The sequence below is a fragment of the Struthio camelus genome, chromosome 1, assembly GCF_040807025.1.
Source record: "Struthio camelus isolate bStrCam1 chromosome 1, bStrCam1.hap1, whole genome shotgun sequence".
NCBI lineage: Eukaryota > Metazoa > Chordata > Aves > Struthioniformes > Struthionidae > Struthio > Struthio camelus.
This window is the reverse complement of record NC_090942.1, coordinates 99251697-99323785: the sequence shown is the minus strand read 5'-3', so window position 1 is coordinate 99323785 and position 72089 is coordinate 99251697. Positions and strand designations below refer to the sequence as shown.

Sequence of the window (72089 nt, the reverse complement as noted above, 5' to 3'; positions counted from 1 at the left end):
GTAGAAGCCATTAAAACAAAAGAAAAAATGGCATTAATGGCCAGCTTATCTATTTATAAGCATCTCATTACCAAAGCATGGGAAAGAAATGGAATTAAATAAAACACCACCCAACTTTCATGCTTGGAGCCTGGAGCCTGTGCGCTTTGCAGGTGAATTCTCATAGAAGCTATAGCGACTTGGACAGAGGGTTCTGAGTTATCCAGCAAGCTTTTCCAAGAGCAGCCTCTCAACTAAGTAGGAATCCTCATAACATAAGCCCCACTACCATGTGCAGAGGGCCGAATATCTATGTCATGGTAGTAATGCACAGTAGTAACTGTAGCCTCGTAACTATCCAAGGCCAATTCCCAACATCAACAATGCCTGTATTGAATTCAATACCCAATTTGTCTGAGAGAGAGAAGGCAAGACTGACCCCCTGGTAAGGCAAGAACATGAGAAAGTACATTTGGAAATATAGAAAACTTGTGTTTCATGAGGAAAGTTTTCCATGGACATAGGGCCAATACCTTTCACATGCTTTTCTCCTTACTTCTCAAGAGGAGGGTTATGAGTAGACAAACTTTTCAGGAAAGACGTCTACAGCCTCTCATCCTCTGTTTGGATAAAGCTACCAAAAATGCAGGGACCCATTCCTCCTCCAGTTTCTTCTGCTTGCCTGTTAAAGTTTGAAGGAGTGTCCTTCTTTATCAAAGAGTCCAAACGTTGACCAGTCACTTCAGTTTCCCACCTCTTCAGCAATAAGGAGAAGTACCAGAGGAAAAACCATGTCAAGAGATCCACTGATCAAAGGAAGAATATTTTTCACAAAGGCAGTGACTAGGACAAGTGATGAAGGACAACGGGAGGGGCAGAGAGTCAGACTGACAGTGTAAGATGTAGAATTATCTAAATCTGAGCATTTTTCTGTGTGTAACAAGCAGTCACAAAAGCCTGCGGAATGTTTCCATTAACAGCATACTTGGATCGCTGCTGTCACAACTGAGAATTGATACAAGTTTTTCTCCAGTATTATGTTCTTGCCGCCTGAGAAACCGTAGGTTTTAAGTGCAAGTTAAGATTGGCAGAAATTCTTACTCTGCCACTGGCCTTTCTTGAAAATTCACTCTGGTAAACTGCTAGCTTTTCACAGTCCAACCTAAAAATAGCAGGAAACAGATTAAGAAGGACAACAAAACCAGTTCTGCCAAGCCATATTCAAAGGTACGGGTTAAATAACTATTCTAGCATACACCTTCCATTATTGTTGCGTTCACTGAAGCACAGAGTTTATATTAAGAGCTAAGTAATACTTTTTTCACACAATTTTAGCATTCATCAAAGCAGCTGGTGATGTCAGAAAAGCACGTTTCACAGAAAGCCTACTCCAATGTCTGCACGTTGCTCCTAACCCAAAATGTCCACTTCACTCCTCCCCAAACTTCTTGTACCACCAGCACCTCTCCTTAGCTCAAAGCTCTCCTTTCCCACTCTGTGCTGCCTCTGATCTGAACACAGACACTTTGCAGGGCCATTGCCTACAAACAAAAATGCAGCAACGAGGACAATACAACAAGCTAAAACGATGACGTTGCTCAGAGATGTGGGTTACAGCAGCTAGTGGTTGTAGCTTTATTTTGGACCTGATCCAGCAGCCTTATTATTGTAGTGTATCTATTGAAGCAGCTGCATGTTAAATGGCACAAAGAACGATGAATGCATCCTTATTAAAAATATATATATTGCATTCAGTTTTCTCAGCAGCCTTGAATGTTTGCCAATTCAAACACAGCATTTACTCATCTGTCCTTTACTCCAAGGAGTTACAATCATAGAAGTAGTTGGATTTTACTCAGCTGCTCCACATTCCAATTTTCTTTTTAATTAGTACTGATTCCAGGAAATTAGCTGGCTAGATTTTGCAGTACTGTATGATTTTAAATGTTGTGATATCATACTGTAGCGTGATCCAATGTCTCTCTCTGGCCCTGGAAAATTATGCTCAGGTCTGTTCTATTTGCTTTCTATCCACAGTCTAATGAAAACAATTAGAAAATGTGTAAGCCCATTAGTAGCCGAGCCACATCCATGGATACTGGCAAGATTTGAAATCTAATGATGGAGTTCGAATGAGATCGTACATGACTCCCGATTTCGTGGTCAAAAGCTGAATAAAGTTAGCTTTGTTGTCGGACATCACCAAGATAACAAAGTTCAGTTCAACTCACAAATGAATGCAGGTCAGTTCCCTTGTTATCCTTCTACCATTTCATATCGGCTAAAGACTCCCCCATTTCTTCAAAGTCCTTTTTAATTGTGTCTAAGCTTTAATATGGTGAAAGACAAGTGCATTTTACAAATATGAACCAGGTTCTGCTTTAATCTTGTGTCATTTTCAATCCTTCATTTTTTGAAAAATGGTGGTTCTTTCTATTTCTCCCTTTTTCCTTTGCACATGTTAAAATGACTGAATATTTACCTAGAAAATATCTTCTGAGGAGAACTTTGGAACCCTTAAATCAGACACTGCTCCCAGATGTCTGGCTGTCTCTCTGGACCCTGCATACAGGGAGAGCACCTCCAGTAAGTTTCACTCATTTCCAGCCCTATGAGAATCCAATAAGCTTGCTAACTCTCTATCTCCTTACTCGTACGGCATCAATTACATTTCCCCAGTAACCCAAGACATGGCAATACACACTGTGCAGACGTTTGTTAGACTTTCAGTACTCTTTAGCTAGGAATAATAATTCATTCTGAATGACAACGCACACACAGATCATGAGGATTTACTGAATATAACTTACTGTAGTCTATCCATCAAAGTGACACTCAGTCACTTACAAAGTTCCATCTTAACCTTACACCTGCATTTCCCGTACCTAATGAACACTTCACAACTTCCTGCAGTATTATTTTTGCCTAAGCAAGGTAACCTCTCATCTGGTTGTGTGAAACAGAGGAACTTCCCCTAAGCAGTAAAAATATCTTCCTGAACCCTCAGTAATCACAGCATACACTGACATTTGCTCCATGCTACTCATATATCATTACTTCCCACTTGTTCTTCCCACAACACAGCACACACTTTAAAATTAACATTTTCATGACTATTTTGCAAAGCAATCTGGTGACCTGCTGGAGAGCAATGTGGGAACACAATCCTTTTTTCTTTTTTTCTTTTTTTTTTTTCAACTGCCAACTTCCCTTATGTGGGTATCAGAGGCACAACTCTTGTTTCGCTTGCAGTATGAATGACTGCGATGAGTACTTCATTTATTTCAAGGATGAGAAACACAGAGATTTCTCATTTCCTGCCCTGTCTCAATCGTCAGCCTGACAAATGGAAGGCGAGTAAAATTCTCCCTGGGATCACATAATTGTTGAGGTTAAAAGGGACCTCTGGAGATCGTCCTGTCCTATCCCTCTGCTCAAAGTAGGGTCAGCTAGAGCAGGCTCCCCAGGACCATATCCCACTAGGCTTTGAGTATCTCCAATATCAAACTACTAAAGGTAGGAAATCACTTTGTCTCTGCTTAAGACAAGCTGTTAACCCACATATCTTTTGAAGATATTCCTCATTCTCTCTTGATCATTCTTCAGGTTCTCCCATCCTTATCTCCAGCTTTATTTTGAAGCGATTCTGTGACCACCCATTCTCCCTCCTAGCTCTGACATACAGAGAGGACAATGCTTTCACACTCCCTAACTCTTATACTGGTCACCTCTCTTCCTCATTATTGGCAAGACAACTGCTAGGCCAAGTCAAAAATCCTTCTATCTACATGTCCTGGAGAGCAATCAAAACATCTACTCTGCTTTTCCTCAGACTGCTACGATCAACACACAAATGGGACCTTTTGGGACATGTCAGCTTCACCAGTCCTTGATCAAGTTTGAAATCTGTAATAATCCTTTAGCAGAACCACAATTTCCCTGACGCAGCCCCAACCAGGAGAAGTACTGAAACCAGTGCAGTTTTGAGAGAAGCTTCAAACAGAACTTCCCATTTCATCTGAACCAGCTTATGCATCCCTGCTATAAGTACTCAAGCTTCCAGGTACCCAGAAAAGGATAGTCTTTAGAGCATTACATGCACTGCTGCTTAGCACCTGGAGATAGGCATGCTCCTTTACCCAACCCTGGCAACCTACAAGCTTGAGACACAAACCCAAATCCCCCCAACAGCTGCCAAAAAAAACATTCCCTTGAAGGAGAGAAAAGCAACCCTCTTGAATGGGGAAACTCTTCCCCTCCCCAGTATTTTCATGAAATCACAATGATTTTCCTGCCTGTTTAACATGACAGAGACTTAACTGGCACAGCCCCCCTGAGAAAATGACTATGTGGCCCTGCCCACGTAGCTTAGTAATTGACACTTACATGAGATGTCTCAGCATCTCCTCTCCGCTAGGTCCAGAACATGGGCTATAACAAAGGTGTCCTAGCGGACAGCTTAATTCCCACTCATATAAAGTCACTTGGCATTTGTACAAGCAGAACAGCTGCAACAGGGACACTTGCCCTGAACTACCTTATAGCTTCTAACCTAAATCAGAGAGACGATTTGACCATCTCTCTGCTGTGTCCCTAGTTGTCTCCATGCCTACGCTGCAGAAATGGAAAAGAAAGAGGGCGCGCTGCCATCACTTTTGCTCTTCTCTGAATAAAATGTGTCTCCTAAGATAATCTCTTTGTTTTATACAGTTTAAAATATTTGATGAACCTAACTCAAATTTGTGCCTAGCTAGCTTCAAGCCAACTGAATTGTTATGCTCCAGTTCAAATTCACCCCGAAATAACCTGCTCTAATTTTCTTCCAAATCCTTTCCACAGTCAAAAATAGTGGAGGTAGTGCCTTTGTCTGTGGAGAAACGCATGTGCCACATAAAAGATGCCAGCTAGAATGTGTGTGTCCTGAAAATATTTGTATGCAGGTTAGATAGTCTTTAAATATGCATTGAAACAATATTAATGTCACTGACCTGTCTGATCACAAGTGCAGCTGCTGCCTCAAACCATCATCTTGAAATTGTTTCTTCTGAGAGTAAGTACCTGGTGCCCTCCAAAATCTTCCTTTTTCTGGGGAGGGGTAGGGAGGAAACTATTTACTATCAGATGCTCAGCTATATTTACTGTTTTTAATAAAAAAAGGAAACTTTAAAAAGACACTCAGTTTCTACTTAATGGACCCCAAAGGTTTATCATTTGAGACATTTGGCACTGGAGCCAAGGGGAAGTTTGTATTGCTGCTGTTCAGCTGTGCTTTGCCTCAGGTTAAGTAGTACTTCATGTTCTGGTGCAGCTAATCTCCTGTTTTTCCATGAGCACAAAAATATCTGCTTTGCTTGGAGAAAAAATCCAAAAAACAAAAATCCCCATATATACAGAGACAGCAAAGATTACTCATAACTGCCATAATTTAAGGGCAAGAAGAATCCTCTTATCTCACCTGCAGAGCGAATCTAAAAAATGAGAGCAGAAAAAGAATGACTCATCTTTGCTGAAAGGAAGTTTTGGAGGATGCTATTAGGCTCCAAATGCAGAGTTATATGGCCTCCGTGCAATACTCTGACACCTTGCGTGCACTTTGGCCTAAGCAGATTTTGAAAAGAAACTGTAGCAGATACGAGTGCATCGCCAATACATATTCAGCTATGATGTCTCTGCTACATGTTTATTCTGTGCTTGGCAAAATCGTACCTTCACACAAAGTTAGGCTCCTAAATGCACAACAATATTACTAGGAAATTATATCTATAAATATGAGGCAGGAGGGTACACACACGTATTCGCAAGTATACTACATCTGTGCGGGTAAAAATCATGATGCAAATGAGAAGGCCTGCTTCTCCGTTCCAAGCATCCTCAGTCATTGGCTTCCATGCAAAATGAGTGTAAAATACACTAGCTCAGAGATGCTTTACACAAAATAATTTGCATAAGTATCTGTAGGACAGGTATTATTAGCTGGGAGCAAAACTCATTCTTGGAGACATAAAACTACCTTGTATCAATGTAAGCATGTCTCTTTAGTGGCATAGTTAGTGGTGTGACCATAAGACAACAGCTATATTGGATACACATATTCTTCTGCAGATACTTGGCAAGAGCAAAACTATATCATACCACATGTAAAGAATTTCTGTTTGCAAAATAAATATGTGCTTATACACATACACATATATATGACCAGTGTCACAACAAAAGAATTCTACCTCCTTAAGTAACTCAGGAGGGGTTAAGCAAAATAACCTTCATGCATAGGCAAGCCCTAAATAAGGAATGCATTTTCAAGAAGATGCCAGGATACAGTACCAGCATGTAATTAAGGAAGGCGATAATCCTGCTCACATCATTGTCCAATTAGGATAATGTCACTATTTCCACTTTGTAAAATGCTTTGAGATCCTCAGATGAAAGTTGTATATCAGCATGACGACTTTATACTTTCAGTGAAGCAGATGGCATGTGGCATGCTTGTTTTTGTGTAAACTTTATAGTCATCACTGTTATAATTAGTTAAGAGCTATCTCCTACTCTATTGCAAGCTTCACTGTTTGACAGCATTTAGTAAGATCTGGTATTTCTATAGGAACAACTGTACTGTCATCGTATATGCTTACGTAGATTCCATCACTCTCGTATCCATAACTACATTTTAAAAGTAGTGTGCTATATGGTTCATCTGAAACACGATACAATAAAAGTATACATCAAGCAATGAGTGGATGAGACTTCGAGAGGCCATGTTGTCCAGTGCTGAGCACCAAGCAGAATCAAGTATTCATAAGCATTTCCTGACCAGTTAGTCTAACTTTCAGGGAGGAAAGCCCACAACTGCCTCAAGAAATAAGTGCTGTCCTATACTAAATGTATGAATTTTTCTAATATCTAATCTCAAGTTCCCATACTGAAATATAAGCCCGTTATTTCTACCCTTATTTTCTAAGGACAATTTTCTAGCCCAGGCCCTTATTCTTCACAGCTATCTTTATATACTTGAAGATTATTATATCTTTTCTATTTCACTGAGAAATATGCAACGTGCTATGTACATCTCAACTCCCTCCAACTTGCTGCTGCAAGCCCATGGCTGAATACAGGGAACACTGGAAAAGAAAGAAATTTTGAAAGAATCAGGCAAAGGACCCATCTTTCAATTAATTGCTGTTTAGTAGACAAGGCTGGAAGACAAGCATAAACGTGTTCCCAATTTTATCAGCCGCAGATTTGTATTTTTGGTTTATTCACATGAAGAGGGCTCTTGCCTTTGCCAACAGGAACAAAGCATCTTGCACCAGACATGGATATATCTAGCTAAACAAGAGTAAATATGGTACTGGTACTGACTTGAGTGGAGGGAATGTGTGACAATCGACAGATAAGGACAAAAAGAAAACATGAAATAAATTTGACTAACTCGTGTAAACATTATCACATGCAGTGATAACCAAGGGGGGCAGTTCTACCCTCACAGCGTGACGCAGCCAGTCAAATATTCCTAGCGTCAGGACTTCTTTCACACCTTAGAGCGTCACATACTCTCTAATTAATGTCTACATTATGGAGATTTTAAAAGTTTAAGTAGTTACATTACACTAAAATATTGTTAATGTTTCAGCATATTCTAAATACACGAGACTGTCAAATATCTGATAAGGCCTTCACACTTAAAGAATTCCTTAAACACTGATTTGAACTGACTAGATCATTTGATTTTTTCGGTTTAGCAGTATTTTATTTTTTATTACCTTGAAGGTACTCAAATATGGAAACGGGAGCAGGATGTACTATTATATGGATAAATGGCCAGAGAGAGCAATGCAAAGAATAAATTGAAAACCAAATCTCATACACAAATTATTATTAACACTAATTTTCACATATTACAAAGCATCATCTTTGCATGTATGGCATTGCCTTTTGCACCCTAAACATGACTTTAATTAAGATCTAACTCATTCATGACTATAATGCAGATCTAACTGCTAGTCTAGTCAAATCAGTGTAATTAGTCCCAGAGGGCGTTTATAAGAGAACTAGGTTTCCTTTTCATTTTTGTATTTAGGCAAACACAATAGATACTAAAAGATCATTCTGAAAACCTGGAAATTTAAAGAGCTTTACAGAGCTGGTGGGGAAATTCTAAACAGAAATATTGTTAAAAAGAACTTTCATAAAGGCTCATTTAGTTTAATTTATTCTTTCAAACTATGCCATAGGAGTGAAACAATAGAGATGATTAACCAATGTAAAGCTCAAACTTTTCATAACGGTTTCCAAGCTTATTCAGAAATAGAATAACACAAGTTTGTTTAACCCATCCACAGCTTATTTTAAAGGCGACTAATGAGGTGGACATTTGTTTTTGCTGCCCTCCTGGGGAGAATATAAATGAGCCCATCTCCTGCATAAGTTGACACTAGCATAACCAAGCCAGGAGAAAGTCCTACCAAATACTTTATATTCATCAAGCATTCATAACCCTAGTGTCCAGATCCATACCATACTCTGATCAGAATGCAAAATAATGAAGACAAATCAATCCATACGATGTGTTCTTTCTGAATGAAATTTCATTCAAAGTGGTTTTGCTTTTCACACAGCTCCTCCCTCCCACACACACTGCAGCATCTTTTGTGCCTCACCCACAAGACACTAACTAGGCGCTCTCCTGCCAAATCGCTCCACGTCCAGCTACTCCACCCTTAAGGGAAGCAAACAAAAACTGCTTTTGCAGCAAGGACCATCCTGTTTCCTTTCTCCATTCACAAAACAACTTTTTAAGGTAAACTGTCAGGAACTGCTTCCCAGGCCCAGCTTATATCTTTATGCGCTGTGCCACATAACTACGCTTTCTGTGACGCACTAGTTAAAAAGACCAGACTTTTGTTGTTGTACCCTCTAAGTTGATCTCTGGATTGGTCACTGGTTATGTCTAAATTGTAGGGTGAAGCATGAAATTCCACACATTAAGCCCTGGGGACTGGGTACTCTTCCAACTCTCATAGCTGACTTTCAAGCCCTCTGTAGGGTCCTCTAGGGGACCCCACCCTCGCATAAGCGTTCATGCTGTGTTTAAGAAAACACAAGCTCAGGATAATTTCTAGCAGAAAAGACTGTCGCATGCTCATCCCCACCTCTCCCTCTGGTCCAGCCAGAGGGATAGGAGCTTAAGTACTATTTTGCTGGTCTTAATCGCTAGAGATAAAGCAGCACCTCAGTGGAGGCTCTGCCACATGCAAGTTGGTCGCCAACGGTCTTCAGAGTGACATAGCCCTGGGCATTACTATGCAGATAACAGCAACTATTTTTCTTTTTACTGCTCAAGGCTGGAGAAATTCACATTTGCAAAGCATAAATCCACCAACTCAGCTCCCAAAGTTCGACCCCAGAGAAGCATCGTTTTTTAGAACAGTGATCATGTTCTTAATTCTCTTGTTAAGTAAACAGGGCTTGGCACATGCCTAGATTTAAGCATATAGTAACTGCCTTCCTAAACTAAGGCTTTCTTAACATCTGTAAGTGCAACTTGTTTTGAAATGATTCCTAGAGAAAAACAAAACCAAAAAAAACAAAAACCCAAATACCGTCAACTTCACAAGGAAAGGAGAGTTGAATTTGCAATATAATGATGGCAGCTAATGCATGTGGCTCATAACACAGTGCTTAGCTGACATAGTGTAAATAGAGGAAGCATTACTAAAGAGCTGTTATATGACCTACTATATGAATTTAGACTGCTCGCTGATGACTGCTTACCAATAACAAACTCAGATCGCTTTTGACTGAATGGTTGGAGAGGTTCTCTTTAAATTGTATTTCAGGACACATGAGCAAGGATAAAAAAGACGACTTTTTTTTTTGCCAATGTTTTGGAGTGAACTCAATGCACCAGGCACTCAAAATCCTGGCATTGGTTCTGCTCTTGCTATGTTTTTACGCCTGTGTGCTTCCATTACCTTCACTAATTTTCACCTTTGTACGCAATAGGACAATCAAGCTCTCAAGAGATTAATCACTTTTGTGATTGTTTGCCATTTGTCACAAGGCCTCTGTTAATATCAAGCATGACAGATATCTAGTCAGTCATGAACAGAAGACAGTTATTTTGATCTCAGTCCCAACCTGGAGAAGAACATTCATAGTTTAACAGGGAGATGTAAGTCTTGCTTAATTTCCAGAGGTATTTTTGAGTTTTTACATCCCACACAACCCTACCAAGAAAAGACAATGATACTTTAGAAGGAGGTAACTGGATTGTGCTTACCAAATTGCTTTTGACTCAGTAAGGTTTCAGCTGATGTACTCCTTCAAATGATAGGAGCCTTCTTCCTAAAAAATACACTGAACGGTAATATATGAGGGTCTTTGTACCATTTCTCTACACAATGTTAAAGCAAAACTACATAAGAAACAGGACTAAAAGCCTCAGAGATGGAAAATGCCATTTACATTGCCACTTGTATAAATTGCAAGACCAAGCTGTATTACCCATATCCTTTGTCAGGGGTTGTATGATGGACACTTAACATTTTGCAGACACTGGCATACACAGTTATAGTAGTACTTTGATTGATATATGAACTAGAACAGCTTGTGTATGCTGCATAATGAAAAACAATAGACGGTATGAAACCTGAGACAAAATAAACCTACTAGATTATCCATTTCATTCCCTTACCAGTATAAGATTTTGCTCTATAATAATTTAATATCATTTATTCTGGTCTAGTTTTAAAATGCCTGGGGTGAAGGAGCTTCCCCTGGGATATTATTCACAGCTTGATAGATCTCAGTATGAGGAAGCATTTCCTAAAACACAACATTCATGTTTCCCTTTGAAATCTCATCCCATTACTCCTGGGCAGCCCTGGGCAGGCAGTCTAATCAATATTTCTTTCCCTTCAGCTATTTGTCACCTTCAAGTTTCAGTAACCCATTCCTCCTGCTCCCATTTAATAATTCTTTAATATTTAGCCGTTTTAATCTGCTCTAGTAACATAAATTGATTCTTCTCTACGCCTTCATTATTTGTGCCTTTTGTCTAAATTGTTCATAACTTGTTGCCAAGCAATGGGTACCTACTGCAGAGTGAGGAACAGGTCAGGTCTCAGCAGCCCAGATTCAGATTCCCCTCTTGCAGCCATGCCACACTTTAAAAGCTAACTGAGCCTTGTCTTTTGAGCAAAGGCAATCTCAGACTAGGGTCAGAAATTTATTCACCTATCAAATATATTCTGCTTCTTTGCATAATGTGCAAATGCAAAGGTATAAATACATATGTAAATTCTTGACTTAAGGTTTATTTTTAAATGTATATATAGGCCACATGATTAATCAGGCAGTTAACATTACAATTAGGAATGAAAGCCACTTGAGGGATGCATTTTGCTTAAAAGCTGGCAGGTGGCAGTGTATCCTTAGGAATGAACGATCAAAACTTGGCTGCCCTATTGCTATTCATCTCTTGTTGTTGGGGGGGGAAGGGGGGCTTTTTCCTTTCTCTTTCCTCTCTTCCTCCTCTAATTTTCTTTCCTTATGTTTTCCTTCCTATACTCAAAGAATTTTCTTCATATTCCTTCATTCAGTTAGGGAAGGGAAAGCAACAGAAAACATGTTGCAGAGCCTGACGCTGCATATTTGGGTACAGTGACGTTCCTGGTTGATTACTAAAGGTGCTCTTTCCTCATCGTCATTTGAGAAAGTTAACCTGCAAGGTCAATAAAAGAGACGCTAAAATGAAGCAAGCTATTTTAGACAAAAGCTGAAAGGAGAGGGAAATCTGAATTAACAGGCTTGCCGATGCAAACCAAATCAGCCAGCTAGCTCAGTCTTCCATGCAAATATACATTGTCGGTCTTTTATCAAAGAGCTAAAAGGGTAAAAATTTATCTAGCTTCTGCAGGAAGCCCAGATGAGACTGGATACACTGCAGGAGGGGAGAAACAAAACACTGATAACATTTGTACATTCTCTTTCTTCAGACAAGGAGTGTCGTCTGTGTTTTAGCTCTTCTGGTAACGTAGAAGCCTTCTTAGGAAAGATGAAACAGCTTCCAGGCAGCATCTCCTGAAGCAGAGGCCCATTTCTGTGCAGGTGAAGCACTGCTGACTCTCAGGAACTATTTCTGCTTCATTCCCAGCCCCCAGCAAAGCAGAGTGGGTTAAGAAAGACCCGGACCCATCCTGTTGAAAGGCATGTTATGGATAGGGCTGTAGAGTTAGCGCGCCCTTGCTGTTTTCACTGCAACCCATAAGGGTTGTGAGAAAGTGGAGGACAGACCAGCTCCCGGTGCCATCCCTGCTGACTTACTAGAGGCTGCAGTGGTACTCAAGGGGCTGATGAATACAAGGAGCCCTGTGCAGCTTTAGGAAAGTGAAGACTTTCCCCATCCTGGCTACGGCATAGGAAGAGAGTGCTTGAGAGCTGGAGCTAGCGACTTGAAAGAAAGGGAGGGGGGAAAAAAAGAGATGGGGCAGTATTTCAGGGGGCAAATGTAGCTAAGGATCAGCCTTCTGAGGACAGAGGAAACAAGGGACATTGTATCTGAATGGGAAGGCGCTCAAAGCAAGCAAGGCACAAACAAGAGAAGAAACAGTACGTGAACACATTGCAAAAGCAGAGGGGTGTCCAGATGCAGAGGTGAGACCAGAAGAGAAGCCCACAGTCCCTGGAAGGGAAAACACCCCGTCCTCAACTGGATGCTGAGCTCGCAGACAAAAAAGCTGACATAGCTGGCAACTGCTCAAGACAGCAGAGTGACAGGGAGGGAGAGGCAGGACTGACACCTGACCTCTGCCTGTGCCTGAAGAGAAAGCATAAGGCTCCTCTACCCTCAGCAGTCCTCTCCCACTTCTTACTTGTGCAACCTTTTGCCAGAGGACACTCGCATACATGACACTTCCCCATGACCCTTGCTGCCAACAACACAGGAGCAAAAAGCCTTGTTTTTCAGGTGTGCCCCCAGCTCTGGCCTAGCCCTGACCATTCACCTTTCTAGACATGGCAATTTCCCCCCTACCGTTTCCCCATGCTCGGGGAAGCAGAGGAGAAAACTCTACATTGCCCTCTCAGGCCCAGCCCTTCCAAAGTCCCCATAATCCCAGCAGTCCTACAGGCCTTTTCTTCCCTTGACCCCTCCAAGCTCCACAAAGCAGACGGGTGTCATTCCACTATGTTCCACTTTGAGTATTTCTAAGCTTTTTCTAAGTTCTTTGAATAGTTCTAAGTTATGAACCACTGTCTTATTCCCTAGTTCTTCATTATGGTCCTGATCCAAAGCACATTAAAATCAGTGCAGTCTTTGCTTTGGCTTCAGTACATTGTGGATCAGACCTGCGTGGCCCTGGTGCGTCAGCATCTGGAATATTGCTTGGTGATTTGAGCATGCTATTATCAAAAGGGGGTGCAAAAGAAAACAGCCAAAAACATTTGAGGACAGGGCAAAATGCTATGGAAAAGACTTGAGTGTGGGAATTTTAAAAGCACCTTGAAGTAGGAGGCAACAGCTCCCTGAAGTGTTTTCAAAATCGCTTCCAAAGAAACTTAAATATGGACAGTAGGGCTAAAAATAAGTACATCTTGGCTACATAACAGCAAAGGTGATAGACAAGGTAAGAATAGGGGTAGAACAACTGGAATGAAATTTAGGACTAAATATCAGGAAAAAAAACATAAAATTGCTTAGCTTCTGGAATACTCTTCAACAGAAATGAATGCCAAGCTACCGATTTGGCAAAGCACTAGTAAATACTCTATAGGGAACAAGGTTATGGACAGTCCATCTAGGCCTTTTTTCAGTGCTATATTTTGTGATTCTACAATACTAGATAGAAGAATGGCAATCTTACGAGTTAACTCCTATGAATTTAAAAAAAAAATTGCAAAGAATCCCTGCCAAATTACTCTACAGTATATGCAAATATCTGAATGCAAATTATGTTGTTCTCCTTGTTTATATTCCCAAGAAGCCATAGCATCTTTTAAGCTCTTTCTTCTTCATATACAGTGGATGTAGCCGTCTGTGACAAATTTGTGGGGGTTTTTCTGAGAAGTAATATAGTGTAGTCCTCAGTGGCAGAGAAGTGAACGGAGCTGCCATTTAGGAAATTTACATGTTTACACCCAGAGGGCAATTAAGTCAGTTTTATATGATAATTTTATAAATGAAATGCTAATAAGTACTGTAAATGGCCACATAATCACACCCTGTCATTTGCCAATTATTAGAGGGGGGAAAAAAAAGAAAGCCAGCTGTAAAGCTGAAGATGACGTACTACTTCAAATGAGCAAATGCAGGTACTGTGTAATGTGCAGCCCTGACAGTGGCATTTTATAGCAGGAATTCAATTTTCTAAGCAATGTCTGATTTCACCTTTTATTGTCTTGTCAGTAATAATAATAATTTGTTCTAACACAGGCATTTTCTTACGAGGATCGCCAAGGGATTTATAAAGCTGAAGGCTGGGATTTCAAAGGAGCTGGAGGACGTGACTGTATCAGCAGCTGCACGCTGCTCAGGGATGGCTTTGCCTGGGCTCCAAGGCTGCGAGACACAGCCATGCTCTGGAAACCATTTAGACACTTTGCTATGGGGCTGTGTTTCAGTGAGACATGTCTTTAAGCAGAATTTGTTTGCTATGCTCCTGTAACTAAATGGTTCCCGGACTGGCCCTCCTTCTATGACCCCAAAGGGCGAGCTTAGCCAGCTCTCAGTTTCAGTAGCTGTATGGACATGCCTTAAGTAAGTGCCCAGACCTCACTGAAATTCAGTTAAGTTTCTGGGCACGTACTTCAGTAAAGTTCTTCTGAGCATGCTAGGTTAAAACAACTCAGGCTTCAGCGTGCAGTGCACATGAAACCTTCTTAAATGAACCGGACTCCAGGCACAGAAGACCAACCTCAGAGAAAAAGAGTAAGAGCCACATATGAAAATAGAGGGAAGTGTTGTAGTCTCCATTATGCATGTGGGTAAACAAAAGGAAAGCTCACATCTGACCTCTTTTCCAAAACAAGCCTTCTGCTGAACAGTCAGACAGGACCCTGAATAATTTCTGCTAGGATCAATCAATTACTACAAAAGCTGCTTATGCACTCAGTGAATGAAGTTCAGAATTTCACTTTGTCTTTCCACAAAATCTATTCTAGCTCATGAACCGTGTTGCCAAAAAATATGGGGAAAAAAGGAATTTGTTGGACTACTGAGACAAGCACAAGTGTCGAGATTCACCAAATTAATGATTAAATGGATATATCTCACAATATTTATTACAGCATAAAGTCTTAAGTAGAACAGAATGAAGCTTGCCTCAGTCACAGAGTCTACCCTTAGGAAGGTATTTTTTCCCCAAACCAGCACAATCAGTGAAAAGTAGAGAGGATACCACAATGGTACAGGATCATGTGGTTCCATGACAGCAGCAGACAACCATGTTGCATCAAAAATGTAGACTGAGCTTTTGCTAGTACAGCAGAACAACAGTCTTTTCATCATAGTGGGATTAGGTCACGCACTTTAAGGCAGCAACATCTGCCTCAAGCCAGGAAAAAAAATTACATCAGATATCAGAATTTATGAACTTTGAAAGTAATATCTCTGAAATTCTTTCTTTCAGCCTTGAAGCCTTTAGGGATCACATTTTCAAAATTCTTTCTACCACTAAGAATATCAGGAATTTTCTAAACAAAGTCTCAGATTCCCACCTAATCTTACATCTGCAGAAAATGAGGTTTTAACGGTAAGAAGTATCAATGGACATACAGCAACACAGAGTGAGCTGGCAAAACTGTTCATAGGTAAAGACTAGGAGTAAATAGAGAGCCTTCTCTTCAGGGTTACGCAAGACAACAGCAAATGAAACAGGAATTACAGCACTATCTTGGGAACTATACCAATTTTAAATACTTACACTATTTCACAAGTTAAAGGCCTTCGGATACTCAGTTTTGTATCTGGAAACCTAGGACAGGATAACAAAGCTGACAAACCATGGTATTATATTTCTTAGACTGAATTGTAGTTTCTATAGTTACTCTGACTGGGCTTGGCTACTCTGCTTTTTCTCCGTCCTCTTCCATTAGGGGTATTGATCATGAGCATTGCCCAGAAAAGTACAATAAACATATACAATAAACAAATAAAACTCCTGTACAGGAGAAAACCTCTTGGTATTGATGGTAATTAGCTGGCAATTTCCATGCTTATGTTTAGTTTGAATTAAGACCATGAAACGTTTTCTGTTCCTTCTGTGATAGATGAAGCGTGATAGACAAAGCAAGCCAAGAGCTTCACTTCTGACTCAACGCAAAAAGACAAAAGGAAAAGCTCTAGAATTCAGTGTACAAAGTATATTATTATATTTTACATAATTCAGCAGTATTAGGGGAATAAGATAGCAAAGATCCTAAAAAAAAGCCAGTGGGACAAGCGTGAGCAGTCCTGCGGCAACTCTACGTTAAGTCTCAGGCTGCTTTTGACCTTCATAGCCCCAAACGAGCAGGACAAAACGGGGAGTAAAAGGTTTAAAATTCATCTTTGCATTTTGCCTCTATTCACATATGCACCCCGAGCCCAGCCGAAGGCTATGCTCAGTGTTTCAATTACACTTGCAAGCAGTGATTTAAATGCACATTTGATCTTCGATTTTTGCCTCACAATGAATAAAGGGAAATACTTCTCTTCAGTGGAGTCCATACACACACTTGCCTACCAATACGACCTAAACTCAGGTCCGTACATATTAACAGCAGGACTACAGGTGGACAATATTAACAGCAGGACTACGTGAGGGTTTTTACTTTTCCTTCCAAAGCCTAAAATCCCGCTCAGCTTTTATTCCTCACCTTCTCTCATCATCATCATATAGAGTAACACAACTGTCCACATTAAAAAGAAAATAGAAGCTAAAACAAATATTTGAGAGAACAGCGCTACATTCACCACCTGCCTTTACATGACCAATCCTGTCAACGTGACTAATTAATAACCTTTCAACTAGCACACTTTGCTTGTTTGCAGCCCAAGTCCTGGCCACGTCGGCAATGAAGAGCATGGACACAGCCCTCCACGGAGCATGCTGTCATAGAGGTCAGGCTTCTTCAGCAGCCCCTTCTGCTGGAGACAAGCAAGGGTTTTGGAAGGCGCAGTCTTACTGCCTTCCCTCAGAGCAACTACCAGAAGAGAACAAGCCTGCTCAGGAAAGGAGCTGCCGGCTACATCAGTCCCTCCCTGCCATAGCCCAGGGAAGTGGGCTGACGGCCAAGCGCTCACGGTTGCCGTTTCTGCCCAGGGTCTGCCTGTTGTGGGAACGGGAAGGAAACGTTGCCAGACAAAGAGTTCGTGGTGTGTGCCATCTAACGTGCGCAGGGCGCTCCGACAGCCCCCATCCAAGGGCCAGGGAACAAGAAACGGGAAACAACAGTGGCAAAACTTCCATTGTGCAACGTTTGCTCACTTTACATTTCAGTAAATTTTCAAAAACCTTCCTCTCCGTGGAAAAGCAACTCCACTCAGATTTGCAAAAGGAATTAAAAATCCACTGTCATTTCTTCTACTGTGTTTAATGGGGCCAATACCCATGTCACCCTATCAGTGTGTAGGCTGTTTTTCTACTTGAAAGCTTTCCAATTTCAAAATCCTGCATGAAACGCTAGTTGAAGTCATAGAAGTAAGCAAATCCTCAGCAGTTTACTTGAGCTGTGCGTATTAGAAAAGGAAAAACAAAAATCCAGCAGGGATGTCAAACAACTGACTTGATTAAGCAAGTCAGTTGAAGAAAACAAATGGCAGGAAATTTCAAACAGGTGAAAAGAATCATGTAAGAGAATTAGCACAGCTAGGAAGCTTGGACTGTCACCTCACTCATGCAGACAGGAACACTGAGAAGGGACTTTTGTGAAAGTGATGTAGGAGGCATTCACATTTAAACATGATTCAAAAATTACATACGACTTAGCTACATGATAGGAGAGATAGCTACCCTTCACAGTCTCCAGCTGGTAGCTATACAAATCCAATTCAGTGCCGAAAAGCCAAGCAAGTTCTTTTCAGTTAATGCATTGTCAATATGGATTCTGAAAACTGAATTCAATAAAATTGCTTGAATCAGTGGTGCAAGAGTGAGAAAAGAAACTGGCTCAGCATTCAGGAGCTTTTTCTGCAATGTTAACAAGTAAAAGAAATAAAAGTAATAAAACACAGTTTTACTCATGAAAGGAAATAAACATGGCTCAGTACACTCAAGAAACAGAACAAGTAAAGAAATGCTGTTTTCACACATTGCCATTACTTGTCAAAATAGAACTGCACATTTTTAATGGAAAAATGCAGAACAGCAAGGTACCCATAACATGCATAAAGTGCATAACAGACACGTATTTTCAATGGTTGAAGAACCATTCAAAATTATTTTCATGTTTCCTGAACACAGTTTTAGAATTTGTGCAAAATACTTCATGCACTCAGAACACATCTACATTCTCATAATGCAGTCTGCTCTAGGTATAAGTGTCATAAGGAGTTATAAGGTGAGAAACTATAAACGACATTCACACAGCTGGTAGCCAAAGGAACTCCCTCCCCCCCAAAAAAGCATGACCACACGGTTTTAGAATGATGGGGAAAATGTATTGTTTTTATTAAAACCCATTAGGATCTCATTTGTCTAATTTCCAGTTTAATGATGCAGCCTCTTGGCAGAAAAATAGTTTCCATTAGTTAACTTGATTCCATTGAGGCTGGATTTTTTGTAAACAAAAAAGCTTTAACTTCAAATCGATTTTTTTTTCTATTCAAATGAAAAAGCACAATCAGATCTTCTTCTGTGGGGGTATTTCTATTGGGGAGAGGGATTTTGTTTGGTCTGTTTTGGGGAAAGTTTTGTGTGGGTTTTTTTTTTTTTTTTTTGCGAAATGGATCATTGTTAATCTAAGTTATTTCTAATTGCAGCAGCCTATTTCCATGAAATCATCCTAAGAGAAATGTAGCATTATTTCAATGAAAAAATAACTGTGGAAATGCCTCATTTATTCCTATTGATTTGAAAAGCAGCCAAAAGATCATTGTCTTAAACTTTTTGTGAATTTGTTACATAACAATAAGGTATTGACATAAAAAGCCTCAAAATTGAACTACTAAAAAAGTTAACCTTAAGAAGATCTATTTAACACATCCCCCCCTCCAAAATCACAAAGTTGGGAAAGTCAGGATTTTACACATACTGGTTTTCCTTTTTTAAGTTCCATGTAAACTATTTAATACATCGTTGTCTTGCACTTTATGTCGTGTGCTTATTTGCTAATCAGAGCAAATACTAAAATGAATTATTCACCTCAAAATTAAGACATGCTTTAAAGTCAGCAGCAGAGGTACACTGATTCATCTTTATGCCAAAGTTGCAGAAGTCACGAAGGCATAATAAATAATAGAGAAGGAAAAGGAAGAAAACGAGGGAATAGAGAGAAGGATATGAAAACAAAAGAGAAAATAATGAGAAGCATGGAGGGCAGAAAGTGGTGCTGGCAGCTTAGGAGTTTTTCCAAACAAGAGGCAGAAGATGGAGGTAAAAAAGCAATCCAAGTAAGAACAATGCGTCAAGTCCCAGACATACATCATCACCCCCTACACCCCACTCCAAATGAGAGTTAACTTACCGTGACGTTATAGCACTTCTCATGTTCTGACATATGAGTCAAGGCCCACTTACTGCAACATTTAACTCATTTCCAGTACAGTTTTGCAAGTTCACTCACTGGGTAATCTTTATATTTTCACATGTTTAGTTAGCTACCAAGGGACAGAGATGAGATTAAAATTCCCATGAAGCAAGTGTTTTTGAAAGATACAGCTGTTCGGAAGAACAATCCATTTCGAAGCTTCTTATCAAGCTATTATGAGAAGTAGGTCACTGCAGCTCTGACTATTCAAATGTCACTCCTTCCTTCCAAGTATCAATCACTGCTAGGTCTTGGCTAATAAAAGGAATCTCTCCACCACAGGGAAAAAAAAGGAAAAAGAAAAAAAAAAGAAAACGAGAGAGAGAGAAGTAATTTCCTAAAACATCAATGGCTTCTCACAAAAGCAATACTGACTTTCCAGCATCTGCTGATAGATAATTGCTAAAAGACATAGAAGGAGCACAACTTGGAAGATATCTTTCTTCAAATAACACTTCTGAGTTACTCATATGTCATTTAATGTTCAGGGAAGTTAGTTGGCTGGAGTTAACTAACCCCTAAAATGATTTTCTTTTTCCTTTTATGATACCCTCACTTTTATTCCTACGTATGGATTAAGTCTGTGCTATCATTCTGATGCTTTTTGTTCTCTTACATCTTCACCTCCCCGCCATCTTACAAATAAAATAATATCCCTGTCTTCTTGCATTGAGAGGTTGTTTCAAGGTTTACACAGTATGTGTGAAGACACTGGTATGTGTGAAGATAGGTCTCTGAGTGCACTGTTTCCCCTTGCCATTCTCACAAAGGACATCAAGAATATGAGAAAAATGTGAAATACGGTAAGTTCCCATATATGTCATCTATTGCCTTTGTAGGTAGGGCTGACTTACATAAGAAACAAAATCAAGCCACAGGTTATTATCTGAAGTCACTGAGGCTCTATGCTTATATTCCAAGGGGTTCAGCGGTTAGCCATTACTTGCCCTATGTAGTCCAATGATTAATCTGGTGAGCTGTTTTGCTACCACTGTATCTGGATAACACAGGAGAATATGTGCAGTAATACTTTTGTTAATCGACCGAAAATGCCTTGCCATTCTGCTTTGTTAAATGTCTCCTTATTCCTGGACTTGCAGCACAACACAAACGTAGTCTTGCAGAATAAAGAGGCCAAACATCCTAATTCTCACTGAAATGAATAAATACGATGGGCTAGAAAAAGAGGAGTGTTGGAATGCTTATCATTATTGACATTGAATTATCTCCCGTTCTTCATTCCAAGGGAAATAATGAGCATTTTCTGTCGCTTCTGACATCACTATACATAGCCTTTGCTGTCTCCATGACCTTTCAGGAATGAAGATAAGAATCGTGTCAATATCCTCCACTGATTTGAAACTCAGTCCTCTCAGTACCTTGTTATGCTGCTCTTTAGCAACTGAACCAAAATTGGATAGATGAAGAGCAGGGGAGCAGTTCAAGCACCTAAGTACGGACCTCTAGTACACTAGAGCTACGAAGACCTACAGGAGACCAGAGATCAGGCAGAATACTCTAATATGCCTAAAGTGCCACTTTATTTTTAAAGTGTCTGTTACGTATGTTTAGGCACCTAAAGGTCACCCTCAGTGACCCTTTATTTAATTAGACTACTAAGGGATTACTGAACTGACAATTCAGAGGTGTCACCTCCCTCAACTTCCTTAGACGTTAAGAGTTTGAGTGCTTAGTAAATCATTTGAAAAATCAGGCAGTGCAAAGCAAAGCTGTTTAAGTCTCATACATAAACAGTTAACTGAACTTTTCAGTGAGCGCAGAGGTGCCTTCTGAGAATGAAGAAGCTTTCTTGGCTGCTTTTGATAACTCTTCAGGTCCTGAGTCTCATTCCCACAACAGCAAAAAGGGGGGGGGGGGGGGGGGGGGAAGCAGAGACAAAGGATAGATACAGGAATCCAGTTAGAAACACTCCTGGAACCACTAGATTTTTAGCAGTTTTATTTTTAACTTACAGTATGGAGGTAACTCCAAAACAACATTAACTTAATGATGATGCTACATCCCTCAGGTGGGATACATGACTTGAAAAACCATTTCAGGCCCCAGTTCTGCAAGACAGATCTAAGGCAGCTTCTAGACCTAGCTGCTTAACTGTGGAAGAAATATAGCAAGACAAAGCCTGCCATCAAGAGTACAAAATGAGCTCAGACAGACCACAGAGCACTCTGCACAAAAGCATGCCAACAAATCACGTTTCCCTATTAATAAAGGTACAGAGCACATATTTGGCACACTGATTGATAGCAGATGCTCAAAACACAAACCCAGAAATCTACTTAACTATAAATCTGGGTGCATTGATTGAGATCTGTCAAGGAATACATACCTGCCTTGGCTAAGATAGGGATATTACAAAGTCTAAAATTACAGCCTTTAAACATATGATTCCTTCAGATGACAGTGCAGCAGATTGCTTGGACCTGATTGCCTAGTAACATCCTCAGTACCATATTAGCATTCACTGCAATGTATGATTTATTTATTACCCATACTTGCCTGCAAGCAGAGGGGAGCCATAACCTGAGAATCCTAGATTAGGAGATCACTGAAGCCAAAGTGATTTTTTTTTTTCTTTCACTTCTTGGTACTTCTTTGACAGTTGCTCTTAAGGGCTCCATCTCCACCAGTGGCTTCCCTGCCTTTCCTTTAAGCCAGAGGGATCCCCACCTTGAAGCAGTTTATTCTAGCTAATTTTGGAAGGACAGGTCTGAGCTAGGTAGACAGACTAATAAGTACTTTTAAGTCAAAAAGGGCGCTGTTCATTTCAAAAGGGTGCTGCTCACTGTTTCCTAAGTTTGTTCACTTTTTCTTCTACAGAGAACGAAAATATTTAATATAAAAGGAAATACCTTCTTTTTGCACTTGCTGCTGCCTTTTAAATGTTCTATTATGACCCCTGAAAAAGCAACTTATTCCTCCTTGCCATCACCAAGGAGTTTATTACACGGGTAATAAGGGCATCTGCTTGGCATTTGTCCATGGAAAAAACAATGTGGCCATATCATAAGAAAAAAGAATTTCATTGTTTTGCGGTACAATGTACAGTATTATAAAACTAAAAGACAGTACCACTTTGCAGCATAAAGTCATTTTCTCAGAACTCACCTGGGTGATGTGAAATGGCCTTGCTCAATACTCTGATGATTGGCAGACATGATATAAAATACCAAGACAGATAATACTAGCTGCAGGGCTCTGAATCCTTCTCACCATTCATGGGATGCACTGGTCCCAGTAGGAAAGAGGTATTGAGCTGTCATCAGAAACTGCAGGACAATAGTTTCACATCTTTCAACACAAGGCAAGAGATAACCTAAAATTCCTGATCTTATCTTTTAATGCACAGATACATAAATTCCTGGTATATAACATACACATTTTATCTGTGTATGTTGGCCTTTAATATCACTATGTTTCTTCTCCCTACTGCTAGATACGAAGTGTGACAACTGCAAAACAAGTATTTTTCCCAACACTATTACGAGCAACCATCTGATATAAACAATGCTATAAGCAGCGCTAATATGAACAGCTTCTGAGCCTACAACTACATTGTTGACACCGGGACATTACATATGCTAGCCTTAACGATTCCTGTTATACAATGCCTCAGTAAATTTACTAACATTAACTTACAATAGCAGCAACTTAGAATTCCCTCATGCTGGCTTATATTGATGTGGAAACATGCTGGTTCAGAAACAAAATAGTACCACTGCTAACAGGCTGATTGTAGCTGTGTATCGGTCATATTTGCTAGTTTACTGCTGCTATACTTTACTCCCTAATCACTAAAAATATAAACTTCAGAGCACTGTTGTCCCTGGCTATAACCTAGCTTGTTGCTGTGTCCATACAGGAAGGCACTACAATACATGCTTAAAACAACTCCTGTATGGATTAAGAAAAAGAATCTAGGTTTGAACCATTTTCAACTTTTCCTTGCAAAACCTCTTTTCATTCTTGCTTGCTGGTCTTAATTCTGACTCCTTCTTGCTTTTATGCTGTTATGTGGCTCACACTGTTAAATATTAACTCCCCTTGGGGGAGTACCACTAGCACTGCTCCAGCGTAGTAGGAGGCACGCAGTGTGCATTCCAAAAAGCACACAGTTGTCTTCATCACAGTCTGTAACTTGTTCACGGAGCATGAAGTAGGGCATGGATTTATAGTATTTTAGTTATCTTTTGGTAATTACCCCACATCAGGTGTCTTACCCAACAGCAAAAGCTAGCGAAGGTGGACAATTATCACAGTGTAGTTCACAAACTGCAACTTTGTACCTTAGCTTGTCTCAGTCACTTACTCAAGCAGTGACATGCTGCACTGTAAGTAAATAATCTTTCAGATGCAGATTATATAGGTTTGTTTCAAGGGAGTAGGATTCAGCATGTAACCAGTCCCCTTATCCTGTTATGAAGGAGACGTGCAAGTTCTAGCTTACAACTCATCTTCCCAACCTTCCCATTTAGATACTAATCAAACCCAAAAAGTGTCTAACCTAAACACCTCCCACCCTCTACTATCTCAAAATGCACTTATATTAAAACGAGTAGAGAGACAATTTTAAGAAGTACAGACATATAACAGTACTAGAAGGAACTGGCTCCCCAGCATGACTCTGCTTCTATGGAAAGACAACGCTCAAGACCCTCCCAAACTCTGGTACATGGTCAGCTATCAAGAGAAAGAATACGTTTTTTATATGGGACTATCCTCCTATCTCCCCAGACTACGTCCATTCCCAGTGAAACCTCTTTCTCTTAAAGTATTGCAGAGCTTCAAATCCGAATCAAAATGGATAAAATGGGAATAAACAATGCCTTTCTAAGCTCTTCTTACAATCTTAACAGTTCATGCATTCTCTGTATGCTAACACTCTAGATTTACATTTCATTGGAGCAAACCATGACCACCTAAGTCACTAAACGACAGTGAAATGCAGATAGATTTTCAAGTTCTAAAGCATTCCTTAAAGTTTAGGAAGATAAGAGATGTTTCAGCCAAGATAGGAGGATATACACATAATTTTCACAGAAAAACCTCCCAAGGACTTCTTTGTTGTTATAAGCAGACCCTGGTTTTCATTGCTACACCTTAGCAAATACAGAGCCAAACATATCTTGCAAAAATCAAGGAAAGATGAGCTTGCTGTTTATTATTTTCCTCCTAAAATGCCTTTCCTACTGTCCCTGGCATTTTCAGAATAGCAGAGAAAAAGAAGCACATCTATTATACAGATATCAGTGAGTTATAGCAGAAATTAGAAGGGGAAGGACCCTGTTTTAGCCACGCTGAGGAAGAAAAAGTGACGATTACAGGGGAAATAGGCTTCAGAGGTTGGAAACTAAAATTTCAGAGGAAATAGAACCATTAAAAGAATGAAAATAAAGAGGAAAAGGAAGCATGCAACTTACATCACAGAATTTACACTTCTCTATAAAATAAGCCCGCTTCGATGTTTCATTCAGCAATTCATATGGGAACCATTTGTGAGGCAACTGCTTGAGAGGCTGGACTGTTTTTACTGCACTGAATCAACATACATAGATACCATAATCTATTCTGTTGTACATTCACACCCTTATAACCATACAGACACATCTCTCACAGAGAGAAGTTGTTTTACGACAGCATAAACAGCAGCAAAGCTCAGCTTCTTTGTCTGCAGCCAGGCAAAGACGTGCCATCTCCACACCCAACTTAAAAGAGATTATTGGCAGCCCCAACACACCTGTAAGTAGAATTAACTAAGTCAGTCACAGAAACAGAAAAAAGCAGCAGGGTGTAAGAGTCTCCCTCCAGATTCCTTCCTATGCAAAGCTTAGGAAATAATAAGAAAAGCAAATAGCCTCTGCAACATCAGAGCAAACCTGTACAAATCATATGAACAAACAGCTGAGGAAATACATATGCAAGCACTCTGCTTGCCTTATTTTATGAACTGTAAAGGGCCTTCATGTTGGTTTCACAACCATGTGAATCAAAGTCGACCGGTGAACTTTTGCACAACTCCAGTCCCAAACAGAATAGCAAAGCTACTGAAGGACATAGATTTTTAAAGTCTTAAATTATGAAGTAAATGCAAACATATTAGCATAAGATTTTGCTGTTTAGCATTTCTTGCTTTCTCTTAATGCTAGTATTTCTGCTCCCCAATATGATGATAGAAGCAGTGCATGCTCAATGTATTGAGCATCAAGATTTATTTGCTTAAAACTTACCTGGAGGAACAATAGGTTTGACGTTTACCAAAAGAAGAACTCATTCTCTACACTTACTCATTATATACTTTCGTTACCGTAACTCCGGCGCCCTGTGTTCTATCCCAGGTAAACAGAAATTAAGAAAGCGGCAGCCACCTGTGAAGTTTGCCTTAACTGCTCCCTTCCAAAGGAGGATGAGCAGTGGTACTCAGAATTAGACAGACTCAGCAGGGTCAGCACTGTCGCAGCTTGGATGACAGTCGTGCTTAATGGTTAAGCCAGGCTGGCTGGCTAGAAGCAGAAGGGTTGCAGTCAAGGCAGGCCTAGGTCAGGAACCAGAGAAGGCAGACATTCACCACCACCCCGCAAAGGAGCGGCAAGAAATACAGTCAAGGGACAGCACAGAGGAGTGCCAAGAGACAGTGCCAAGGAGTCCTAAAGAAGCTGGTAGTATCAGAATAAGGTCAAAGTTAGGCAAAGCGGTGGAAACCTGTATCAGGAATGAGGCCAAGGATTAAGGCTTTGGCTTGAGTAGACTGGATTTGTGGACAAGGTGAACAACTAAAGCACACAGCCTGGGCTCAGTTCAATCTGCCAATACAACCCTGCTATTTCTAGCCAGGGACTGACCCAGAAGCACAGTTTAAATTGTCAGACCAGAAGGAGCTGCCTTAGTTATACGACTATCCTCTCAAAGCACTTCCCTGCCTCATTCACTACATGCTATAACTTCTTCACTGATATATATAAACTTCTTAGTAACTTTCTTCATTGCTTTGAAACTATCCTAGTTCACTGTTCATTCCTGTGCCTTGCAAAACAAGTCACTGAGGTTCCACGGAAAATAATAGAATGGCCTTCCAAGAAAATACACCATGCTCGAGTCTACCCTTTTAGTGCTCGACTTTGCAACATTAACATTGTCAATGTTGGATTTTTGATGGAATTTCCTGATTAAAAAAAAATAAACAAATAAAAATCTCCATAGCCCAGCATCATTGTTGTCCCTATCATAGATCATCAGCAAGACATAGACTTTAAAATACACTGCAACAATCTCTTCCAGTTGGACAAACAGAGGAATTGGTAGCAACTGCAGGTCACTATTGCCACTGATGCATGGGAAACAGACTTCAACAGTGAGCTTCATAGCTACTCGCAGGTGGCAACACTAAGGCCTTGTGGGTTAAATCCCAAGGGCTCTTTAGCACTTGGAGCAATCATGGAGTAAAATCATGGAGCCAGTCCTCTTGGAACACATTTCTGGATACATGAAGGAGAAGAAGGTGACTGGGAAACATCAGCATGGATTTACCATGGGTAAATCATACCCGACTAACCTGTTTTCTATGATAAAACAACTGGATTTGTGGTCAAGTGCAGATCAGATGTCATTTACCTCAACTTTAGCAAGGTTTTTAACATTGCCTCCCACAGTATTCTTCTACCCAAACTAGAACGTTATGGTGTGGATGGATGGACAATTAGGTCAGTAAAAATTTGGTTGGATGATCAGGCTTAGAGAGCAGTGACTAATGAGTCACACTCTGCCTGGATGCTGGCAACAAGTAGAGTACCACAGGGGTCTATCCTGAGACCTGTCCTCTTTATGTCTTCATCAATGACCTGGAGGCTGTGACAGAGTGCACTCTTGTCAAACTTGCAAGTGACATCAAATTGGTGGGACGAGTCAATACACTCAACGGAAGGGCTGCCATTTACAGAATCACAGAATCACAGAATCGTTTAGGTTGGAAGGGACCTCTGGAGATCATCTCGTCCAACCTCCCTGCTCAAGCAGGGTCACCTAGAGCATATTGCCCAGGATCACATCCAGACGGGTTTTGAATATCTCCAGCGAAGGAGACTCCACCACCCCTCTGGGCAACCTGTTCCAATGCTCTGTCACCCTCACAGTGAAGAAGTTTTTTCTCAGGTTCAGATGGAACTTCCTGTGGTTCAGTTTCTGCCCATTGCCTCTTGTCCTGTTGCTGGGCACCACGGAGAAGAGGCTGGCCTCATCCTCTTGACACTCCCCCTTCAGATACTTGTACACGTTGATGAGATCCCCTCTCAATCTTCTCTTCTCCAGGCTGAACAGGCCCAGCTCTTGCAGTCTTTCTTCATAGGAGAGGTGCTCCAGCCCTCTAATCATCTTGGTAGCCCTCCGCTGGACTCTCTCCAGGAGTGCCATGTCTCTCTTGTACTGGGGAGCCCAGAACTGGACACAGTACTCCAGGTGAGGCCTCACCAGGGCTGAGGAGAGGGGCAGGATCACCTCCCTCGACCTGCTGGCAACACTCTGCCTAATGCACCCTAGGATCCCATTGGCCTTCTTGGCCACAAGGGCACACTGCTGGCTCATGTTTAACTTGTTGTCCACCAGCACTCCCAGGTCCTTCTCGGCAGAGCTACTTTCCAACAGGTCAGTCCCCAGCCTGTACTGGTGCATGGGATTATTCCTGCCTAGGTGCAGGACCTTGCACTTGCCTTTGTTGAACTTCATGAGGTTCCTCTCCGCCCACCTCTCCAGCCTGTCCAGGTCCCTCTGAATGGCAGCACAGTCTTCTGGTGTGTCAGCCACTCCCCCCAGTTTAGTATCATCAGCAAACTTGCTGAGGGTGCACTCTGTCCCTTCCTCCAGGTCATTGATGAATATATTGAACAAGACTGGGCCCAGGACTGACCCCTGGGGGACACCACTAGCCACAGGCCTCCAACTTGACTCTGCGCCATTCACCACAACCCTCTGAGCTCGGCCATCCAGCCAGTTCTCAAGCCACCTCACCGTCCACTCATCTAGCCCACACTTCCTGAGCTTACCTAGGAGGATGTGATGGGAGACAGTGTCAAAAGCCTTGCTGAAGTCCAGAAAGACAACATCCACTGCTCTGCCCTCATCTACCCAGCCAGTCATTCTGTCATAGAAGGCTATCAGATTGGTCAAGCATGATTTCCCTTTGGTGAATCCATGCTGACTACTCCTGATCACCTTCTTGTCCTCCAGATGCTTAGTGATGACCTCCAGGATGAGCTGTTCCATCACCTTTTCCCGGGATGGAGGATCTACAGAGGCTGGAAGAACAGGCCAATGGTAACTTTATGAAATTCAACAAGGACAACTGCAAAGTCCTACCCCTGGGTCGGAATAACCCCTTGCAACAATACAGGCTGGGGACTGGAAAAAGACCCGGGCATCTTGGTAGACAGCGTGCTGCACAGAAGCCAGCAGTGGGCCCTGGCAACAAAGAAAGTCACCGGTGACATGGGCTGCATTAACAGGAGCACAGCAAGTATTTCAAGGGAAGCGATTATTGCCTTCTACTCAGCCCACATCTAGAACACTGTGTCCAGTTTTGGGCCCACCAGTACAAGGAAGACACAGATAAACCGCAGGGAGTCCAGCATAAGGCCAAAGATTGTCAGAGGCTAGATCATTTGCCTTCTGATGGAAAGGGGCTTGTTCAGCCTGGAGGGGAGAAGGCTTTGGGGACCTAACATGCTTAAAGAACTTGCAGATCCCCAACTGCAAAATGCTAAGAAAAGACAAAATACCATTATGAAGTCATAGCAGTTTTGAGTTCAAGGAAACAATTTTTCCACCCTAAAGGATGAAAATTAGAGTAATGACTGAAAGAGGATCACACTAAAAGCATGTCTGAGATTTTTAACATTATCTAAGAGCTTTCTGATACAAGCCACACCCACAAATTTAGCCTGATGAACTCAAGCATCTTTATTAAATGCAATTAATTTAATAAAGGCTCCCAGAATGAAGTAGTTCTCCGATCAGTGTACCAGTGCAGTTGTCTGCTAGTACTGATAAAAGATCCTCCCAGCTAATTGTGTTGAGATTGTCAAAAAGTCAAAGCAAAAAAGCCTATTCTTGGTGCAGAAATGATCTGTACAATGGGAAAGTGAGTGCTTACATTGTAGCTCTGTCCATTGGTGCTAGCTCAATACCAAAGCAGATTACTCAAGGGTTATATAGACCTTCCTGGTTTATCCTGCAGAGTCTACCATATGCACAAAATGCCCTAGGAGGCATACCCAGCCAAGAACAGACATAGAGCTACCACCAGCCCAGGCAACTGCAAGCAGGCAATACAGTTGTGTCTCTTCCCTGCAGCCTGACACATCACTGGTTTTAACAGCTGCTGAGTCAGTCCATTCTACAGGGGCTGCTTCTCTCACTGCCCAAGTCACTGCTCTGCTGCTTCCTGCTCTTGCTGGCCTGCTTTCATTTATGGAAGGCAGCAAACAATTATCCAAAGAGGGCATTACTCAATGATTTCCCATTAACTTGTATATCTCTGTTAATGTATTTAATCAATGTTCCCACCAGGGCAAGTCTGCATGGAGCTGGCACGTAGTGGAACAAACTACTCAGCAATACCAACGGGTAGGAATATAAACGAAAAGCAAAAGCATTGTTCAGGCTATGTTCTTGCTTTGTCAAATTATAAAGCATGTATGGAGTGCTACCACAGTGAGACTCACAGCCAGGGAGGGCTCAGGAAAGGTCCTAAAAGAAGCAAAGATGGAGTTGACTGGGAGCAGTTGTTGTCCAAACAGGGTGTGCCCATTTAATTCCTGGTCGTCCATTTTGTGCCTCTGGCTGTACTTCCATCTTACCTCCTACTAGTTACAGTATCGTGAGGGCAACGTGCAACCTACTGGTACGTGTTTGGAGGGGAAGTGAATCCTTGTAGGCATTACTCCATCACCAGACATTGACTCAGGTGTGCAGTCTCTGCCATCCAGAAGCAGGGTTCGACTCTGCAAATGAGACACTAACTGTGAGTACTTACCTCCAGACAAGTCACTCCCTCCAGAATCAGTGCAAGCCCATGTAGGATACATACACACATGGTGAATGTATGTACTTGTATTTTGCTATAATACCACTTTGAAGTCTGAATTTAACTAAGTCATGGTGACTGATGCTCCAAATGCATCATCCACTCCAGAGCCCACACTGAATTTTTGCCTTTTTATTCATTTGCAATTAACATTTGAATTAACAGGATCATTATTTTTATTCACTACTATTTGGAGAAGGAAAAAAAAAAATCAGGAATATCTGCTATAGAAAGCAACCTGTGATCACACTGATGAGTACAGTTCCCTGAGTTTCCCTTATTAAGGTAAAAATTCTTAGTTTTCTGAACTGCTTAAAAAATAAACAAGCAAAAAACCCACTTATGCGTGTCCCTCAAAGCAGCTGCTGAGCTGACAGATGTTACCACCTGCTAAGAATAATAAAGCTGACTAAATGGAGGCAGATCTCAATTTGAGTTAAGAGACAGGGGATAAAAGTGCTCAGGGGAAAACAGTCACAAAAGCAAGCAGATTTTGCCTTACCCATTCTGAAGTGTAGCTGCAATGGACATCATTCAGCCTCTTCATGTTGACAGATTATTTAGTATGTTGCTGGCAGGAACACACAGCCTCTCCTGATTCATTCTCCATTCCAGGGAAACTGGCTGAAAACATGCTGAAGCAAACCTTCTTCATGGTTATGCAAAATAAGCATATTTGATAAATGCACCTCAGAGACCTAGGCTTTAAACATAAATAAGCCAGTTCAGGATGTATACAGAGTTTGATGTCTGCTCATGCTAGGATACTGTATTTCTAGAGCACGAACAGTCTTGTCAACCCACAGCATTGAAGATTCCTCCTCCTGTCAGGAGATTACAGGTTAACTCGCAAAACATTTGAGCTACTGTTAAGTGGTATTTCTTGGTCACAAGGACTGGTGTTGGTCCCGGTTTAGCACAAAGTACTTTCCGCACTATGCCATGAAGTCCAAAAGTGTGGGCGATAAATGTACTATCAGAATTTCAAACCCCACTGGCTGGCAACTCTCTTTAGTTTGCCAGCAGTAACTAGTTTACCTTCCTCACAAGGTAAATCACTTAGTGAAAATGGAAAGTGTAATTGAGAAGCGTTGCTCATCTAGCTGAGGAAAGTGCTTCCTAACGGTACAAACAGGTTAACGTCTAGAAAACAGTAAACTACTAACCAGTGAATAACGGAAGAGTTATAAAAACTTTTCAAAACAGACATTACGGCAAAGAGCCATGATACAACCCTGAAAATACCACTGTATTAAGTGGGCCAGTCCGGCCACTAATGAATCTGTAGAGCTGCTCTCCACTCTCCCTTCCTCATCCATCACATTACCAGAAAAAAAGATTGCATCTCTGCCTGAAAAGCACTTGAAAGATCCAAATAGCACGGAAATTAAAATTAGGCGTAACCTGAGGAAGGATTTATTTGCCGCATTTGGAACGTTTTCCAGTTTATCACGATACTCCTGTCTGTCCCTCCTCCAGATGAAGAGATGAGTAGCTTAACTAGCCAAGGCTGCTGCTTATCAAATATTTGTGGAGCCTAAGAGATATCAAAAGGTAAGAGTAAGAAACATTACCTGCTGAATGAAGTGGGAAACGTGATTTACTCTCAGCTCCCTTTGCCGAGGCCTATTTGTTCAATATCAGCTCAATTTATCCAAAACACTAGCGTGTTTAGCTCCAGTTGGATATGCTATTTATTTCTTCCAGAGACAAGAGCCAAGGAAGTGTTTCCATCTCTTTATAGATTTAAGTTCTCTTGGATTTAGACCTAAGCATAGAGTCTTGTTCGGTTTCTTTTCTGTCTGCCCCTGAATTTGGTTCACTGACTTGAGAACTTTTAAGCACACTGTGCTTTACTAGAACCTGTACAAGCTGACCTCTGCGCAGACACAGTGTTTAAACACAGGTAATGGCCACCCCAGTAGAATTGATTTTATTAGGAGAGCCAGTTTTCTTTCAGAACTTTAGTTTCACTTAAAACCTATGAGGCACCCATTACGTACTTGACTAGAGTTCCTTCATTTATAGTAGAAAATGTCTTTTTAATTCACTATTTCATTTAAAACCTGGTATCTCAAGCGTCAGGAGTCTCTTCCAACTGTACGTAACTTATGTTTTCAAGCCATCTCCCCTACCTAAGGTTCTGCCCTTCAAAAAGTAGCACGCAGCCTTTATGCACTTTCACCCCACAACTAACTTAACCTATTTCTGGAAACTGGCAATAGGGGTGAGGTCACTAGTTATGGCCTCCCTAAGTTCCCAAATACCTGTATACTTCTTCCAACCAAACCAGGATAGGAACGTTTTCACAAACATAACCATTCCTCTCCCTACTGGAAATATTCAGGCATCCTGACTTAAGTTTTCACCTCCCCCAAAAAATAATCCTAAAGCATTCCCATGCCAAATCTGTGAATGAATAAGCCTAATTTTACATACCACTTTCCACCTGTGTATCTCCACATTGCTTTACCAAAGAGGAACAAATATTTATCTCATTTCATGAATGATCAAGACAAAGATATTCAATCCATAGCAAGGTCCGTCATGGCTCCTACAGCTCACTGTAGGAACCCTGTTCGCTAATTTAACTGGGGTAGTATCACTCTAACACAATTTTCACCTGAGGAAAAGTTACACAAGCAACATAGAACAACATCTAATCTGGCTCTTCAAACAATAAACCACTTTTGAAATTTTAACTAACACAGGAAAAATACATTTTGCGTATTACACAAAAATTCAGCTGTTATCCAATAATAGGCTATCCAAGACTCTAAAAGTTGGACAGTTAAGTCTTTGTTAATTACTGTAAATTACTTCTCTCTATATAAAGGCAACAGACTTTTTCCAGAGAATAAGGAGAACTTGAAGTAGGACAAGTATGCTGACATATGACAACTTTTGGGTTTTAATTTTTTTGACAGCAGTAGTATTCACTTTTTTTCCTGTGGTCTTAACAAAAATATGAGATCACTTAAAAGATTAGAAAACACGCTTTGTAGGAGAAGATGAACTGTTTAGATTATCGAAGGGAAATACGTGAGTTATCACGGTCTAAGCACCTTTATGCAGAAACAAATCTGACAGGTTTCTGTTAAAAAAGGGGTCTCCTTCAGTCTGGCAGACAAAGGTGCAACAGTTTCTAATGGCTGGAAAATTAAGCTGCGCACCTTCAAGGTTAGAAGTAGATTAGCAAAATACTAAACACAGTAATCAACACCTGGAAGAGCTTATTAAGGATTGCAGTAGCATCTCCATCACTGGAAACTTTCAATTAATGCTACTGGTTATGAAGTAGAAATTATATTTATGGAATTCCTGTGGTTGTCTTTATGAGTAAGTTACAGTAGATTATCTGAATTTCTGCATATCCAGACCTTGATGTAAGTCTTCAGAGCGTTTCGTCACCCTTTGAGGACCAGATCAGTAAAGCTATACTTAACTTATCCTGGATATTGAAAGCTCTTACCAAATTGTGACTTAAATAAGCATGTCCACTTCTGATCTTTGCAGGATGAGGTCACTGAAAGCAAATACAAAACTGCAACAATTTGAAAGGGAAAAAAAAAAAACAGACAAAACATTCATTCTGAAATGTTTCAAATAATTTTATTAAACAATCAGGTTTTACATGTCATCAGACCTAAACCCTGAAGTGCAAAAAATGTTTCTGAGGTATTAAGACTGGAGGAAAACAGGCACAGTATCAGTTGTTAGGGGTACTGGACAATAGCACAGTGGAAGTTCTGTGAACAACAGGCCTTTATACAGTGTTTTCAGGATCAGATAAAACCGAAAATACGTTTGTAGTCATCTTTAGTCTTGAGAGCCAAAGTGCCCTGATCATTAACCAGCTGTGCCACATGAACGAAAACACAAACACGATTAACAGAGCATAATGATAAATATCAATGAGGTGTTTCTAGACCAATATGTACAGTACATGACGACGGAATTCTGAATTAACTGCTGAATTTGTGACCAAAATCCCAACTGTCTATCCAGTCCAGCTTAATATATGTTGTGTCTACTGTGGCTTCCCTAGTACATGCTTTTTTGCCTATTCTAAGCAGCTACACCACTACCCTTTGCTCCTATTTGAGGGCATATGGTCACTCACACTCAATTCAGGTAAGTCTGAGGTTTCTTAAGATTAGCTAGAGTCAATGGTATGGTAATGCTTGTAGCCTGTTCTTCTTCTAGTTGTCCTCTTCCCCTCATCCATGCAATGAAAATATTCCATGGGGAATATCTTCTAAAGAAGTGTTGATCTACAACTCTTCACATAGATAATGTGAAGCCTTATCTGAGAACTGTGAAACTCATGCAGAAAACTGGCCCTTACAAATTAGGGTGTCAGTGAGTTTTACTCAAATTAACTGCCAAATTGGGCTCCAAAAATAATTCTGAACGAGGAAGGTTTTGGCATTACTTGTTTATATTATTTGTTCAGGGAGGAGGAAAAAAAAAAAAAAGGATACTTTTGCTTTTTTTCCCCTTGGAACAATTCACAGGGTTAGAATTTACCTGGAAGCTACAGCAGTTTTGACTGTGTGCAGAACTAACTTTACGCTGAACTTTAGTTAGGTTTAAAGCCCTTATTCATATTCTCACTCAATGATTTTGGTGGAAAAGTTTTTCCACCTCAATAAAAACTGCAGCATGGATCCCTGGGACCAAGTGCAATTTGTCCTAAACCTCTTGAGTCAGAAGGATAGACGGCCAAATTCTGCCCTGCCTTACCTTATGGGCTATAACGAGAATTCGGTGGACGACATATCATAAAAAAAAAAAAAAATTCCAAATGAGTAATAAGTAAAAGCCACTCAGTCTCAAAGTCTTTCTGTGATACTTTTTAGCCAATATAGAGAAAAATTCCTCCTGAGCCACAGTTGTTTTTCAAATTTGTGGTGCAAAACAGAACAAAACAGAAGTGGCCCTTATCTTAGTAGGTGTGTATGAACTTTAAGTGTTTCTGAATGCGTCAGATTTTGCATAAGAATGGTATACTTGGAAAAGTTCTCATCTTAAGCATCTTCAGCTTTAATACCTTACTGAGAAGCTGGAGACAGAAGTTTTATTGTCAGTACACCCACGGGCATAATGTCATACAGTCTGATCACAAACAATTGAGCTTTTCTTAATTTCCTAGAATTGTTACCAATATCACTGTTGCCTATCTATACAATAATGTCTAGTAGGACTACAAATAAAGAATATCTGGAATAGAAGCTGGATAGAGCCAGAATGTTGCCTTGTTGTTATTTTTCAATTGGAAGTATATTTCATGGACAAGAAAGGCAACCTCAGAGAAAAAGTGCAAGTAAATCACCGCTTTCAGTTGAAAACTGGGTTTTGGATGCCACTCAAAACTGAGGTGTTAGGCCACTTTCTGCGCAGAAGAGTTAAGGAACATATGAAAAAGAAAACGCTTGTGATTCCTAGGATGACAACGCCTGAAATCAGCATGCTGGTGACTGAGTTCAGCTGGAAAGGAGGTCCATTTGGATAAGCTGCAGGGAGAACAAAAAAGCACAGGTAGGGTCTGGTTAGAATCTTTCAGCACTGCCAAATACTTCCAGCTGTCCGTTACTATATGTGTTACATACCGAGTAATTACAAGTAGGAACAAAAACTGAACTGCAGAGTAAATACCTGTATACTTAGATAATACTAAGTAAACTTAAAAAATAACTGTTAGCGCTTTCAATACCCATCATGCTGAGGATAAAGACAATAAGGGTACTACTAAGGCATAATCCCTCATGCTTGGTGACCAACCTTGATATGTGCTATTTGAGGCAAGACTATCACTGCTCAAAAACTACCAAGGCAGAGGTATAAGGACTAGTAGCCTACAAGTTAATGAAAGGATTTTTCTCCTGATATCCTGCTTAGCCACATCTCAGTCTAAAGGATTTTAAAAAATCCTTAGCAGGCATATCTAGCATCAGATATCTAAGCTACTCTAGGCTTTTCTGTGCCCTTTGACACAGAAAACGTCAAGACCATGTTTATCAGGACTTAAACAGGAAAAGTAGTAACATATGCGTTTACTGTTTAGTGTGGTTCAACTTGCTGTCTGTGGGCCAAACCCAGAACTGGAACACATTTATCTAACCTGTACCATGTTTTAAGCGGGAAACACAAAGACCCATTCAAGCCATAGGTGCTACCCAATGCACCAGTACGTGTTTCTGCCTAAGAGCTGTTATTCACCATTACCAGCGCCGGAGAGCGAGGTAGAATGACAAAGCAGTAGCTACGGGGGAACAGGACTGCTCCTCCCAGAACCAGGCTCCTGCCCCCTGCCCTCACATCACCAATTCCCTCCCAAAAGCCTGTTCTGTCAATGAGGAGGCCCACACACACCAGGAAACAGTTCATTACATGGAGAACTGTTTCCATGGCAGGAAGGAGAGGTAGCTGCTTCTATGGGGTCTAAACAGTTGACTGTGAAGGGAACAAGACAGCTGCTTGAGCTCCAAGGACAGGGCAGGTTGCTTGTACCAGTGCGTTACGTTTTGAGCAAGTAAGAGGTAGGATGGCCCAATGGACCCCACCTCTGCTTACCTAAATTTGAACATCCTTTCCTAGCCATTAGCTACTGACCTTTAACAGCAGAAGTAAGAGAGGCCATAGCAAGTCCTCCAGGTGACCAAAGGAGAGGCACCCTAAACTTCAGAGACCTGATCTCCCTTGCAGTCTATCTCCTTCATCACTCTAGCAGACATAGTGAGTTTCATCCAAGCCTCTCCATAGGCTCTTCATGTGGTTAAATGCCAAGAAAACAGGAGCTGAAGCAGGCTCTTTTGACTTTGAGCTGTGAACTGAGCTGGACTGCACTATAATTACCATTTTGCTGTTCAACTCTTCTGTTGCATGAGTAGATTTTACTGCTTATGTCTGTGATTTTGCTTCTGGCAGCTGCAATGTTCCCTCAGACTCATATGTCACAGTAGTGGATTTTCATTTCAATTCCACTGTAGGGATTAGAAGTCACTATGTTGGTAGGGCCAGGTACACAAATTAAATTGAGCATTCCAGATTCACCAATTGCTTTGTTTATAGCATGTCAGTATTAACTCATTTAAACGACAAAAACAAGCCAAAAAAAAAAACACATTCCAGCTCAGTGCATTTGGCTGAGTCTAAACGGTTTACCTACCCAGTTCTGCTGCACTCATATAAACCCTCTCTTTTGTATTTCTTGGAATCCGGATTAACTTACCAAGCTGTGAATTGTTGGTTGGTGTCTCATCTGTATAAAATATAAAAATGGGTGCATTATATTTTACAAACACCTGTGCCTATCACCCCCTCCCCACCTTGGACACAAAAGTCAATAGTAGTAGCTTTATTTTCAAAACATATCAGCTATATTTGCAACATTGATTAGTAGCTGTTAACATGTCTGGCAGAATCAGGACAGCAACATTAATTACAAGAAGTTTCTTCATTTTTAATGTGAGCACAACAATATAAAGTTACTTAGTATTCTGAGGCAACTCTCCCTCCCTCCCAACACACACGCACTTAGCACAGGAACCACTTGAAAAGGTTCCCAGTTCTATTATTCTGTCCCTTTTAATAAAACTACAATCATAAGTATGATATGATGTGCAAGTTCCTTCATTGATAACTGTATTACAGGAGAATCTGTACCGACAAAATATTTTAACTTGAGTTTTTCAAGGAAAAATATATTAGTGACAAAAAATGATTATAAAAATGCCCTCTCTCCGTGCACGCTTTCTTCTTGACACTAACACAGAGGCATTATATTCACAGACACACTTGTATTTCGTCCTCAGTTTTTACTTATGTACCATTATCCATCTCAAATCTATATTTCTTGTTACTGGTTTTTGCTTTTTTTTTTTTTTTTGGGGGGGGGGAGGGTTCAATGCCCAAACACAGCTCACATATACATTTATTTAGAGCAGCTGTCATATTTTTAAGTGAGACATCCATTAAAAGCTTTACAATTTCACCTTCACAAGCAGGTACCTGCATTGTTTCCATACCCAGAGACTAAAACATTTTCTTCTGTGTATTTCTCCTGCAGTGACTTATTTTAGATTAACAAGCAAGAATAATGTTTCTCTGAAAAGAACACAACATTGGAAACGAGATCAGAAATACACAGGAGAAGAACTTAGTCATTTGTAGTATCATTACTCAGTTCCTGCAAAGTTAATTACGCAAGTATTTCTGTTACCAGAACAACTGGTGACCAGAACAATGGGAAACGCTGGCTAACTCGAGGTGCTTCTACAGATACACTGAAGTGCACAGGACCAGCCCTAGGAGTGATGCAACACCAACCTAAATGAGGAATGCGAGGGGCTGCACACCCATACAACTGCAACTACGTGACTTGGTACTGGAGGATGTACTATGGTCAGTTAGGTGGAGCAGGTCTTATCAACTCTGTACAAATGTAGCTGTACTAAAATCAGACCACAGTGGGCCTTGAAAATAAGCATAACTGCCTCCATGCAGCACTCCAAAGATGGCAAGTCCTCCTCGAGTGAGCCAGCACTGCACCCATGATATGTCATCCACAGACAACTTAGCACCAATAAACTTGAAGTTATCTCATAACCTTCGCCCTTTTCTATGCTTGACTATAGTATGCATGAACCTCACACTGTTAATGAACTTATTTTCAAAATGTGAAGGGGCAGTGGGAGGAAATACTAATTCCTTCTTTTGGCTCCCGAAGGAAAAGTGAAGTACAAGTCAGACTAAGTGCCTGCCCAATACCACTCAGGAAATTCGCTGCACAGTTCAGATCTGAATCTCAGCTTCTTCGAGCCCTGCCTGTCAAGCCACACTTCTATCAGCAGAAGTGAGAAGATCCAAAAACATCCTATAGAGTTTCAGAAGTCTGTGTAGTCTATAAAAAGCATTAGCTACATATCTCAACTAAGAGCAACCTCAAAAACGATTACTGTCCTTTTTCAGCCCTATTCGTGTTTTCACTAGAAATCACACAACAGTTGTCAACACATTTACGTGTAAAATAGTTTACTCTCACTTTGAGATCATTACACATTCATAGACAGATCTTGGTCTCTTGAAGTTAGGCAGTATTAAAAGGTTATTGATTTTTTTTATTTGTAAAAATAGAACTCACAGCATTTGAACCAGAAGTTGTATTACTTTATAATGATTGCTTAGATAACAAGCTTTATGTAGTTTCCATTCCGTGACTAAGTAGCATTTCTCTAGAATAAATGTTTGCCTAGGCAAATCTGTCAATTCATTTCCCATAAGTACCCACACATGCAACTTTGAAGTTCTTTTTACATTTTTGTTGACTAATCAAATGACAACAGCAAGGGCACTCAGAGCCATGTATAATGCAGAAAAAAATATTAGTTTCAATTGCAGAAATACTGTTTTTAAAAATGCTCTCTCAACTAGATGGTTCCCTACTCTGACAGGTCAGTTTTGTCTCTGCATATGTGGAGCAACCACATTGCATGTAAAAGAGAAAGGATTTTATTCTCAAGGTATTTCAATTATTTTTCCTGCATGGGATTCAGTCCTGGTCTCAGCTTCCTAAATCTGAAGCTGCTGAAATCAATTGCTTAATGGCAACTACTATGAATATCTGTAAGTAGAATTTTTAATTTTTTTGCATATATTTTATCTTCATTATGTTGTCAACAGTGGTCACAAATACTTTTCAGAGACTGCAGGCTACATGTAGAGTTTCTTTTCTTAAATCTCTGGGAATAAAAATGGAAAACCATGGATCACCCTGAATCTAAAAGAAACCAGATTTGGGACTGCTCTGTTTAGAAATACAGTGCGTTTGTCCTACTTCTTTCTGTATGGCTGAAGCCTAAGCATAGCATGTATAAGTTTTATGCAAAACACTGATAAAAACCCTAAGATGAAGCTGGAAGAGACAGTGAATGGAAAGTGAATATTCATTACCTGCCAAACCATTTATTTTCCGTGTCTCCTACCTGATCTCAGAATTTAAGTTGAGATGTTGTACATGGTAACTTAAATTCCATAATCTTCAGTGAAATCTAACAAAAAGGCAGTCAAACCACCAAGTTCAGATTTTTATAATGGCTTTACATGCATAACTGTATCCCACAGTGATTTTACTGGGAGTAGGGAGGAGGAACTATGTGAGAGGTGAACATAAATATTAGCTCAGAAGTTCTATGAAAGACTCCACTAGTAGTAAAAAAAAAAAAAAAAAAAACCCAGCCAAAAAAAGAAAAAAAAAACAGCCCCACCCCACCCCACCCCAAATACTCAGCAAACTTGTGGAGAATCTAGCCTCAGAGTCACTGCAAATTCTCATTAAACTGCAAAGTGTTTTCCCAGGTTTTTGAAATTCCTGAATTATATAGAAAAAGTTTGCTCATTCCTACCACTCCTTGTAATGATGGGGCCGGCAGAGATTACAGCATTGCCAGAGGTACTCTGAGGGCTTCCAGTTGTTCTCCTGCCGGTATCTCTTCTTTCTCTGTTACTGCAAATCTGAGTGGTTAATCAAAACAATCACAGTTTCAGAGCAGAATGGAATTATTGCCATTCGGCACTTCCAGTCTTTATGTAAGCTCTTTTATAAGCAATACTACAACTTTGATTTTATTTCTTAGTATGCGTTATATTACTTTACAACAAAACCAGCTGCAACGTTCCCTAGAAGCGCATCTTGTAAATGCCTAGCTTCCAGTTGTATTTTGCCTCATTTCATTTACAGAACTGCACTGCTGTCATGTACAAGATCCATCTTATAGTATATTAAATTTTCAGCAGTTAATTTCCCAAAGCTTTGTTTACAGTCAGTTTTCCCAGTAAATGTTTTCTACTTGACTAAGGATAGAAAAGATGCTATAATCCCTATTCTAACAAACTTCTCAAGTTAAAGTTCACATATTTTCCAGGGAGCTCTAAACAGCAACAAAGTAATGTCCCACGTTAAAATGATCCCCAGCACCGCATCATCTGGAATCCATCTTTAATTAACATTTCTAACTCTTTCATCTATCTTAATCTTGGGCACTGAAATAAGAGCATTTATTTAAGTTCCAAAACTTCAGAACATAGGTTCAATAAAAACAATAAATTACTTAAAAGTATAAAATAATACACAAAATATTAAAAGTATAACAAACTGATAACATCTGAAAATTGTAAATGGAAAGTCATTCAGTAGGAAACGATACTACATTCTGAAGGTATTAGCACTGAATATTCCTTGTTTATTCAAATGTCTTTATTTCCCAAACGTATTTGTTGATCCCAGCGTTCCTAAAATGAAGTAATCTTTGAATTGACACATCTTCATGAACTTGTAAGTTCAACAAAAGAGCAATTTCTAAACTACAAGGAAGGGTGTAATAACCGATTGAGAATGTGGCAAAGAATATTCTTCAGCCAGAAACACTTTCAAATTTTCCTTGTCAGGATCACAACACCTAGTACACCTTTAATTTTTCCATAATTACTTATTTCCATTACTCTAAGATATTTATGCTCGACGACTGTGATTGTGGATACCTTGTTTTTCTGATACTATGCTAAGAATAGCAGCTCTTAAGCTATCTCAGAGTGGTTACTTTAAATAATGAATCAAGGATCAAGATGTGAAAAGATCTTTCTCTCATGCTCAACAACCTGTGCTTTGCAGGTCCAGCATTATTCTACCTGTGGATGATAACATGCATCGCCCTATCCTTCATCAGTTGTTTTACAGTCCTTCAGACATATGAAGGACATCTGTACTTCAGACTCTGGAAGTCATCTTCCTTTCGTGCCATTCAAGCAGCCTTTGCATTTGGATGCAAAATAGTTCCAAAGTGTGTCTATTTCATATCCGATAATTAACAGCAACTTCCATCCACCCAACTTACTGGCACAAGAAAGGGACAGTCATCTGCTCTGCACAGCTTTGTCACACAGTGAAGGAAGACTGTAGACATCTTCTGGTTCTTGTGCTTCACAAAGCGGAACACCTCAAAGGAAAACCGGCCCATTTGGCTCTTGCCATTTTCAATTATAGTTGTCTGCGGGTCCTTGTCACAGCTAATTTTTGTAGAGAAGATTAAAACTCGGATGAGCATTTGTGTCATTGCTTTTTGAAGCCAGCAGCTGAGAGTAAAGTAACTTAAATAGCAAACTTGATGCTTCAGCTCCATGCAAAAGAGCCCAGAGCCATAACACCCAATATGGGCAGTCAGGATTGCTCGGCTTATGCTGTACAATCACGGCTGAAATGCACTGCTACAAAACAGCCAAGTTTTGCTTTGCAATGTCACAGCTCTAACCAAGGAACCATTTCCAGTGCCCAGAGAAATTTAAAACCTGAAGCAAAAAGCAGTCAGACATGCTAAGTAGTATAGACAGGTAACTCCAAATGAAGTAGTATCTCCTGCAACCACCACTGATGAGATTTAATCTGAGATACTGTCAAGATGCTATTTATGTTTTTCAAAATTCTCATTCAGGGAAATATATTATTACTGAAACTAGCCATAGGACCACGTATTTATCTTTAGTGATTTGCTCACATGCCTTCCTGAACTGGGGGTCTATGATGTCTTACATCATTGTCGTTCACTGCAAGGCTACCTACCCGCCTTTGGCAAAATAAAGCTCAGTTCAGCCACTCAGCTTGGGGGTTCTTGGGCTCTCTAATAGATCCATTTTAGACGTATGCTTTGCCACTTTCATAATTCTCATGGCTGTGCCTTTGTTTCTGAGGTGTATGTTCACAAACAAGGCAAGCCCTGACATGTTATCTGTAAGCACAGTCCTTGGGTCGCTCTGTTAATATTGCTCAGACTTCCAAATAGTTTAGAACAACACTATCAAATTGATCTGATGCACGTTTGCGCAAGACCTACCTAAGAAAAAGATCATATCGGAGATCGTCACTAGGATTACCAGACGGCGTGGTGTAACAGTAGTCCATCAAAACATTCCACCTGCACAAGAATCAAAGTGATAGATGACCAAGGAACAGACAATGGTAAGAGTAGGGACGGAAAGCCAGGGAGAAAAGATTAACACACAGTAGAGGTGGGTATACAAACTGATAATGCAGTCCGTTACACTGAAGCCAAGTTATTATATTTGACAAGTCATCCCGCATTCCCATATCATTGGTTTTTATCCCTGACTTACAAAACTAAGCAGCATACACCATAGCAGCAGAATGGTATAAATCAAATAATCTAGTCTCATGGAAGCCAACCACCATATAGTACGTCCTACCAATCCATTTGTTGCCCATCTCCTTAAAGTAGCCATGGCCTCATAGGACTAAAAATCAAAACCCTCTTGCTTTTAAAAGCTCAGGTGTTTCTTATTTGATCTCGTGGAGAATTTTTCTTAAAGAACAGGAACATGGGGTTTAGAGCACATTTCAGGAAAATGTTCATAATGAGGAAAGCAACAAGACATGCGTTCATCTTAAAGTACAAGATTTCCTTCAGCCAAGGGCAACGATCATCAAACACAAACCACCATTTTAACCTACAAAAGGCTATGAGGAAAGATAGTTGCTTATAAATCACGGAACAATTTACAATCCCAAGAGCTGGAAAACTGGCAAGACAAGAAATAACATCCTTTATGGTACCTGCCATCAAGATTGGTTGCTCTCACAGCTGCATATATTTTGGTTTTCAAAGGTAAACCAGTACTCGGGATAAGGAGTTGCTGGCTGTAGGTTGAATCCTGAAAAACAAACATTGCCTCAGTGTACCAGAAATCCCACAGTGACAACTCAGGGGTACCTGCCACTATGTATAAACTGAACTCCTATCTGATTTTTTTGACTTTTTTTCTATAGGATTGTCATTTACTTTGTCCTCTTTATGGGAAAAAGCAAAGAACAGTACGAGAGCATTTCCCTGCAAGTTTGTCTGTAAAGATCATCATCGCCTGACTGGCCTTATCCTCCACAACTATTTCGGAGAACCTGTCTATTTATGACTTCTTGAAGTGGTTCTATCGGCGATTAAGAAGCACCCTTCACGAAGGGGTGACTGCAACGTAGCACCTCAGTACGTCCCTTATCGCCTAACGTAGCAGCTGATGCATTTTCTAAAGAAGCTTGACTGGGTTGTCACGCTGAGCTGTTTGCCAGGAAGGACTGTTATGGTCCTTTGGTTTACTGAAGACTGTAATGCCATAGGAGTTTCATATATCTCAAGCTGTAGGAAAGAGACGTATTTTGATAGCTGAAACGTAGTTTTAATGGAAGTGGACTTGTTGAAGGTTTTAGGTAACAGACATTTTCATTTATATTTTAACATTTCAAAAATTCTGTTCCAAGAAAACTACATACAACAAAAAAACAAGTTGAGAATTTCCCCCACACAAATACATACTGCTGGTTTTATTATGCTCTGTCACAGAATGTCAGTTTTCTGGTCAGAGGCTGAATCATTAATGTCACTTTAGCAATGACCTCCAGATGCCACGAAACAAATCTGGAGTGACGGACATAATTCAGCATATCAAAATTCACTTACAGGTAATGTCACTTAAATAGGTTGTTATTCCAGAAAATATAGGCAATCAGCACGTTGAGAAAGGCCTCCTATAAGAGGTCAAAGCGCTCAAGACATCATAAAAAATTTGCAAAGCAGGATTTTGAAAGTGCCACAGTAAAATCAGGTTCAGTGTGGCAGGCAAGGCCAAGAGCAGCAGCAGACAGCACAAAGAAAGAGTAAGCATGCAGATGATGTGATTTTTCAAAGGGAACCAAGCCAAAATTTATAGCTAGCCCCATATTCAGCCTCCTCAGTATCGGAGGCCTGGAGAGCCATGTTTGCACAAAGACCAACTCTGTGAGGTATCAGAGCAGGTCATCTCTTTAAAAGGGCACATCCAACGCTTGAATGTGTCATCCTTAGCAATACTATTCATATGAGGAAAGTATCTACTACTTGAGCAGATAATATGACTGAAATCAGAGGAATAAAACGTCATTACTCATGGTCGACTTGTAAGCTCAGTAGGACAGAGCGAAAACTTATCTTTTAGCTGGTATGTGAGAAACCAGTGCACTTTCTCATTACAGATATTAACAGGGTTTTTATCCCAGTGTTTGCAGAATTAGGCCCTAAGAAACAAGTAGTGGTCAATTCTCGCACTTAGAGAAATTTGGCAGCCCCCCCACCATCTTTTGGCTTACAAGTTTATTTAAAAATGAGAGGAATATAATCTTCATTTCAAGACATTACAGGCTGTTATTCAGAGTTTTGCTCTGTCAAACAAACACGATTTTTTTTTTTTTAAATACCTTTGGAAAATGTCCTGTTATAATATTTATAGCTCATTATATTCAAAGTATAAAGCATTGACTTTTAAATCAGTTGCACGAATTATAACTCAACATCATGATGGCATGAATAATAACGCAAAAAATCAGATTCATAATTTATAAAAATGTTGTTTGACAGATTGAAAAATTGATATTTAAATCAGGTTTTTTAAATGTATGAATAAAATTTTTAATCAACAGGAAAATATCATTTCAGGCATTAGTGCTGCTCTTCAGTAGAGGTTCGTGCATTTTTCATGTTTTACTGCCACCATCCACATTTACATAATTAAAGTTTATACAATAATGCATATTCAAGTTAAATTATCTGAAAGGTAAGAAAGAAGTGTTGTCTGAAAGCTGTTATTAAAATTTTTGACCTTTAAAACCCTGCAAAAATCATGCAATGAGGTAGCATGTACAGCGTGCTATAGATTTGGAATGAATCTCTCATCCCTCACTACAATTACAGATGATCAAAACACTCTCAGGAAGCTTGAATATAAAAAAACTCCAGCAAAAGTGCTGCAGTTTATTGCTAAGGGAATAGGTCTAAAAAAATTTTTACAGACTTCTACAGAGAGTAATCTCTAGATCAGTACAATGTACCTGTACATATATACAGAAATACGAACACACACACTCATATATATATATATATATATATTTTTATATGTGTGTGTGTATATGTATTTGCATATATGTTTGCATATGCATATATATCTATATCTTTATCTATAGAGAGAGAGACAGAGAGAGAGAGAGAGAGAGAGAGAGAGATTTGTATATAAAAGCAAAGCAAACATCACAAATATGAACTCTGGAACATGAATATTATTATTACAACTGATTATTTACATGGTACTGGAACCTGAAAGCCAGAGCTGTAAACTGAGAAACTATAAATTTATGACAAAAAGTGAGCGCATGCATCCTCAAAGGTCAGCCGTAAGAATACAAGACAACAGGTACATTAAAACAAAGAGGACTGGGAGGAGAATAGCACATAATGAAGAGGAGTCTAAATTCCGTTTGCTAATCCGATTTCCATATTAGTGTTTTATACTCACATTGTAGAGCAACAAATTCAAAGTGCTGATAAAGGTACCGTTGTTCTCTCTCACGGAAATAGCAGCTGATGAGCTAAAATAGAATTAGAAAAAATATATACCGTAAAGATTAAAAATATACATTTTTTATGTTTGTGTTTACATAACTTCAGTGGGTTTTGTTGTTAAAAACTCCAAAAGTCGTATCACAAGGAGTTAATTTGTGTGTTTGGGTTATAAAACTCAGAAATAGGAATTTATAGTGGAAATGCTGACAGAACCTTAAATATGGGGGAAGTAATGGATATTGCTGAAAACATGAATCAGGAAAATAATTAGCAGAGAGGCAAAGTGACAAAAAGGAACATATTTTCCATGATGTACCGGGTCTACTCATGAAAAATATTCTCTTTTGCACTCCATATTCATATGTTTACAAACTATTTCATGAAGAATTTCCATTTATTTGCTGGTACCATTCTGCCATCAGAACACCAGAATTTTAAGGCAAGTTTTACATTACCTTAGGCAACTGCTTCTTTCTGTGCCCCCCCCCCCCCCACTGTTACAAGGCTAAATATCAGTATGCTGATAATATTGTTATGGCATACATACATTTAGGTGCATATGTATATGTGTATATGGGCTTATGTTCATAAGGGAATGAAACATATAGGAACGAAAAGCACACTTACGAAGCAAGCTGGGTATTGTTAACCAAGTACTCCAGCGGATAGCTACAGCTAAATTTGTACAGAAGTCCAGGTAAATAGCTGATAATCGTTGGTGGGTCTGGTGTATCTATGTAGCCTGAAACATTACCTATCTGTACCACTGAGATATTCCCATAGGCATTGACACCTCGAGCTGAGGATACCTATTGAGAGAGGCAAAAAATAAATACTACCAGAAGGTTAAGCATGGAATAAGAGATACCTAGGAATACTGATCCTTTAATTCATAATTCACCCAGAGATAAGCTTAAGAAATCCTTCAGAAATTGATTTATTAATATCAAATTCCATGTGTTCTGTTTCTCACCTCCCCAGGGTCAGAAATACACACTGTACAGTGGGTACTGCTGTTCATAAACACAAAGACTTGAGCACCATTTGAAAAGAGCTGGGATGAACCCTGGAACCACTTTTTTTGGTGGACACTTTTTTTTTCTGAGCGCTCCCAATCAATTCCCACAACTTCCTAGAAAAAGCTTAATGAACATTTCTATTATGGTTAAAAGATAATAGCTGAAAACAGGCTTCCGCACACAACAAAGTTGCTGCAGTAACAATTTTATTCAGAGAAACAATACTTGGTCACTCTTGATATTTTTGGTTTTGACACATTAAAACCACTGTATTTATAAGCAGATACAAGGCAAATAGTTGAACTTCAGGTCTGTGTTTCTGTCTGTTTTAAACATCTCTAAATAATAAATTGCTTGCAAAGAAATGCTGTGAGAAATTCAAGAGCTGAAAGTCAATTATTTAATATATAGTCAGATAATGCCTTATTTGAAGTTGCCAACAAAACCTTAATTCAGTTACCTGTATTCAGTATACCTCAGGACACCTGTGCTCAATTCAGCAGTAGCATACTCAGTTCAGTAGCATACTCAGATTCAGTATACCTCAGGATACCTGTGCTATCCTATGTCACTCAGTATCACATAAAGTGTGCAGAAGAGTCAGCAACAGGACACAGCTCACCAGAACCTCTGGTGCCTCCAGAAAACTGGAGAGCACCCTTTCCTCCCACTAGCATCCAGCCCCACTCCATCTGCAGCTACTGCTCTGGAACCAGCACATGGGTGGCGCGCAAAAACAACAGACAAACATGCCACAATTTACTTTCTCATTATGTACACAGGCAACAGGGCCAAATTAGGATGGCACAGAACTTCAGCTGCAGCATTTCTTTTGTAGAACTGTATAAGCAGAACTGGCATTTTTAATAGCTTTAGAATGAAGTTTCTTAAACTTTGAAGAGATACTGCATCGTGGAAGAATCACACTGAGGTGTGTGTGAGTTGTAACACTTTGAACTCCTTGAACATTTGAGCAGCAGGGGATACACGACAGGTATTCTGATTTCTCTGGCTACAGGAAAATCCAGTAGAAGACCAATGCTCCTATGCACTTTTCCCAATACTATGGAATTTTAAAAGAAAACTCAGGCCAAGACAAATAGGTCACAGAGCAATACTGAACATTTCAGCCCAGTTTGGCAAAGTTATTAGGGACTGAAAGCAGGCGGTTTATTATGAAAACTGACAGGTATCTTTAAGCATAACTAAAAATTCCAGCCTTAAAAATAATGCATTTTTATACAGGTCATCATTGTTTGTGCAGTGTGACGTACACACAAACCGTATAATCCTCCTCCTCCCTTGGTTTAGAAGGGTTGAGACCTCACATTTTTCTGTCATTCTCAGTGATGTAACTGCACTGAAGGAAATGGAATTACACTGGTATGAAAGAGACACCAAAATCAGCTCCTGGATCAGATTCCATACTGAGCTGAGCTCTTCCATGGAGGTGCATGGCATCACAGGACTACTAGCAGTGATGCCTACTGTTAGCCTTCACCTTTGCAGGGTTGGGTATCTGGCTAGACTACGTCCCTTGTAACATTCAGCCTGAAATCAATGCCTTACCACACAATGCGCAGATCGGTCAGCCAGGCCCTCTCATAGAGGGGCACAGAAGTAGGTACCCAGACCATAATTCTCATCTGATAAAACTAACCCACTCTTAAAAGTGTTGTGTGCATTTTCTAAATAGTTATTTCAAAAATTTTGGCAAAATTTAAAACACGCTTAGCAAAAGTTGGGATTTTGGGGGGAAACGATTTCATTTTCTACTAAAAACTTATTACAATGAAAAGCGTACCTTCTAATCAGAAGGCAAATTTGTCTCCTACCGTATCTTCTAATTAGTAACCAGTATTATACATTAACAACTTTTTCTGCTTTTCTTTGATGGATGCAATATATTGCTAACTGAACAAGACCATACAAACATTATCCATCCATAAAAGACACAACGCTGTCAAGGCCAGACACTCAACCCCATGCATTAACAGCGATACCACCATGTGACTTGGACCTTGTCTTACCACTAAAGTGTTTCCGCAGGATTCCAAAGTACTCAGATTGATGATGAAAATGACCACTGCTGGAAAGGTGTTGTTATTGATGAACCCCCTGCAGTGAGCGTCCCCGTGTTTCCCATTCAGTGCCAGATCTGTTTCAGAATAACCAGAGAACAGAACTGTGCAAAAATTTATCTTCATAGTAATTGTCTGTACTCCACAGAAAACATTGATATCTCGTTCAGCTGCAAGAGAAATACAGGAAAACACACTGTAAGAAGGTGTACTTTAGCTAATGACCACAGAATTATTTTAGCAGTGCTTTTGTAACTGGCGATCACATCAGGTTTTAGACCCCAATGACAGCAAGATCAGAACGTAAAGATCAAGCAGATTTATTTGACGGTACAACTTCACTAAAGAAAACACAGAACAAAAATATGGTAACAGTCTACCATGCAACACAACTATTTCTCCAAAACTCCCCAGTATCTTAATTAATACTACATTCAAATGAGTGGAAAACAGCAAGGGGTTAAATATTTGGGGTCCCCTTCTGAAATAGGAATTCCCAGGGACTTGGAGAAACTCAGGAGGCTGAGCTCTGCCTTTCAGCACACCCCTGCCAACACCTGGCACTGAAGCTGTTTGCACTTGTCTGAGGTTGTCTAGAGTCCACTACAATCTCAGGCTATACAGACTCTGAACCACAATCAACAGCATATCAGAGCATTTTACTGCGGTATCTTCAAAGGTTTTTTTTTTTCTTTTTAAGAACCATCAGCTTCAACAAAAAATCAGCTGGATTTTGAGAGACAATGATCAATATTACAAAGTGTCTTGCAATCTTTCATTCTGTACGTTATGACAACACAAAAGACCTAAAAACAACAGTTATTACAACTGATCTATTTTTGAACAGTAAAAACACTTCTTGGATGAAGAAGTTGGCCTTTTATTTGAAAACTCTGAAGAATTACATACTTGAATGGAAAACTGAAAGCATTGTACCAGAACATAGGAATGAATGACAGTTTGTTTAGCTAAAGAGCAAGATAAAGGAGCCTTACTTCAAGCTCCTTTTTGCCTTTAGATGATGAGGGCGGTTTTTTTGTTAAGCTTCATTTTTCCTAGTGCTCTCCAAAGTGACATATTTCATCGGGTTAAACACAGGCATTACTCCTTTATATAACAACTCATTTATTGCATCCGCTTAAGGATTAAGTGCTATTAAAAGTGGCAGAACGACTTCAGTCAATACCATACCATTAAGCCTGCTGAAATGAATTGTTTTGCTGCATTGCCACAACAGAGAGGAAATGAAGTCTCCATTACAATAGACTGGCTCTTCCCCAATGACAGAGGGGCACAAGTAGTTTAATTTAGACAGCTTTAATGGTGGCTTTAAAGCCAAGCCAAGCGCAGGAAATAACTGGCTAAACTCTGTCCTGAGCTAACGTGGTCTTAAACATTACCCTTTGGAGGTAAATTTGGGCAGAAAGGTACTGGAGGCAAAGTAGGACTTCAAGTGATTGGGCATGAGATTCTCTTGGTTTGTACATACATGTACTGCCATTCACCTAATGTACAAAGGTCAAGAAGCCGCCTGCCTTGGTAATCACTATAGAGGGACTGCTGTAACAACTTCATGGATGTATTAAGGTGGAGCAGACAGAAGAGAGAAGGCGTATGGCAAAAAGAACGTGCCCTTAGGCTTATTTGGACCAATGCATAAACAGTCAGATAGTAACAAACTGCAAATAACAAATGTAATATAAAGTAGCCCACTTGATATCCTGCTTTGTAAAGGGTTTGAAGTGAGTTATAAAATTACTTTACTGGTAAGGCACCATTACCACTTACAAAATTGTCCTTTGACACTAAGGGGAAGGAGACCACACACACTATAAAAACGACCTCTCTGCACTATACAGGAGGATAAGCCACTTTATCAGATTGAACCTTTTCCCCCAGTACTTTACAAGGCAGTATTGTTGTCAAATTTGTCAATTCTGGAACTAAAAACAAACAGATATGATCTCACTTTAGATATTTTAAAAGCCTGGCTCATTTCTCTTGAGTTTAGAAAGTTAAAAATTACTCCTACATGAGTTTAAATGAAAATGCTTGGATTCCACCTGTAAAAGCTTCTATTTCCTAAGTAACAGAGAGGAGAGATGGTTGGAAGGTTAGGTCATCCAGCTGAGTCTTGACAGAGCCTTAAATATAGTGGCCTCTTTGTCACAGAGTTTACATATAGACAAAGCGCATGGCCTCTTTCTCATGCAAATCACACTGGCTTCCTCTGATCAACAGTACTCACAAGGCTGTCGTAGGCAAAACACAGTACAGTTCATGAGGTACTTCAAATATGGAGGTAACAGAGGCCATCCCAAATCAAGGGTGGACTCAGGGCAAAAAGACAGGACCACTGCCCACTTTGTTCTGGTCCCTCCCCCTCCACACATCGCCAGGAATCGCTCCAGAACAGACAGTGAAAAAGCTGTGGAAGAACAATAGCTGGCCACAACATCGTGCACCTCTTTTGGTGAAATCCTTTGGTCAGAGACATTTATAGTTCAAAACCAGCTTTCTGCTCTGCGTGAGCCTCTTCTTTGATCAAACTGCTGCTTTAGTAGTGAACTAAAGCATGGTGTATGTGAAAAAGCTGCAACACTTATGGCAACAGCCCCCTGAATAAAATCGCTGGGTTCTCCATCTGAAGACAGCCACGCTGCTCTGGTTCTGTTCTTCCAAAGCATTCTAATAGTTACATTTTTATTGCAATGCAGAACTAAAGCCAAATTACAAATTGTCAAATGCTGTCAGGAAACAAACGTGTTCTTCTCCAGGTAGCTCTCCAAATGATGGCAGGATTTGACCTTACCACATGTGCTACAATGACCAGCTTCTGGTATAAAAAGTCACAGAATTTTCAGTTTACCAAAGAATATGTTTTTTCCTTCAGCCCAGCTATTTCACACCTACACTCTAAAATAAACCTGCCAACAGCAGAGACAAAAGTCCTGCCTGATTACTAATCATCTTATTTATGCAGCATCATCCCAGTGTAAGATGTCACCCAAACAATAAAGGATAAAAACAGTCAAATTTTTGCTGAAGACAAGCTTCCCAAACTTCTGTTCTTCACAAAATTAATTTAAAGGAGGAAAAAAAAAAAAAAAAAAAAGGAAAACCACTTAATAAAGCAACAGCTTCTCTGCTATTGCCACCATAGACCTCAGCTAGGAAGTCCACTCTCACTCCATGTGTGGCATTTATGTTCTTATACAGAACAAATAAAGAATGGGGGGAAAGAGTCATATTCATAATCCCAGGCCCTGTAAGCAGTATCACAGCCTCAAAGATCTTTTTTGAAACATTCTCTTTGCTGTCCTCTCATTCCCCGCTCCACTTATTTTTGAGCTCTGGAAGTAGTCAAGAGTTAAAGCTCTGAACTCAGTGCTGAGGAAACAAGTATAATGGAAAAAAAGCCCTCCCTTACCCAGCACAGGCTCTCTCACCCATCTTCTGGGGATCTTGAACCCATAAAATAGAGCTCCACCAACCCCACAGAGCTCTGCTAGCCCCACTGTATTACACAGCAATCCCTCCTGCACACTGAAGATATCAGCTGTCAAACTTTAGGACAAAAATGTACTGTTTTTACTTCCACACTGCATGGCTAACATAAGCAGAATTACTCTTCTTCCCTAGCTCCCAAAATCAGCACTAAGAATGTCAACTAAATTCCAGCCTTTGAATCTTTACTGCTTCAGAGTCATGAACAGGAAAGAGCATGGTTCAACTCTCAGCTCCTATGGGGAGGAATGGGAAAGGGAGAAAGATTCAACACAGAATCCATATGACTAAAAAAAAAAAAAAACACACACGGCAGAAGAACTGCAAGTAGCCCCTAACTGCCCACATTAACAGCTGGCTGCAATACATGAGTATCACATTGCAAATATAAAGCCTTGATATAGAGCTACCATAAAAAATGACTAGAGCAAATGAAAAAAACATAGAAAGAGGAATCTGAAATTCCCTCCAGCTCCTGAAATCCTCTCAAAAAGCCTGAAACAAAAACAATTGCATGAAAAGCTATGAAATGTGGGTCTGACATACGGGGACACAATTCACTTACCATTTTCCAGGCAAGCTTGTAAAACTTTGCCTAAGAAGGGAAACCTACAGAGGCTTTTGTGAAAGATCATTTAAACAGTGGTTTTTGTCAGGGATGGAGACAACATATTTGATCTTCTTTGCATGCTTGTATTTCTCTACTCTCCATATTCACACCAATTAAGTGAAAGAATAAATCAAACCCACTTTTGGTCTTTACCTCCACAAAGCACCAGCAGTGTGGTGGTAACACAGGCAACAGTAAATACAGACTGTAGGCTTTCTGCTGACTTAGGTTTAATAAAAGAACTGATCCTGCCTGAAAAAAATCAAAGTTGTTATTATTCAAAAAACAACAACAGTGAAAGGTATTACAGCATAATAATGGTCACCGCTAAACCACTTGATTCAATTGCTATCTCAGAAACAGAGGATATGAATACCAGCCAGTATTTGCAGTATTATTATTCTGCCCAAGAAACAAAGGAAAGAGGAAGAATAAAACATGTGACAGAGGCTAAAACATCCTTTAGCCAAGTCAACTCTGACATACATACTGCTAAGACTGAAATTTCATTTCCACTTCTCACTGTATGAGCAGCTCTAGACATCTGATGTCCCCAAAGCAACTTAATTCCTGTTTTTTTAACAGAGGTACAAGTGTACATCATATATGGATACATCCAATTGCTTCACCTGTCCCTAAACAAAGGCTTAATGAAGTGAGTCACTGAATTTTGCCTTCAACTACATTTTCCTCGTAATTAGATATAAACTCATGTGTTTCAATAAAAGAACACAGATTACATTACCTAGCCCAGTTAAGATATTAAAAGAAAAAATTCTAGTTAGAAGTGTCAGACTCTTAAATCCATGCCGAACACTTCCAGCAATGTGACCTCTGGTGAATTTTTTGGATAGAACAGAGCTCTGGCAAAAGCAGGTCGAACCCCATTGGTGTCAAGGAAGTACTATTCATTAACATTAGGCTGAACTTGACCCACTGTTAAAAAGAACATCAAGTGCCACATTAGAGAAGTTTCCTTGTCACTGAAATAGTTAACACTCATTTAATGTGAAGTCCTACCACCAGGCACCACACAGATTTAAAGCTCTGTATTTAAAAATAATCACTGCTTTGAATCAAGACAATAAAGAAGCCGTTATGAAGTCTATTAAACACTTACCAGGAAACCTGCTATGGAGGTTAGCATCACAGTTGTATCCATTGAACTGAGCAGTCACTGAAAGCACTTTAACTGTCAGCAGGAGCAGTAACCATACCTGTTCCATTGCAAAACCTAGCAAAACATTAGGTAGTTATTACATACATCTGTTCATTGCATTAAAGATGCATACTGCAAACAGTTAGCCACTCAGGAGGTGATGGCCTCCAACAAAGGCGCTGGGAATAAAGCTCACAGACTTTTGGGAAAGAGGCCACAGGCAGCAGGGCTCACTTCTCTGCTTCTGACTAATGGGTAATTTCTATCAACTTCTACAGCTTTTAATAGTAACTTGCAGCAAAAGAGGTAGCCCAGGATTGTATAAAAAGAAAATGGAAAAAAAAAAAAAACCCAACATCTTGATAGGTTAGGGAAGTGTTTAAGTACTTACATATCAACAGCTCTTTTTTTGACGTTTTAGTGTAAAATCTTTTGAGAAAGAACACTAAATTAGATGGAACAACAGTTAATTCATCCAGGTCCTTGAAAACTGTACAGATAAATGGTTTGTTGTTTAATTCTCAGGCTCGAGGTCCTAATGTAAATCAGTCCATGTCTAGCAGCAAAAAAATCTGGTCTTTGAAGCATGCATGCAATTTCACGCAGAGCTAGCACAGAAACTTACACCTACTTGAATCGCATCTGAGACACTCTCCTAGATGTTCCTTGTCAGCAAACAACCCAGCTAGAAAAAAGCACTGAGCCAAACTCTACTAAAGAAGTCAAACTGATGTCCAAACCTCACCAGCGGAGTCTGGCCCTTCACTCCTGTGTAATTCTCCTTGGAAGTGTGTGGAATAAAAATGGAGGAGTGAAAACACCAGGCTCCTGCTAAGCATGCAGGTTTTGTCAGACAGGTATAGGTATAATTTCTGCTCTCCTATCCAAAAGTGGTTTTGCTTTGCAATATTTGCACAACTTCCAGATCAAAGTTTGATCCATGGCAACGAAGCAACCTCATGTAACTTCCAGGGGCATATAGAGCGCTAAAAGAAAGCCCACTTTCACCCTCTACTGTTTTTTTTCCATTAGATTCCTGTGGAGGTTGACATTTGCGTGTAACATTAATAAAGACTTATGAAAATACATGCAAAAAAATAAAATTCCTAACTGGGTTGCTATGAAACCTCTGCATTTTCATGGTCTTCTCACCTTCTCCACTACTCACAGGTAGAGAAGTAGGTTTTGCAGGTGGTGTTTAGGGTTTTGTTTTTTTTAAACTATAAAAATTCATATTCTATTTCAAAACAAACACCCTTTTCCTTTGGAAAATTGACATCTCTCCAGTGTACCAGAGCCTCACCCCTGCTTTACAACAGTTACTTGGATAAAGTAGCTGTTACTGTTCTGTTGTATATGGACTAGCTCCCAATGTCCCTTACAATGGTAATAAATCAAGGACAATTAACCAAGATCAAAATCTGACTTCAGTTTTCTAACTACCATAGTATTGTCTTGCTAACAAAAAAAAGTCTGAAAAGTATTTAATGACAATCACAAAACCGTAGCTATTGTTATTTTAAGGAAAAGCAGAACTTACAGTAAATTCTAAAGTTTTAATTATTAAAGTTAACCTTTGCTGATGTGTTTCAGAGGAAGGAGAGACCATTGCTAAGAAATGAAGCTTAATTAAGACATTAAGTATTTAGAGCGTTCATTCTCCAGCCAAATCCAGAGTGAGTGAGATTTTAACACAACCATTAATGTTCTGCCTGCTTTCTGGCTATTGATTCATCTGCATATGGATCAACATGCAGATCCACATCACAAGGTGGGCTGATGCCTGCTCACTTTGGTTAAAAAAAGTTAAGAGTGTGCATTACTTTTTTATTTCTCTTGAGAAAACTACAGGGCTGGAAAGTACCCTAAGGCCACCCTTACCTATCCCCTTCCACCCTAAAGTAGAACTAGCCGTATTTATGTCATTCCTGATTGTCCAGCTTTTCTTAAAAGCCTCTAGCAAATGATTTTTCCACTGAAAATGCTAAATCCTGAGTCTCCCAGATGTATACAGCCATCCTAAGCAAAAGATTGGTACCACACTGATACTGCTGAATATTTGTCTCACCCATCTGAAGAAAACATAAAGCTTTATCAAAATGGTAACAGGACATGAAAGTCTTATTGCTGGTACACAAACATGAAATGAAACTTCCACTTAGAAAAAAGGGAAGTTGAATATTCAAGTGTGAGAAACAGGGTGGTTTACAATCCAGCAGACAACACGGGCACGTGAAAGATAAGTATTCGCACCCTCCCCCCCTTAACGTGACATGCAGAGTTCTTTAATCTTTTTTTTTTTTTTTTTTTTTTTGAGAAAAAAAGGGCTGGTGCTTCCCAAAAAAACACTTTTTTGGTCCAGCAGCAAAAAAATTTGGCTGTTAAAAAGAGAGCCAAAGACAGTTTCATGATTCCAAAGATGCTAATGCAATATCACAAGGGAAATCTGATCCTTTCAGGCTATGAAAGGGACAAACCCACTCCGAGTTTCACTGATGTACACAGAGCTCTCATTTGTGTTCTTCAGACCTCTTCTCCCATTCTTCTGTGCTAAGCATCTTCAAGGACCTTTCCACGTTTTCATAATCTACCATATTTTGTTTGTGACACTCACTGTAGCGCTTAGGTGCACCGAAATCACTTAATCTTTTCCTAGTCACTTAAATCATTTTACTTCCAGATGTTTCCACATCCACTCATCCATCTAAATATCTCTTCCAAAATAGGTTTGGCATATTTCTATTTAGAAAGGGAACTGTTCTTCCCATGGACCTGGAGATGAAGGTGAGATTTTTGTGTAGGACTTCCATTGGCACCAAGAGAAGTTCACTCAACTAATTCAGGCATTAATAACAAAACAGACCTTTAAAGGTAAGGTACACATAAAGAGACAGTCTGGGATTTAAAGACCTATCAAACCTGGTTATTTGATTTCATGAACTGCGATTCATTTAGATTTCTAATACAATCGATTAAAAGAAAAAAAAAAACATCCAAAATATTCAGGTTTCAATGCAATAAAATGACCGTAAATTTTCAGAATGCTGAAGTAGCCAGGTTATGAATGTCTACTGAATCAAATTTATTTATAAATTCAGCACTGAGTCATACTGCAGGTCTTACTTTCCTATGCCGCATATCACTGAAGAGTACCAAGAGGTAACAGTTGCAGTATACTCTCTTCAACTTAACTTTCATCTTTTTACAAAGGCCTTTTTCCTGTTTTCACAAATTTTGCCATGTCAAAAAACCTGCACAATAGAGATGTTAAACAAAAGCCACTTTGCATTCAATTTAGAAACTGAATTTTGTGAAACATCAGTGGTTTTACCTACCTAGACTCCCTCTTCCTCCCTGCTTTTTATCACCTGACATTCATTTCTCTTCTCCCATCCCATCTTTATTAAGATCCAAAAGGATCTTCACAAATTTTCCATTATGAACAGCATTCACTACTGATTCAGCCCTATATTTTTTAATCAAAATTCATCTGTGAGCCAATCCTGACTTCTGAATATATTATCTATTTCACATATCCTTCTGTATTTTATGAGACAAAATTATAATCTATTGCTTGTTCTCCATTTTCCATTCACGGGGTGCAGCAGTTCTACAAAGTAACATGGTAATATTTACGCCTCCTTACTGGGTAAGACTTTCAAAAAGAGAATAGTTAATAGAGATAATGAAAACCCTACTGAAAGAAAGGTTGTAGATGTGATAAATTCACATTAGAGTTTGGTGGAACATTTATAAGCATTTTCATATACATCTAGTAACTGCCTAAATGCTCCCTAACCACATATATTAGGTCTCTCCAAGTAATGGAATAGGAATATTGCTTCTACTCATAAAAAATATTTCCAATAATAATTTATTTCGTTCAATGAGAACTATTTCTCACAGTCATCTCACGACGAAATAGTTTCTTGCCTTTTTGGTTCCTGTCCATCTCACTTCCACACTTGTTTCTGCATCTGCACTCTTTTGTTGTGAACTATGTTAACTGCACCTTTGTCAGGTCTTCCAGAACTGTTTGTCTTCTAGACACGCACTGAATCATTTGCCATCATCTAAAAATAACCAATGAATATAAACAGAAGAATAATTGTCTACCTCAAGTCCTTCAGCAGTGACATATTTTAATTACAGGCTAACCTCCTCTTGTTACTTTTACATCCCATTTTAAGTGATTATCCAGATCATGTTTTCATTGCCGTCTTCCATTCCTTTCTCTCTGATCATCCCTGGCTCTTCAGGTACTGACAAAATAGGACTTGGAAATTTACAGTGCATTTTGAACAACATATCACCAAACAAACAGTAACGCTTCCTTTTCCAAAAGGATTTTTACAGAAATAAAGGCATGCCTGCACCTGAGATGTAAATAATTTTTTAGGACAGGTTTCAACTATAAAACTTGCCCCTGTTTGAGGGCTATATTTGGGGCCAAGATTGTGAAACACACACACGCACCCCTATTTCTTTATAGCATTATATAGACATACCTATACCCATACGTAATATAGATCATATAGTTATATTGTACATACAACTATAGTGCATATCTATAATATATAATTATATATAATACTTTTACACACACACGTATGTATATATATACACACACACACACACACACACACACACATAGTAATTAAAAACTGAAGATCAGTACTTTCCTGAATGGAAAGCTACAAAATCCAGACAGCGACATAGGTTAACATGCAAATATTTGGGATGTTCCCAAAACTACAGCATCTGAGGGTACTCAGGACAGAAACACAGTAAACCTAGTAATTTAACAACACTGATGAGGAAATGATAAAACTAAAACACCAGAGATCAGTGTACCCTGGAATGTACAAAACCCGGCAAAATTCACACCCTCCTCCCCACAAAAGGGGAAAATAAGTTGCTTTTCTTTTTCTAATAGGTAAGTTAATCTCTATTTACTAGTAATTCAGAACACAACGAGTACATGCACGCGACACAGGAAAGACCATGTGTAAAATGTACACATGCACTTATGGACAGAATGTCATTCAGCAATTATCTGGTCCTAGAATCACCCAAGCATCCTTGTTCATCATAGGTTTTTACTCTGCTCTTGATAATTTTTGTTAGTCCTGGATTAGCTCTATACTATTTCAGCTTTATGATTAATCTTGGGTCAAAATTTTGAGCTCTTACTCGTTCAAGTCTCCACTAGAACCAAACAGAAGCTTTACCTGAACAGACTAAATTATAACTAACATCTGAAATGCCAATAGGTTTTATAAACGAAGCATGTGCTTACAGAGATAAACTAATTTTTAGACTTTTTTTTTAAATAATATGCAGTTTTTGTTTTGTATCCAAAGTTTATAAAATTGTGGTTTACACTCCAGTCCATTTACAAGAAGCCCTTTTGCAGAGGATAAAAAATCCAAAGAGAAAGAGACTTAATTCCCTGCAAATGGAAGCCACACTATAATTACTAGATTTTAATCTGAAAGGTGGTCAGTTCAGAAAGGCTTCAAACCCGGTCCAGGGTGCTGGACCATAAGCAGATTTATGTGCAAGCAATCCACAGTTTTCTTACAAATTGAAATGAAACATCCATTCTAAACCTTACTTAACAGCTACATCTGGTTACAAAAGATACAGCTCAGTCTTTTTGCGAATCCTATTAATGGTAATGGGAGTTATATGTGTATGTTGCGTGGATAATAGAAGCCAATACATACACATATGCTTCAAACGAAAAATCTTTCGGATACTATACGTGTGTCTTCACTCATTACTACCATAAATCTTTGGACGCATTGAGATTTTTTAATCTGGTCCGAAAAGAAATTATTAAACAAATAACTGCATATTTACAAGGTAAAAAGAGAAACAGCGACCAGATGAAGGATATGACTATATGAAATACTTCCAAGAAATTTATGCAAAGTAGTACAACACTTTCCAAGATGACATTAATATCAGGCTAATAGTGAAATACAGTCATTAAAAGCATGAAAATACCTCACAGCTATTTGTTTGTGTGACAGGCCAGACATTTTGACTTACTACATCTATTTAAACTGATCCATTCAAGATGCTTGAAATGAAAGAACAAACTCTTTGGCTGCTACTGAGTGCTAGATAGCGCTATTCTAGCCGTTTCCTACGTCCATTAGTGAAATACGATACTCTTCAAATGATATTTCGGCTACCTTTCCCTCATCTTTTTACTATAGCTGTGCTTAGCAACAAAGCAGTTGAATTCTACTTTAAATACTGCCAGAATACTTGTTTTGCTGTCCCACAAAGATTACTTGAATAGACTGTTTTGTTCTCTCTTCCTGCATTTCACAGAAAATACTGCCAAAATTCATCCAGACATTGATTTAAACAGCTTAAGGCCCCTGGAAATGCAAATCTTTTCCAAATCAAACCCATCATATCCTTTAAATAAAAGTATGCAAGAGATATTATGTATCTGGTAGATAAGCTAAAAATTTCAAAATTTACTTTCGAAAGTAGACGTTTCTCACTCCATGGTTCACAGATGCCTCAATAAGACGCGAAAACACGGATCAATTTCACGAAGTTTGACATGAAATGCAAAAAATTCAAATTTCCTCAGCCACGCAGGAAAAGCAGATTTCTATTCTGTTCTTCCAACCTGCATGAATTAACCACTATTTCCCAGAGGAGATTCACACATATATGAAGTGCAGAATATTGTCACTGAGAGCAGATCCAAGAGGAAAACTGGACTGAAGGAAGTGATTTATGATCAAAGCACTGGACTCGAATTACAGAATTCTGGGAAATTTTTCCTCTTACTTCCATACTCTTCACATGCTCTACTGCATGAGGAAAAAAAAAAAAGTGATATCAATAGGAGACCTAAGAAAAAAGAAAGCTCAGTTTAAGGTCTAGAGATTGTTGCATGGATCTGAAAAGATCATTTTAGTTCAGACTTGGCAGTTCTTGACAAAGGAAAACCTCATCTTCTCTTAGTCACTAGAACCCACATGGATTGACTTTTTGCCCTTAGCTCTGGGTTTTTTTGGTTTTTTTTGTTTGCTTTTTTTTTTTTTTTTTTTTAAACTCTCGTGTGTTAAAAGTTAGATCCTTCAGTATAACTCTGGTCAATGCACCAAGAAATGCCAGAACTTACTGCAAACAAACATACATCCCATTAATGGCACCACATACCTGACTGATATATCAGAAAACTAAACTAAAAATCAGTTTGGCTTTTCCACTCACCGCTTTAGCCACAGAGTATCACAAACAAGAAAAGAAAAATCTATGGTTACCAGTTAAAATTAACTTATTACAAAACAAGGACCATCATGTAACCCCACCCGTCATACATCACCCATCCACACACTGGATATTACATAGAGAAGTATCTGTAATGAACAAGATGGCTACAGTTTTTTGTTTTTTTTTTTAAGTTGGTTAAAGTTTGGTTAATTACTAATTATTTGGTAATTAATCCAATAACCAATTATTTAGTTATTAATCCAATACTGAGAGAAATAAGTGAGCTGATTTTGCTCTCTTGCACCTGTTTTATGTTGTGTTCCTTTGTCAATTTTAGCAGAGACATCCCAATTTAAAAATCAAGAGGAGACTGCAGTCCAGGGTCGTTTTAGACTCAAATACACAAGCAAAGCAACAAACAACCCTGCAGGGCAAAACAAGAGCGTCCCTAGATCCTGGAGGGATAAGGTTGTTCCTAAGCTTAAAATACATTCCCAAAGCATGCACATTCAGTCTACCAATTTTCCTCTCAGAGCACTGATCGTTAAGGTAGTCCTATTAGCTAGCAAATTTACAGAGACCATCAGATCATTTGATATAGGCCACAAAAGAGTCATCAGAGGCTAATGGCCTTCAGTTGCCTGTAACCATGGTCTGGATTCAAAACCACTGATCTAGTGATGAGACACTCTTAACCCTATTGCCTGTCCCAGGAGCCTTGCAGTCACATAGGTAAAGATCTAAATGAGTATCACTCTATTTAATTACTTTGTTTATACTTTTGAAGAGAATATAATTATAAGTCTTTAGTAAATAACGTTTGTCAATAATGTCGTCGCTGGAAAGTAGATTATACTGCAGCCATCTGTTTGCGGCTTGAAAAGTTACTATTAAAATAAGACTTCCCTGACAAAAAGTAGCTGTAACAGTTGATGGCATCACAACGACTGTACTTTCCCTACTCTAGGAACAGAAATTATGCAGTGGAGTTGTAGAATACTGTTGCAGTACAGTATGGCCTTATCTAATGCTTAAAAGTTAAACAAGTTTGGGATAAATAACGCTGCTATCTCTCACTCAAAGAAAGTATCTAATACCAGGGGTTACCTTTGAAATTGGAGCACACGCACAGTGTTCCTAGGTTTATATTTAAAAAGAAAAAGATAGAAATTATTTCTACTGTGAAATAGAAAAGATTCATTTATGGATATTTCTTTCACCATGTTTTGAGTCCCTCTCAAAGACACAAAAAAAGTCTGAAGTAATTTTAAAGCCAAACTCTAAAACAAGCCTGAGGGATACTGCTCAAGACAGAGATGAAAGAAAATAAAACGTCATGCACTGATAAGAGTATTCTTTGACCAAGAGCACACAAGCAGGCCAACAGTCCCATCTTTTACTGCTCACAGACCACGATAAGATTTCCTTTCGCAGTACACATAGCAAATTGCAGTAACTATGTCAATTTGGACTGTATCAGTTCATCAGCTTAACGAGAGACTCGATTTCAAATCCCCAGTATCTTCACTCAAGAATATATTGTCATCATTATTACTTAAAAAAAAAAAAAAAAACCTAAACAAAGGTGGAGCAATTATCATGTTCAGTCACCTTTGTCACCAGAGACAACGTCATTTCCAATCAGCAAACTCATGCCATTCAACTGCAGTGGGAGCCAGATAAGAAGTCTCACTTATCAAAATTTTCATCCATCAATGCAATGATTGTGGGAACAGGCAGACTGACACCACAAGCTGGATAACAGCGTCTCCCTCAGGCAATTGTTTCCCTCTCGAAAGCGCAGTGAGCGGGTTAGACACGCATTGGTAAACTCAGCACTGCAAGGGGTTTGTAACCTTCCTCCCCTCACATCAATAGCGTGGATCTGGTCGGGGTACTTTTAAATAAAAGCTAAGTTGAGAGAGAAGGAACACCTCTTTTCACAGTTGGATGCTAATTTGCCTTCCTGTTTTCATTAGCTGTTCCCTGCAAACTTCTTCCCTGACCAACTCCCACTGAGATTTCCCAGCGAGCTTAACCTTGCCTGACAAGTGATAAAAAGAAATAAAAAAGTAAAGAATAATTTGACATTTACCAGTATTTTAGTAAGTTCTAGGTGGCTGACATGGTGGGCACTTACCCAAATCCCCTGTAGCTGTTGAGTCAGCTGTACTCCATCTATCCTGTGCTCCTGCATGTGATCAAGTGTTCAACTTCTCTGCCCTGCAGAACTTTTTCTGAAAAAAGACTCCGAGCCTGTGGATGGGGGAGAAGAGACTCTCATTATGAAAAATCTTTTTAAAATAGGTCTGAATTTTAGATGGGAAAACTTGACAGTTCTCAGAATTCTTTGCAAGTCTGTTCATCCCCAGACTGAAACCTGATCAGGATCTTTATGGTGGCTTTTTTTCAGTCCTCCACCTCTTTTTTTCTTGCAGCCTTTTGATCTCGTTCTTTCCAATGTATGAAGTTCTCCAGAGGTCCATGTGGGGCAAACAATCAACCTGGAGAAATTTTTCTGTCATCAGCTTGTTGAGGGAAAACCTTGTCTGCCTAAGAGGAGGGGTGGGGGAAAGGAGAGAGAGAGAGAAGCACTGAGACAGGATCAGTAACTAGTCTGCAAGGTTATCAATGCCCCGTTGTGTGCTGTGAGAAGTGTCTAGCTTTTTCAATGCTGGGTTAAATTCATAGTACAAAACAAAGTAAAGAGAGCGATATTTCACGCTGTGATGAAAATGTGATATGGGGGTGTCATCATGAATACAGGTGTCAACAGAATGATAATTACTAACAGGACATCAGTGCACACAAAGCCAAGTGCACACAAAGGCAAAGATCAAGCTGCTAGAAACTGAGCCTGCTTCATAACATCTACTCCTGTATCTCTGGAATTTGGGGGGGGGGGGGGGGAAGAGAGGGGGAGGGAGTTTAACTCCTTTTTGTTGCATTAGGCTTTTCTTCCTCCTCCTGCCTCCCTTCACCCCCCTTTAGTTTTTATTTCAGCCGTCTATGCCTGGAAGCTATAGTTATGCTTTGGCCAGGGAAAAGGGTAGTTCACAGCCCTTGGCATGACACAGAAAGCTTTGAGGTGTCCAGATTTGTTGGAGCTTAGAGTGTTTTTTAGAACAGAAAAGCCCTGTTTCTGCCATGCCTGCACTTAGGCCAGGTCCTCTTAAACATCAAAGCACTACTGAGTGCACACAGTGCACACTGATGGTAACCCTGGCAGGCCCTTAAGAGCAACGATGGCAGAACGTAGGGTGACAGGATGCACTGATCCCCTTCTCATAATCCTACTACGTCAGGGCACTACTGGAAGCAAGAAAGTAAATTTCCCCTTTAATACTGGAGTGTCCCCACAGAGGTATAGGCATTGGTAAAGAAGCGCTAGAGGAACCCTCAAAGACTCCTGAGTCTGCACGGCCCCCACCTGCTTCCAGTTTCTCCAGACCCTGTGGGAGCGTTTCTATGCCCTTTCCTGAGCTATCCCTCCTTCCATCCCTGCCAGCCTGTCACCTCCATCCACCAACATGCAGAAGAGCAGTGGCCTTGTCTCCCAGCAGTGCTTTTTGCAGCTCCAGAGGAGGTGAGGAAGAACAATTTCTACTGTCTTGCTCCCAGTCCTGAAGGGGGTAACCCATTCACAAACTTCATGGCGTGTGCCCATGGGAATGTCAGGTCATACCCGAGCATTTGAAATTTAGATAAGTCACAGGAAAGCCCAGTGCGTTCCCCTTACTCAGCCAGCCAAAGCTTTTGCTGTTTGCAGCAGGAGTTTTGCTCTAGAAAAGATGCAGTCCATAACAATAGATTATGGAAAAGTCAGGCACCACAGGGCTCTTTTCCCCCACAAATTTCTAACCCTTCATTCAGGTGCATACCCTATAACGTTAATGTTGGTTTGGCTGGGTAAGGACTGAAAAACTAAACCTGATGTTACAATATGAATAATGCAATTTAGCCTTGTCTAGGGCAGCCTTAGAGTAATAAAAAGATGAACCAAAGGAAATACAGCTATGAAAGGTTCCACGCTTTTACTAAATATGAACTGTTTAGGCAGGTTTGATATCTCATCACATAGATCCACAAGAAGTACCTCAGTGTAACATCAGTTCCATAAACAAGAGCATTTAAAGTACAGTCGATCCTTGAGTAGATCTCCAAAACATGAACCTTCTGATATATTTTTTAAGATGCATTTAATACCAAAAAATCATCCCTTGCCTTTTGGCCTTGAGGTAAGATTATTAAAAACATCAAATCATTTTAAGGCACTGTGTGCAGTTTCTCTCCATTGTCACCGACAGCAAGGCCAGCTTCTGCAACACTCAGGCTGCTTTCCTTCGCAGGGAAACGAAGGCAATGAAATCCTGGGCCAGCTTCACAGCTATCACCTCACCTTTCTCTTGCTGCAGATTATGCTCTTCAGTAAACGAGACAACACTCCAGGCTCCGGGGCAGGTCCTCATGGCCTGACAAGCACCCAAGAAGCTGGCCATCTCAGCAGCTATGTATGGAGGAATGGTGGCCGCACGCTTCTGCGAGGCCCAATTCTCGCCACAGGCTGCAGCAGCTTAAGAGCAGCTTGGCTGAGGTGAACACACTTCCATCTGCATACCTGTGAGCAGAAACAAGTTAAAAGCTGGCTGAGCAGCGCAGCTTAAGACGGCTGCATCAAGAGCCTTCTGTAGCCAGTAAGCTCAGCCTTCATTCTGGTAGGCCGTGTCCCTTTGAAGACCTATGAGCTACACACTTCATCATATACCCTTATGAAAACCATTGCCAATGTTTACCCAAGAAGCATATTTTGAGAGCGAGTAAGTGCGACTAGTTATGTATTCCCATGCCCAAACACACCACACAGTTTGGAACTGCAGCAGTTCAGCTCTCAATCTATTAAAATTTCATAGGAAAGAGGAAAACCAGCCCCAATATGTTCCCACAGTAATTAATTGCACTTGTTATTTATAGAAAGCAACCAATAAAACTCTGTACTTTGTAAAAACAGGCACTTCACTACTCTATTGTGCTATAAACAATCTAAAGAACATGCTACATACACCCATAAAATCCAAGGTTCTGTCTCAAGTTCTCTATAAATAAGGGCATTCAGTAGTTCCATGGCTATATAACATGTTATCTACTATAAATTTAAAATGTAAAGAATTTGTTGTATTCATTAACATGGAAAAATAAAACAGACCTGAATACTTCACCATTATTCCTCGGAGGGATCTCTCCCCAAGCATTCGTTTCTCTAATTCTACACAACTTATTTGTAGAGAAATGATTTTCGCCACGTAAAATATTCAGTAGTTTTGCATGCACTCTTCAGCACAATTTCAACCAGCTCTTCCGGCCAGAACAAATAAGAGCATAATGCTATGAATATATCAGTAAAGAGCAAAATATGTTTACTCAACACAGCTTTCTGACTGTACTTCATTATGAGCAAGATGTCTTATAGTCATTTCAAACTCTAAATTTGTCTTTGTTCCACAAATTTCTCTGCCTGTCTCACTATTTATTTTGTACATTTTGTCAAATGTATTTTGTACGTTTGATACTTTTAAACAATAATTTCAGAGGATTTTTGGACATGGTCTGATTGAAAGTTTTAGCCATTAGCACCCGAGCTTTCTCTTTCCGTGCAGAAAGATACAAACGCATAAGCAAACCCACTTCTCTTCTCCTCCAGGATTTAGGTAGCCCTCGTTCACCTGCAATTTGCTGCTGACATTCAAATTATCTGCAAGGAGGTAGACTGGCTGCAAGAAAATGATCCAAAGAATCAAAAACCTGAATGGAAAGAATACGTTCCAAGTAAGAGGGCAAGTGCAAAAATTCTTATCCACAGAATCACAGAATAGCTGGAGTCGGTAGGGAGTTCTGGAGATCATCTGGTCCAAGCCCCTTGCTCAAGCAAGGTCAGCAAGAGCAGGCCGCCCAGCACCATGTCCATATGGCTTTTAATCTTTCCAAGGACGGAGAATCCACAACCTCTCCGGGCAACCTGGTCCAGCACCCAGTCATCCTCACAGTAAAATAGTTGTTTCTTATAATCAGACAGAACTCCCTTCCTTTCAGTGTGTGCCCACTGCTTCTTGTCCTGTCACTGGGCACCACTGAGAAGAGTCTGGCTCCGTCTTCTTCACACCCTCCCTTCAGATATTTTTATGTATTGTCCAGGTTGAACAGTCCCAGCTCTCTCAGCTTCTCCTTGTATGAGAGATGCTCCAATCCCTTAATTATCCCTGACGCTCTTTGTTGGGCCTACTCTAATAGCTCCAAGTCTCTCTTGTACTGCAGAGCCCAGAACTGGATCCAGCACTCCAGATGTGGCCTCACCAGGGCTGAGTAGAGAGGAAGGATCCACCTACCTCAACCTGCTGGCAGTGCTCTTCCTGATGCAGCCCAGGATGCTGTCGGCCGCCTTTGCCACAAGGTCACATTACTGGCTCATAGTCAACTTGTCCATCAGAACCCCCAGGTCCTTTTCTGCAAAGCTGCTTTCCAGCAGGTCAGCCCCCAGCCTCTACTGGGGAATGGGGTTATTCCTCCCCAGGTGCAGGACTTGGCACTTCCTGCTGCTGAACTTCATGAGGTTCCTCTGCCCTTTTCTCCAGCTTGAGGTCCCTCTGAACAGCAGCACAATCGTACTGTTTACCAGCCACTTCTTCCAGTTTTGTATCACCCATAGGCATGCTAAGTTCTTGTGCCCATTTGTCCATGACACAACTTCAGAGGTTGCCAGATTTATATTTCTCTTAAGATGACCAAAAAAGTGGGGTCTTTTTTCTTCCCCTAAAACTTTAATCAGCAGAAGAAAATCTTTCCATAAGGTATTTCCCCAATATCATCTACTATAGAGCTGGAGATATATCCTAGATTTTCCTTTGTTAGGTTTAAGCCACTATTGGAATATTACCATGAAATACGAAATTCCATAAAACTCAGCTAGATTGCTAACTTTCTAAGGACAGAAGAGAAATAAGACTATTTCAAAACAAATATTCTTTAATTCTACAGCTCGTATGAAATTCTCACACTCTATCTAAAAGTAAAATACTCTTAAGGAGGACTCTGCCTTGTTGGGAATGGGTTCTGAAGGCATATAGTGATTGCTGGAGAGTACGTGAAATGAATTCTGCAACCTAAAAAACTTTTAAGTGACCAATTCAACCAAAATATATCTCCATTGATTTAGGAACAGAGGAATTCTGATACACGATTAAACAAGTAGTTTCTGGTTCTGCGTCCTGTCTACGATATAGCCTAATGTGAAATGCTTCACATAAGAGTTCAGGAAAAATGCATGCTGAAATTACATCACCTCAAAAAAAAGAAAAAAAAAAAGCGCATCTTTCCCACAAAAAAAACACTCACAAAAAACTAGCTTATATTTGGAACTGGAGAATAACAATATACCTTATACCTTTTACCAGACAGAGCAATAGCTTTGTCATTCAATCTCCTTTGTATCACAGTAAGCTATTTTAATATTATTAGTAAAACGCTCTCGTAAGGCTAATTACATTCCAGTTTCACTGCTGTGTATTAGTTCTTATGTCAGAATAGATGTTAAGCAAGAATGGTCTCATGGATTTCCTCTCTAGGTATTACCATTATCAATATATAGCTATTACATCCCCTCCTATCTGCTTCTTTTCCAGCCGGGCCTACACCTGCACTTTCAATTCTCCTTATAATGAAATTTTGGAGGCCTCTAAACATTTAATGCTCCAACTCCAGCTGCTTTGTCTCTCTCATATTTCTTGTTTATTTGCATTTAAAAATCTACACGCTTTTGCTTTTCTAGTTATTTCTCTACATTGAGTCCTTTGGTACAAGCATCACACACTACTACCCGCGTTTCTTTTCTGAATCATCAGATTTATTTAGAACCCAATAAATGCAGACAAGCAGCTTATATTATTCTTTCTATACCCAATCGGTGCATACTGTAGCTGCAAGAAAATAAAAATACCTCATTACGATCAGATACACCCATACAAAAACATGGCTTAAAAACTAGAATGTATATTTACACTATTGACATCTAGAGAGCACATATCAGTTTTAAATAACTGAGCAGCATTGAACCTCAGAGCCAACTAGTTCACCACTCACCTTGCCAAAACAACTGTCATTTAAATCTCACTCTAATGCAGATTGTTAGCAAAACAGGGAGAACACGTAAGAAAAATGATCATGAAATTATACTTACACTGAAATATCACAGAGAACCCAAATCCAACTTATGCAGAGTTTTACCAAAAGCAAAAAGGTGACCTGAATGGATTATAAATAATCCTGACATCACTCAGTTTCATCTGCATAAAGACTGTGGGACTAGGGTGTATAAATCCCTACTAGTCATACTAGCACACAACATACATCAAAGAACCAGCATATTTCAGTATTAGGAGAAGTAAACGTGAATGATGAACAGTTGTGATAACAAATTGTGAATCACATTTAAGAAAACAAAAACAACCACCACCACCACCCCACAAGACTATTTCTAGCTCCTCTGGCTTTATGAACACCTGCCTTTCAGAGGCAACAAATATATTCTCACAGTGCTTTAGAGCAGCACTAAAAACAGTAAGTTTCTCACCTTGAAATTCCTCATTTCACAATTTGATTACTTTTTGTTCCTAGACCTAACAGGCCCCTAGCCACAGAATCTACATCCAGCTTCATATATGAGCTCCAGCTCACCTGAAGACTATTTTGAAAAAGTGTTTTCATGCTGGCCATAACAGAGCTGACAGCCAGCTGTGAAAACAAATCTGGAATTAAACTTCCTCTTGGATTAGGGATATTCTTAGGCAAAATTTTAATTTTGTCCCATGTCTAACAAAAATAAAAGTGATTTTCTTACCAGACGCTGGCCATCTCATCTCTATACATTCAAATACTGTCCAAACGCACACATTATACAAAGTTTGTTTTTAAGCCGCGGTAGTTCCAATAACACTTCCAAATGTACATACGCTTTAATTAGAGTTAGATTAACTCTAAACATTACGGTCTCCAATTTTTAACTGTGAGAGACTCAGAGACTCCTTTTTGAGCCCACTCCCAGCTCCTAGTCTAACGCACAGTCCATATTCCACTTCTTTAAGACATAGTTTATGTTTACAATCTTTCACTGATTTGAGTATTTTTCTTCTACCATGGCCTGCAGAACATCAGATAAGAAAGAGGGGATTTTCATTCTGAAAGTAACATTAATC

General features: G+C 39.8%; 1 protein-coding gene across 4 annotated transcripts; it reads right to left on the bottom strand.

Moving 5' to 3' along the window:
• Nucleotides 1-34382: 34382 nt before the first annotated feature.
• Nucleotides 34383-67840, bottom strand: ZPLD1 (zona pellucida like domain containing 1). Of its 4 annotated transcripts, XM_068907429.1 has the most exons (13): nt 67247-67840; nt 65269-65400; nt 64988-65103; nt 55561-55674; nt 50273-50493; nt 47851-48032; nt 47177-47249; nt 44415-44512; nt 43678-43758; nt 42685-42856; nt 41197-41305; nt 38025-38054; nt 34383-36306 (listed from the first exon to the last, which is right to left on the bottom strand). In XM_068907429.1, the coding sequence occupies exons 4-13, from the start codon at nt 55664-55666 to the stop codon at nt 36131-36133; spliced, it is 1248 nt and encodes a 415-aa protein (XP_068763530.1). In that variant the 5' UTR covers nt 55667-55674; nt 64988-65103; nt 65269-65400; nt 67247-67840; the 3' UTR covers nt 34383-36130. The 4 variants fall into 4 exon arrangements, with proteins under 4 accessions (XP_068763530.1, XP_068763519.1, XP_068763539.1 ...); XM_068907418.1 differs by lacking the exons at nt 65269-65400; nt 67247-67840 and having other exon boundaries at nt 64988-65211; XM_068907438.1 differs by lacking the exons at nt 64988-65103; nt 65269-65400; nt 67247-67840 and adding an exon at nt 55800-55864.
• Nucleotides 67841-72089: the final 4249 nt, after the last annotated feature.

Excerpts from the sequence above, each read along its gene's own strand:
- ZPLD1 (XM_068907429.1), bottom strand. The coding sequence starts at position 55,666 with ATGGAACAGGTATGGTTACTGCTCCTGCTGACAGTTAAAGTGCTTTCA. Across the intron at positions 41,306-42,684 it reads ACTGTCCCTTTCTTGTGCCA|ATTTGCAGTAACAGAGAAAG; the intron begins GTAAGTTGGGTG and ends TTAACCACTCAG. Across the intron at positions 38,055-41,196 it reads CCCCATCATTACAAGGAGTG|ATGAGACACCAACCAACAAT; the intron begins GTAGGAATGAGC and ends TATTTTATACAG.